Source organism: Dendrobates tinctorius, unplaced genomic scaffold (genome assembly GCF_039654945.1).
Source record: "Dendrobates tinctorius isolate UK_male_01 unplaced genomic scaffold, ASM3965494v1 ptg000332l, whole genome shotgun sequence".
NCBI lineage: Eukaryota > Metazoa > Chordata > Amphibia > Anura > Dendrobatidae > Dendrobates > Dendrobates tinctorius.
Genome location: NW_027361998.1, coordinates 11200426 through 11272514, shown reverse-complemented (window position 1 = coordinate 11272514; position 72089 = coordinate 11200426). Strand labels below are relative to the sequence as shown.

The 72089-nt window shown below is 45.7% G+C and overlaps 1 protein-coding gene across 1 annotated transcript; it reads right to left on the bottom strand.

The window, feature by feature from the left end:
- Positions 1–14209: 14209 nt before the first annotated feature.
- Positions 14210–62785, bottom strand: LOC141074353 (fucolectin-like). Its single transcript, XM_073561996.1, has 4 exons — positions 62609–62785; positions 38341–38412; positions 23372–23672; positions 14210–14471 (listed from the first exon to the last, which is right to left on the bottom strand). The coding sequence occupies exons 2-4, from the start codon at positions 38399–38401 to the stop codon at positions 14324–14326; spliced, it is 510 nt and encodes a 169-aa protein (XP_073418097.1). The 5' UTR covers positions 38402–38412; positions 62609–62785; the 3' UTR covers positions 14210–14323.
- Between the last annotated feature and the right edge of the window lie 9304 nt (positions 62786–72089).

Genomic DNA, 72089 nt, shown 5'->3' with positions numbered 1-72089 from the left:
GGGTCATTTGTTTTACATCCAAAGGCCGAGGTGTTGAGACCCTGAATATTCCAGCTGCTGATTGTAAGTGAGGTCATTTTTTTTTTTCTATATATCTTGGGTGTATATACCTTGTAATGAGTATGGCTGTGTAGGACACACCGGATCTCTGACTGGTTTATTAATGGTGTTGTTTCCGTCCAGTCACATTAGTTTCCTGCACACTGTGTTGAGTAGAGTCTTTATCTCCTCCATATCTCTGCTCTGTATATCTCTGCTCTGTATGCCTCTGTTTCGCATGTCTCTGTGTGAGGTCGGTGAACTCCTCCATGGTGGTCTCCTCCTCTGATGGTCCAATTTTGGGTGAGGGTGTATGTTTTCAGCTTCCTTTGATATAATTGTTGTTTCTTTCCTTCTTATTGTCGGGGGTCTTTTCATGGGATTCTGGTTGGTGTTGGCTCCAGGCCTAGGGTGGTCTCTGTTTAGTACAATGTCCTTCAGCTCTTTGGCCAGAAGGCTGACCCCTGATTTGTTCAGGTGCTTACTGTCATAGAGGTGATGGTGATTTATGGAGGGGTGTTGGGCCAGAATCACTCCTGGCACAGATTTCATTCTTGCTGTTAGGTCCATATTGATGTTCTGGATGGTGTGGTTGGATATGTCCTTTCTTGGGAGCAGAGATGACAGGATGATTTTGCTGTCTGGGAATCTTAGTTGTGCCGTCTTTGCTAGTTGGGCCAGTGGTCCTGAGATCTGCTGGTGCTGGTCTGGCAGATTGTTTGTGCCGGTGTGTATAATGATATGGTTTGGATTGGAAAACCGTGGATTATTGATGACCGCTGTCACCTGCTCAATAGTTGCACAGCGGATTTTTTTGACCCTTTTTCCTGGGAATAGCCGCCTTGTATTCAGGTATTTCCCATTTGAGTCCATTATGAGGACGGTGTCAGGACTTTGTGATGTTGTTGGTGGGGGATGTGGCTGCTGATGGGGGTCTGTGCTGGAGATTATGCTGGTAGCAGGTTCTCTTCTCTCCTCTATGGGTCTTGTTTCTGGCTCACTTTGATTAGACTCCGGTTCCTCCATATTGGGGTTGTTTGGCCTCTCAGCCTCCTGGCCAGTGGAGGTGATGTCCTCTCCACTCCTCGTTTCCATGGCCCCCTCCTGGCTCAGATGTCCAGGTGTTGGTGCTTTCAGCTTTTCTATCTCCTGTCTCAGCCTGGCATTTTCTTCCTGCAGTTCACACATTGCGGCTCGTATTTGCTGTAGGGATGACCTGTATTCACATTTCAGTTTGCTTATCTCAGTAACTATGTGGTCATTAGCATTTCTGTCACCAGTGTTTCTCAGATGTTCTTCCTTAAATTGTACAAATTCTCTTTCTAATTGAGATAAACAGTCTCTGAGGGTCTGGGGTGAGGGGTGTGAAGCATTGGGGGCAGTGGTGTCTCTGGAGGTCTCTGTAGGCCTGTGGACATCAGAGGTGGCTGTAATGGTGTGGATATCAGAGGTGGCTGGGGTTTGTTGTTCTTTGTGGGATTGGGCCTGGAGTTTAATATGAGGGAACCTGTCTTCAAATTGCCCCAGATTGTCCTCAGTCCCTTGCACCAGGACGGTGCCACTGTTGTACAGAGTGATGGTGAGTGAGCTGCATTCGTCGTCTTCATGGTTTCTGACTCTGATCTGCCGGCTATTATTGGTATCAGACTTGGTTGTGTGTTGATATTGCTTGCACAGGGCGGTGTGCCAGGCTCGGAGATGCTCTGTGAAGAATAACACATTGGTTTTCCTTTTCTCTTCCTCACTAGATGTGAAGTCTGCATACAGGGTCTCTGGGTTTTCTCTAATTGTGGCAGTTTTTATGGCTTTCTTTGCATGACTGTTCTTCTGCCCTTCAGAGTGTGTTATCTCCACGATCTTAGACCCCCTGCTGCCTTGTGTCTCCGGCTCTCTATCAACATTTACTTTGTTCAGTTTCCCTTGTTCCAAATTAACATTTTCCATTTTTATAATTCTAATTCTAATTCTTATTTCTGATAGTTTTAAGTTCTAGCAAGATTCTGAGTGTGGTGAGGCTGAGGATGGTCCTACCTGCGGGTGCTGTCCTCTGGATGTCAGACCTGGTGCTGCCAGGTGGTTGCTGTCTGTCCTCCAGGGGATTCTTGTTTTCTCCTTTGGAACTTATTTTTTCCTCCTTTTTCATAAAATCTTTAGTCCGGCTCCGTCCTGCTCACTTCTGTATACCACGGGGATGAATTTTTCCAGGTTGTGTCCTAAAGTTTCCTCATTACAAGGTATAAAGTGATGAAAATTCAGGAGCTCATGTTCAGTGCTGCTTACTCCTGGAATGGTGGGCGGGGTATATCCACAATCCATATCTACAACAATATATACCTGACAGGAGCCCGTACAGTCTGTATCTACAATAATATATACCTGACAGGAGCCCGTACAGACTATATCTACAATAATATATACCTGACAGGAGCGCATACAGTCTATATCTACAATAATATATACCTGACAGGAGCCCGTACAGACTATATCTACAATAATATATACCTGACAGGAGCCCATACAGTCTGTATCTACAATAATATATACCTGACAGGAGCCCGTACAGACTATATCTACAATAATATATACCTGACAGGAGCGCATACAGTCTATATCTACAATAATATATACCTGACAGGAGCCCGTACAGACTATATCTACAATAATATATACCTGACAGGAGCCCATACAGTCTGTATCTACAATAATATATACCTGACAGGAGCCCGTACAGACTATATCTACAATAATATATACCTGACAGGAGCGCATACAGTCTATATCTACAATAATATATACCTGACAGGAGCCCGTACAGTCTATATCTACAATAATATATACCTGACAGGAGCCCGTACAGTCTGTATCTACAATAATATATACCTGACAGGAGCCCATACAGTCTGTATCTACAATAATATATACCTGACAGGAGCCCGTACAGTCTATATCTACAATAATATATACCTGACAGGAGCGCATACAGTCTATATCTACAATAATATATACCTGACAGGAGCCCGTACAGTCTATATCTACAATAATATATGCCTGACAGAAGCCTGTACAGTCTATATCTACAATAATATATACCTGACAGGAGCCCGTACAGTCTATATCTACAATAATATATACCTGACAGGAGCCCGTACAGTCTATATCTACAATAATATATACATGACAGGAGAGCATACAGTCTATATCTACAATAATATATACCTGAGAGGAGCCCATACAGTCTGTATCTACAATAATATATACCTGACAGGAGCCCGTACAGTCCACATCTACAATAATATATACCTAAAAGGAGTCCGTACAGTCTATATCAATAATAATATATACCTGACAGGAGCCCGTACAGTCTATATCAATAATAATATATACCTGACAGGAGCCCGTACTGTCTGTATCTACAATAATATATACCTGACAGGAGCCCGTACAGTTTATATCTACAATAATATATACCTGACAGGAGCCCGTACTTTCTATATCTACAATAATATATACCTGACAGGAGCCATACAATCTATATCTACAATAATATATACCTGACAGGAGCCCGTACAGTCTGTATCTACAATAATATATACCTGACAGGAGCCCATACAGTCTGTATCTACAATAATATATACCTGACAGGAGCCCGTACAGACTATATCTACAATAATATATACCTGACAGGAGCGCATACAGTCTATATCTACAATAATATATACCTGACAGGAGCCCGTACAGTCTATATCTACAATAATATATGCCTGACAGAAGCCTGTACAGTCTATATCTACAATAATATATACCTGACAGGAGCCCGTACAGTCTATATCTACAATAATATATACCTGACAGGAGCCCGTACAGACTATATCTACAATAATATATACCTGACAGGAGCCCGTACAGTCTATATCTACAATAATATATACCTGACAGGAGCCCGTACAGTCTATATCTACAATAATATATGCCTGACAGAAGCCTGTACAGTCTATATCTACAATAATATATACCTGACAGGAGCCCGTACAGTCTATATCTACAATAATATATACCTGACAGGAGCCCGTACAGACTATATCTACAATAATATATACCTGACAGGAGTATGTACAGTCTATATCTACAATAATATATACCTGACAGAAGCCCGTACAGTCTATATCTACAATATTATATACCTGACAGTAGCCCGTACAGACTATATCTACAATAATATATACCTGACAGGAGCCCGTACAGACTATATCTACAATAATATATACCTGACAGGAGTATGTACATTCTATATCTACAATAATATATACCTGACAGAAGCCCGTACAGTCTATATCTACAATATTATATACCTGACAGTAGCCCGTACAGACTATATCTACAATAATATATACCTGACAGGAGCCCGTACAGACTATATCTACAATAATATATACCTGACAGGAGCGCATACAGTCTATATCTACAATAATATATACCTGACAGGAGCCCGTACAGTCTATATCTACAATAATATATGCCTGACAGAAGCCTGTACAGTCTATATCTACAATAATATATACCTGACAGGAGCCCGTACAGTCTATATCTACAATAATATATACCTGACAGGAGCCCGTACAGACTATATCTACAATAATATATACCTGACAGGAGCCCGTACAGTCTATATCTACAATAATATATACCTGACAGGAGCCCGTACAGTCTATATCTACAATATTATATACCTGACAGTAGCCCGTACAGACTATATCTACAATAATATATACCTGACAGGAGCCCGTACAGACTATATCTACAATAATATATACCTGACAGGAGTATGTACATTCTATATCTACAATAATATATACCTGACAGAAGCCCGTACAGTCTATATCTACAATATTATATACCTGACAGTAGCCCGTACAGTCTATATCTACAATAATATATACCTGACAGGAGTATGTACAGTCTATATCTACAATAATATATACCTGACATAAGCCCGTACAGTCTACATCTACAATAATATATACCTGACAGGAGCCCATACAGTCTATATCTACAATAATATATACCTGACAGGAGTATGTACAGTCTATATCTACAATAATATATACCTGACATAAGCCCGTACAGTCTACATCTACAATATTATATACCTGACAGTAGCCCGTACAGACTATATCTACAATAATATATACCTGACAGGAGCCCATACAGTCTATATCTACAATAATATATACCTGACAGAAGCCCGTACAGTCTATATCTACAATAATATATACCTGACAGGAGCCCGTACAGACTATATCTACAATAATATATACCTGACAGGAGCCCGTACAGTCTATATCTACAATAATATATACCTGACAGGAGTCTGTACAGTCTATATCTACAATAATATATACCTGACAGGAGCCCATACAGTCCATATCTACAATAGTATATACCTGACAGGAGCCATACAGTCTGTATCTACAATAATATATACCTGACAGGAGCCCGTACAGTCTATATCTACAATAATATATACCTGACAGGAGCCCGTACAGACTATATCTACAATAATATATACCTGACAGGAGCCCGTACAATCTATATCTACAATAATATATACCTGACAGGAGCCCGTACAGTCTGTATCTACAATAATATATTCCTGACAGGAGCATGTACAGTCTATATCTACAATAATATATACCTGACAAGAGCCCATACTATATCTCCAATAATATATACCTGACAGGAGCCCATACAGTCTATATCTACAATAATATATACCTGACAGGAGCCAGTACAGTCTGTATGTACAATAATATATACCTGACAGGAGCCCATACAGTCTATATCTACAATAATATATACCTGACTGGAGTCTGTACAGTCTATATCTACAATAATATATACCTGACAGGAGCCCGTACAGTCTGTATCTACAATAATATATACCTGACAGGAGCCCGCACAGTCTATATCTACAATAATATATACCTGACAGGAGCCCGTACAGTCTGTATCTACAATAATATATACCTGACAGGAGCCAGTACAGTCTGTATCTCCAATAATATATACCTGACAGGAGCCCGTACAGTCTGTATCTACAATAATATATACCTGACAGGAGCCCGTACAGTCTATATCTACAATAATATATACCTGACAGGAGCCCGTACAGTCTATATCTACAATAATATATACCTGACAGGAGCCCGTACAGTCTGTATCTACAATGTTATATACCTGACAGGATCCCATACAGTCTATATCTACAATAATATATGCCTGACAGGAGCCCGTACAGTCTATATCTACAATAATATATACCTGACAGGAGCCCGTACAGTCTATATCTACAATAATATATACCTGACAGGAGCCCGGACAGTCTATATCTACAATAATATATTCCTGACAGGAGCCCGTACAGTCTATATCTACAATAATATATAACTGACAGGAGCCCGTACAGTCTATATCAATAATAATATATACCTGACAGGAGCCCGTACTGTCTGTATCTACAATAATATATACCTGACAGGAGCCCGTACAGTTTATATCTACAATAATATATACCTGACAGGAGCCCGTACTTTCTATATCTACAATAATATATACCTGACAGGAGCCATACAATCTATATCTACAATAATATATACCTGACAGGAGCCCGTACAGTCTGTATCTACAATAATATATACCTGACAGGAGCCCATACAGTCTGTATCTACAATAATATATACCTGACAGGAGCGCATACAGTCTATATCTACAATAATATATACCTGACAGGAGCCCGTACAGTCTATATCTACAATAATATATGCCTGACAGAAGCCTGTACAGTCTATATCTACAATAATATATACCTGACAGGAGCCCGTACAGTCTGTATCTACAATAATATATACCTGACAGGAGCCCGTACAGACTATATCTACAATAATATATACCTGACAGGAGCGCATACAGTCTATATCTACAATAATATATACCTGACAGGAGCCCGTACAGTCTATATCTACAATAATATATGCCTGACAGAAGCCTGTACAGTCTATATCTACAATAATATATACCTGACAGGAGCCCGTACAGTCTATATCTACAATAATATATACCTGACAGGAGCCCGTACAGACTATATCTACAATAATATATACCTGACAGGAGCCCGTACAGTCTATATCTACAATAATATATACCTGACAGGAGCCCGTACAGTCTATATCTACAATAATATATGCCTGACAGAAGCCTGTACAGTCTATATCTACAATAATATATACCTGACAGGAGCCCGTACAGTCTATATCTACAATAATATATACCTGACAGGAGCCCGTACAGACTATATCTACAATAATATATACCTGACAGGAGTATGTACAGTCTATATCTACAATAATATATACCTGACAGAAGCCCGTACAGTCTATATCTACAATATTATATACCTGACAGTAGCCCGTACAGACTATATCTACAATAATATATACCTGACAGGAGCCCGTACAGACTATATCTACAATAATATATACCTGACAGGAGTATGTACATTCTATATCTACAATAATATATACCTGACAGAAGCCCGTACAGTCTATATCTACAATATTATATACCTGACAGTAGCCCGTACAGACTATATCTACAATAATATATACCTGACAGGAGCCCGTACAGACTATATCTACAATAATATATACCTGACAGGAGCGCATACAGTCTATATCTACAATAATATATACCTGACAGGAGCCCGTACAGTCTATATCTACAATAATATATGCCTGACAGAAGCCTGTACAGTCTATATCTACAATAATATATACCTGACAGGAGCCCGTACAGTCTATATCTACAATAATATATACCTGACAGGAGCCCGTACAGACTATATCTACAATAATATATACCTGACAGGAGCCCGTACAGTCTATATCTACAATAATATATACCTGACAGGAGCCCGTACAGTCTATATCTACAATATTATATACCTGACAGTAGCCCGTACAGACTATATCTACAATAATATATACCTGACAGGAGCCCGTACAGACTATATCTACAATAATATATACCTGACAGGAGTATGTACATTCTATATCTACAATAATATATACCTGACAGAAGCCTGTACAGTCTATATCTACAATATTATATACCTGACAGTAGCCCGTACAGTCTATATCTACAATAATATATACCTGACAGGAGTATGTACAGTCTATATCTACAATAATATATACCTGACATAAGCCCGTACAGTCTACATCTACAATAATATATACCTGACAGGAGCCCATACAGTCTATATCTACAATAATATATACCTGACAGGAGTATGTACAGTCTATATCTACAATAATATATACCTGACATAAGCCCGTACAGTCTACATCTACAATATTATATACCTGACAGTAGCCCGTACAGACTATATCTACAATAATATATACCTGACAGGAGCCCATACAGTCTATATCTACAATAATATATACCTGACAGAAGCCCGTACAGTCTATATCTACAATAATATATACCTGACAGGAGCCCGTACAGACTATATCTACAATAATATATACCTGACAGGAGCCCGTACAGTCTATATCTACAATAATATATACCTGACAGGAGTCTGTACAGTCTATATCTACAATAATATATACCTGACAGGAGCCCATACAGTCCATATCTACAATAGTATATACCTGACAGGAGCCATACAGTCTGTATCTACAATAATATATACCTGACAGGAGCCCGTACAGTCTATATCTACAATAATATATACCTGACAGGAGCCCGTACAGACTATATCTACAATAATATATACCTGACAGGAGCCCGTACAATCTATATCTACAATAATATATACCTGACAGGAGCCCGTACAGTCTGTATCTACAATAATATATTCCTGACAGGAGCATGTACAGTCTATATCTACAATAATATATACCTGACAAGAGCCCATACTATATCTCCAATAATATATACCTGACAGGAGCCCATACAGTCTATATCTACAATAATATATACCTGACTGGAGTCTGTACAGTCTATATCTACAATAATATATACCTGACAGGAGCCCGTACAGTCTGTATCTACAATAATATATACCTGACAGGAGCCCGCACAGTCTATATCTACAATAATATATACCTGACAGGAGCCCGTACAGTCTGTATCTACAATAATATATACCTGACAGGAGCCCGTACAGTCTTTATCTACAATAATATATACCTGACAGGAGCCCGTACAGTCTATATCTACAATAATATATACCTGACAGGAGCCAGTACAGTCTGTATCTCCAATAATATATACAGTGGGGAAAAAAAGTATTTAGTCAGTCAGCAATAGTGCAAGTTCCACCACTTAAAAAGATGAGAGGCGTCTGTAATTTACATCATAGGTAGACCTCAACTATGGGAGACAAACTGAGAAAAAAAAATCCAGAAAATCACATTGTCTGTTTTTTTTTTCATTTTATTTGCATATTATGGTGGAAAATAAGTATTTGGTCAGAAACAAAATTTCATCTCAATACTTTGTGATATATCCTTTGTTGGCAATGACAGAGGTCAAACGTTTTCTGTAAGTCTTCACAAGGTTGCCACACACTGTTGTTGGTATGTTGGCCCATTCCTCCATGCAGATGTCCTCTAGAGCAGTGATGTTTTTGGCTTTTCGCTTGGCAACACGGACTTTCAACTCCCTCCAAAGGTTTTCTATGGGGTTGAGATCTGGAGACTGGCTAGGCCACTCCAGGACCTTGAAATGCTTCTTACGAAGCCACTCCTTCATTGCCCTGGCGGTGTGCTTTGGATCATTGTCATGTTGAAAGACCCAGCCACGTTTCATCTTCAATGCCCTTGCTGATGGAAGGAGGTTTGCACTCAAAATCTCACGATACATGGCCCCATTCATTCTTTCATGTACCCGGATCAGTCGTCCTGGCCCCTTTGCAGAGAAACAGCCCGAAAGCATGATGTTTCCACCACCATGCTTTACAGTAGGTATGGTGTTTGATGGATGCAACTCAGTATTCTTTTTCCTCCAAACACGACAAGTTGTGTTTCTACCAAACAGTTCCAGTTTGGTTTCATCAGACCATAGGACATTCTCCCAAAACTCCTCTGGATCATCCAAATGCTCTCTAGCAAACTTCAGACGGGCCCAGACATGTACAGGCTTAAGCGGTGGGACACGTCTGGCACTGCAGGATCTGAGTCCATGGTGGCGTAGTGTGTTACTTATGGTAGGCCTTGTTACATTGGTCCCAGCTCTCTGCAGTTCATTCACTAGGTCCCCCCGCGTGGTTCTGGGATTTTTGCTCACCGTTCTTGTGATCATTCTGACCCCACGGGGTGGGATTTTGCGTGGAGCACCAGATCGAAGGAGATTATCAGTGGTCTTGTATGTCTTCCATTTTCTAATTATTGCTCCCTCAGTTGATTTCTTCACTCCAAGCTGGTTGGCTATTGCAGATTCAGTCTTCCCAGCCTGGTGCAGGGCTACAATTTTGTTTCTGGTGTCCTTTGACAGCTATTTGGTCTTCTCCATAGTGGAGTTTGGAGTCAGACTGTTTGAGGGTGTGCACAGGTGTCTTTTTATACTGATAACAAGTTTAAACAGGTGCCATTACTACAGGTAATGAGTGGAGGAAAGAGGAGACTCTTAAAGAAGAAGTTACAGGTCTGTGAGAGCCAGAAATCTTGATTGCTTGTTTCTGACCAAATACTTATTTTCCACCATAATATGCAAATAAAATGAAAAAAAAAACAGACAATGTGATTTTCTGGATTTTTTTTCTCAGTTTGTCTCCCATAGTTGAGGTCTACCTATGATGTAAATTACAGACGCCTCTCATCTTTTTAAGTGGTGGAACTTGCACTATTGCTGACTGACTAAATACTTTTTTTCCCCACTGTACCTGACAGGAGCCCGTACAGTCTATATCTACAATAATATATACCTGACAGGAGCCAGTACAGTCTGTATCTCCAATAATATATACCTGACAGGAGCCCGTACAGTCTGTATCTACAATAATATATACCTGACAGGAGCCCGTACAGTCTATATCTACAATAATATATACCTGACAGGAGCCCGTACAGTCTATATCTACAATAATATATACCTGACAGGAGCCCGTACAGTCTGTATCTACAATGTTATATACCTGACAGGATCCCATACAGTCTATATCTACAATAATATATGCCTGACAGGAGCCCGTACAGTCTATATCTACAATAATATATACCTGACAGGAGCCCGTACAGTCTATATCTACAATAATATATACCTGACAGGAGCCCGGACAGTCTATATCTACAATAATATATTCCTGACAGGAGCCCGTACAGTCTATATCTACAATAATATATAACTGACAGGAGCCCGTACAGTCTGTATCTACAATGTTATATACCTGACTGGATCCCATACAGTCTATATCTACAATAATATATGCCTGACAGGAGCCCGTACAGTCTATATCTACAATAATATATACCTGACAGGAGCCCGTACAGTCTATATCTACAATAATATATACCTGACAGGAGCCCAAACAGTCTATATCTACAATAATGTATACCTGACAGGAGTCCGTACAGTCTATATCTACAATAATATTTTCCTGACAGGAGCCCGTACAGTCTATATCTACAATAATATATACCTGACAGGAGCCCGTACAGTCCGTATCTACAATAATATACTGTATACCTGACATGATCCCTTACAGTCTATATCTACAATAATATATACCTGACAGGAGCCCATACAGTCTATATCTACAATAATATATACCTGACAGGAGCCCGTACAGTCTATATCTACAATAATATATACCTGACAGGAGCCCATACAGTCCGTATCTACAATAATATATACCTGACAGGATCCCATACAGTCTATATCTACAATAATATATACCTGACAGGAGTCCATACAGTCTATATCTACAATAATATATACCTGACAGGAGCCCGGTGCAAACCTTCCTTTTTCTATTCTGACAAGTCCGTCCGTCCCTCAGGTCACCTTCCCTACATATGGGCTGCAGTCAGGCACCTGGAAGGAGCACATACAGTCTAGCATCTTCAGTAGTGAGCCGGCTAGACTGTATGGGCTGCAGTTAGGACCTGGAAGGAGCCCATATATTCAGCAGGCATTAATAATTTATACCTTGAAGGAGCACATACATTCTAGTGTCATGTATGGGCTGCAGTCAGGGCCAGGCAGCAGCCCATAATGTCTGCTATCTTCTATAATATAGACCTGGAAGGAGCCTATACAGTCTAGCATCTTCAGTAGTGTGCCGGCTAGACTGTATGGGCTGCAGTTAGGACCTGGAAGGAGCCCATACAGTCTAGGCTCAACCCTCTTCTCTCACCAACTGGACACTTCCTAACATTCTCTCTCTTGTGCAGTCTAAGCTCCACCCACTTCCCCAGTACCCTTCGTGAACCAAAGCAGCTGCCATAAAGGATGCTCTGCTGTTCTAAAGTGTCTGTGCTGAGTGCAGGTGTTGAAGTGTGGTCAGGTGCCTCCACCTTACCTGGATAGTGAGGTACCACACATCAAGAGGAGGTGCAGTACCTCTGTGGTGACTGAACCCTCAGGGGTGCCACAGGTGCGCGATGACATCATTGCGCACTCACTGTGTATCAGCCAGAACAGGAGACAGGAGTCGGGAGCAGCGCAGGCACGAGGAGAAGGTGAGGAGTTTTTTTTCCTTTACTTATGCAACACTACAGCCAGGACTGTGGGGCCATTCTCGGGGGGGCTGTATACCATGGTGCTGTATACCATGGGAGGTGCTGTATACCATGCGGGGCTGTATACCATTGGGGGTGCTGTGCTGTATGCTATGGGGGGTGCTGTGCTGCATACCATGGGGGGTGCTGTGCTATATACCATGCGGTGCTGTATACCATGGGGGGTACTGTGTTGTATACCATGAGGTCTGCTGTGCTGTATACCATGGCGGAGTGCTGTGCTGTATACCATGCATTGCTGTATACCATGGAGGGGTGCTGTGCTGTATACCATCGGGGGCTATATACCATGCGATGCTGTATACCATGGGCGGGTGCTGTGCTGTATACCATAGGGGGTGCTGTGCTGTATATCATGGGGGGCTGTATACCATGTGATGCTGTATACCATGGGAGGATGCTGTGCTGTATACCATGGGGGGCTGTATACCATGCGATGCTGTATACCATGGAGGGTTGCTGTGCTGTTTACCATGGGGGGATGCTGTGTTGTATACCATGGTGGGTGCAGTGCTGTATACCCTGGGGGGCTGTATACCATGTGGTGCTGTGCCATATACCATGTGATGCTGTGCTATATGCCATGTGATGCTGTGCTATATACTATGCGGGTCTGTTATATACCATGGGGGTAAATTATATTCTATGGGGGAGGCTGTGTTATATAATATAGGGGGCGACATTTTATTCTGTAGTGTAGCAAGACAGACACCTGCCATCCACTCCTTTCATTCTCTATGTGGGAGTGGAATAATGGGAGCGGTGGGGCTGTGGACAGTTCGAGGGATGGAGCCTGGGCTGGTCTCAAGGGGGCCCCAAAAATTTTGCCAGTATGGGGACCCGAAATTCCTAGTGGCATCCCGGGGTGGGGGGGGCATTTGAAAGTTCGCTCCAGGGCCCATAACTTTGTAGTTACGCCACTGGCCGTAAGGGCAATGTACTCCAGGCTGGTAGTGCTCCCTGCACCAGTCTCTTAGGGCACTCTGCACCAGGCTGTTAGGGCAATGTTCATCTGGCTTTTATGGCACTCTGCACCAGGCTGAGAATTGAATGGTGTCGCAACCCTTGATCTGGCATTTCTGCTGGCCATGTCATGTGGTGTGCTGGCCAATACTTGGCATGGCTGAAACGTCTCCAGAAGTGCCCACAGCCTAAAACATTGCTGATTGGCTGCGTTCCAGACTTTCAACAAACTTTATTCAGCATCCGAATCTAAACAGTACAACAGACTTTCGGGAAAATTCTTTGTTTTCTTTGTTTAGAGTTCATCACCAGATAATAGTTTTCTGGTGCAAACCCCGAATTTTACAGTTCGAGTTTGCTCATCTCTACCTGAACTTCATGAAGTAAAGAATTGGCCATCTTGCATTATATTTGTGAATGCCTTTATTTAATGATATCTTACACTTGTATATATGTGTATTTATTGTATATTATTACTCTGTTATTAATATTTTACTTCCGACAGGACAGGTTTTACTTCAGTATTGTGCTCCAAAAACCTGAACTTCGCACAAATGAAGATGTTCATATCTTCCACGCACAATGATGTTGACGTATCTCCCCACCATATTGTGGCATTGGAAAGTTTGAGTTCCTCCACGTGGAATTGCCGTCACCACTGCACACCTGTAATAGGAACCATGATAAGTCCTTCCATACAATGATATATTCATATTAAAGAGGGCACATGGTCTGGCTGGCTGTTAAGGACCTTTTCTCACCTCCATGGAGTAAACCTCAGCTAGTGATGGACCTCCCCCTGAGGTTAGTGAAAGTCAGCGGCACATGGGTCCAAACATAGTTTTACTTTAAATATTTGAATTACAAGGAAGATAAGCTGCTGAAATGTAGGAGTATGGAGGGAAGACACAAGAGAAGACTGAAGGGAACAAAAGTGTCTGATTGTGAGAGAGGAGCAAGGAAGGGACAAATGGGTGTGGAGGGAACAGAGGAGAAGAGAAAAGACAGAGGGGAGTGGAGGGAACAGAGGGGTGTGGATAGGACAGAGGGACATGGAGGAGGACATAGGAGTCTGGAAAGGAGAAAGGATTCTGGGGGAGAACTCAGAAGTACAGTGGGTATGGAAAGTATTCAGACCCCTTTTAATTTTTCACTTTGTTTCATTTCAACCATTTGGTAAATTCAAAAAAGTTCATTTTTTCCTCATTAGTGTACACTCTGCACCCCATCTTGACTGAAAAAAAACCCATAAATGTAGAAATTTTTGCAAATTAATTAAAGAAAAACTGAAATATCACATGGTCATAAGTATTCAGACCCTTTGCTCAGTATTGAGTAGAAGCACCTTTTGAGCTAGTACAGCTATGAGTCTTCTTGGGAACAATGCAAGAAGTTTTTCACCCCTGGATTTGGGGATCCTCTGCCATTCTTCCTTGCAGATCCTCTCCTGTTCCGTCAGGTTGGGTGGTGAACGTTGGTGGACAGCCATTTTCAGGTCTCTCCAGAGATGCTCAATTGGGTTATGTCAGGGCTCTGGCTGGGTCCGTCAAGAATGGTCACCGAGTTGTTCTGAAGCCACTCATTTGTTATTTTAGCTGTGTGCTTAGGGTCATTGTCTTGTTGTACGGTGAATCTTCGGCCAAGTCTGAGGTCCAGAGCACTCTGGAAGAGGTTTTCATCCAGGATATCTCTGTACTAGGCCGCATTCATGTTTCCGTCAATTGCAACAAGTCATCCTGTCCCTGCAGCTGAAAAACCCCCATAGCATGATGCTGCCACCACCATGTTTAACTGTTGGGATTGTACAGGGTGGGCCATTTATATGGATTCAGCTGGGTGGGACATTTATAAAGTTGCAATCCAAAATGGTCGACTTCAAAATGGCCCCCATGGTCACCACCCATCTTGAAAGGTTTTCCCCCTCCCATATAATAATGTGCCACAAACAGGAAGTTGATATCACCAACCATTCCCATGTTATTTAGGTTTATCCATATACATGGCCCACCCAGGTGTATCCATATAAATGGCCGACCCTGTATTGGGCAGGTGATGAGCAGTGCCTGGTTTTCTAAACACATGCCGCTTAGAATTATCACCAAAAATTTCTATCTTCATCTCATCACACCAAAAGAATCTTATTTCTCATTGTCTGGGAGTCCTTCATGTGTTTTTTAGCAAACTCTATGCAGGCTTTCATATGTCTTGCACTGAGGAGAGGCTTCCGTTGGGGCACTTTGCCATAAAGGCCCAACTGGTGGAGGGCTGCAGTGATAGTTGACTTTGTGGAACTTTCTCCCATCTCCCTATTGCATCTGTGGAGCTCAGCCACAGTGATCTTGGGGTTCTTCTTTACCTCTCTCACCAAGGCTCTTCTCCCACGATTGCTCAGTTTGGCTGGATGGCCAGGTCTAGGAAGACTTCCGGTGGTCCCAAACTTCTTCCATTTAAGGATTATGGAGGCCACTGTGCTCTTAGGAACCTTGAGTACTGCAGAAATTCTTTTGTAACCTTGGCCAGATCTGTGCATTGCCATAATTCTGTCTCTGAGTCCCTTGGCCAGTTCCTTTGACCTCATGATTCTCATTTGGTCTGACATGCACTGTGAGCTGTGAGGTCTTATATAGACAGGTGTGCGCTTTTACTAATCAAGTTCTATTAGTTTAATCAAACACAGCTGGACTCCAATGAAGGAGTAGAACCATGTCAAGGAGGATCACAAATAAATGGACATCGTATGACTTAAATAGGAGTGTCTGAGCAAAGGTCTGAATACTTATGACCATGTGATATTTCAGTTTTTATTTTTTAATAAATTTGCAAAAATGTCTACATTTCTGTTTTTGTTCAGTCAAGATGGGGTGCAGAGTGTACATTAATGAGAAAAAAATTAACTTTTTTGAATTTACCAAATGGCTACAATGAAACAAATAGTGAAAAACTTAGAGTGGTCTGAATACTTTCCATACCCACTGTATGGAGACAACTGGAACAGAAAGAAGAGTCTGGAGAGGATAGAGAAGTCTGGAGGAGAAAGAAGTGTCTGGAGAAAACAGAGAAGTCTGAAGGACACTCCAGTCAGGAGGACACAGGGATATGCACAGGACAGAGAAGTCTGAAGAGGGCAGAGAGTTCTGAAAGAAACAGAGAAGTCTGGAGCGGACATAGGCATCTGGAGGACACAGGGGTCTGGAAAGGACAGTGGAGTCTAAAGATGACAGAGGCTTGTGGAAGGAATCTAAGGGTCTTCAGGGGATAATGTGTGGAGCTAACAGAGAAGATTGGAGGGAATCTGGAAGGTAATAAGAAGTCTACAGGAGACACAATAGTCTAAAGAAGACAGACGAGTCTATAGTGGACACAGGAGTCTTGGCAATCTGCTGGCCGTATTTCTCCTGTTTTGCATATTGTAGGGGTTTTACTCACTTGGGATCATTCCTTTAAAAGTTCATATGGGTTTATTACTTCATAAACCTCAGAAGAACAAACAGAAAATAAACAGCCTTTAGGTCAGGAAAAACAAAGTCTCATTGTCCTTAGCAGAGTTCTGCTCCATCAGGCCTGTGGATAAACAGGCTGTGGTAGTGTCCAGTCTTCAGGCTCGATCTGGAGCCAAACACACAGGAGGCCTTCTCCCTCCCAACACACAGACCATATGCCAAACAACAACCCTCATTATATAGGCTGTAACCACACATAGATGTGAGGTATGTGGGTAGCCTGACCCGCCCATCTCTCATAGCTACCTGCAATACGGTTTCAGGTGCAACAAATGAACCTGTTATTGCTTTCATGCACTAGAGAAAATACTCTGGGTTGCATAACAGAGACAAGCCATCTCTGTGACAGTCCTTTCCCAGGCGATACACGAGGAGGAGCTCCCTGTTCTCTACCTGAGTAGGAAGCTATCCTCATGTGAGAGGAATTACTCAGTTGTAGAGAAGGAGTGCTTGGCCATAAAGTGGGCGGTGGACACATTACCGTAATATCTGGTAGGACGTAAGTTTAGATTGGTGTCTGACAATGCCCCACTCAGATGGATGAGGGAAACAAAGGGAAAAATGCTAGGGTCACCCTTTGGTTCTTAGCGCTACAAGATTTCAACTTCCATGTAGAGCATAGGGCAGGGAAGCTACATGGTAATGCCGATGCCCTCTTGAGAATCACTTGTCTGGTAGGAGAATGTGCTAAGCCCCACTGCTTTAGGCAGAAGGGGAGATACGTAGTGTGGCTAATGGTTGCATAGTCGATAAGAGATATGTGCTCCTATCCAGACATCTGAGGCATCTGTTTGGAGAATAAACTCTTTCTTAAAGTCAGAGGCCACCAGAACCAGTTCCTTACACAGAGCCCCTTTCATTTCTTGAAAGGCCGTCTCTGCCTCTTCAGACCATTTGACCATTACCGATTTCGTTCCCTTAAGGAGGTCAGTCAGGGGTGCGACCATCATGGCAAAGTTCGGGATGAACCTCCTGTAGTATCCCACAATCCCCAGGAAAGCTATAGCTTGTTTCTTGGACAACAGTCTCGGCCATGTTTGAATTGCCTCCACTTTACTGATTTGGGGTGTTATCTCGCCTCGACCCACTACATATTCCAGATACTTGCCTTCTTCATTCCCCAAAGCACACTTCTTTGGGTTTATTGAAAACCCCGCCTTCCTTAGAGCACCAAACACCACTTGGACTTTTTCTGGATGACTTTCCCAGTCCGGGCTAAAGATAACAATATCATCCAGGTATGCAGCATCATATTGCTTATGAGGTGCAAGGATTCCATCCATAGCTCTCTGGAAGGTCACCTGAGCCCCCTGCAGTCCAAACGGCATCCGGACATACTGGAGGCATCCGTCCTGTGTAAAAAACGCAGTCTTCTCCTTGGCTTCCTGTGCCATGGGGATTTGGCAATATCCTTTCATCAAATCAAAGACGGTTATGTACCTTGCAGGCCCAAATCTCTCGATTAGCTCATCGATGCGTAGCATGGGATATACGTCGAACTTGGAGATCTCATTCAACTTACGATAGTCTTTTCAGAACCTTCATTCACTATCGGGCTTTAGGACCAGGACAATCAAGCTCGGCCAACCGCTCTTGAGACTCCTCAATTACCCCCTGTTTTAACATGCACTCCACCTTCTTGGAGATCACTTCTCGACAGGCCTCCGAAATCTGATAAGGCCTCACATTTACGCGCACATGTGGCTCCGTCAGAACTTCATGTTGTATGACCTTCATGCACCCCAGCAATTCCAAGAACAGGTCACTGTTCTTCTGGAGCAACTCCTGGCACTACTGTTTCTGGGCCTTCAACAGCGTCTCCACTATGGCAACACCTCCAACCTCGCCTTCTGGGTGGCCCAGCAAGCATGGAGTTTCAGCCGGCTCTCTGTCTTGCCATGGCTTGATGAGGTTGACATGGTAGACCTGATATGGTTTCCGTCTTCCTGGTGATAAATCTTATAATTTACATCACCATGCTTCTCCACCACCTCATGCAGCCCTTGCCATTTGGCCAAGAACTTGCTCTCCACCTTTGGAATTAGCACAAGAACTCAGTCTCCTTGATTGAACTGCCTCACTCTGGCTGACCGCTTGTAGACCCTGGCCTGAGCTTCTTGTGCCTGGAGGAGGTGTCCTTTTATGATGGGCATCACCTTTTCATTCCTCTGCTGTATCAGTGCCACGTGTTCGATGACGCTTCTGTGTGACTTTGGCTTCACAGGTTTCCTTGGCTATATCCAGAAGAGCTCGCGGATGATGGCCATACAGATGTTCGAATGGCCAGAATCCCATGGAGGCCTGTGGAACCTCACGGATGGAGAACAGCAGATATGGTAAGAGACAGTACCAGTCTCTACCATCCTTTTCTTTAAAAACCAAAAGCAAAACACAAAACAAATATCCTGGAATAAAAAAGTAAAAAAATATATTGCAAAAATTGCATGAAGGTAGTAATAATAGTAATAATAAGGGTATTTAGTTAACATAATTTTGATCAAAATAATGTAGAAGCCATCCCGCCACGTCACGGCAACCCTTGTGGGACAGTCCTAACTCTTGTATTTAAAACCTTTCCACTTGTCAAGTGACGTAAATGTGAACAAGGACAGAGGGACTGAACCACCAGTAATAGTATAGGCCAGACAGGATGGATTTTCCAACTCAGAAACAGGGCGGTCACACCCTTATATGCACAGAATGCACAATGAAACAAGTGAGAAACTGGGTCTGAGCAGAAAAAGTAAATTAATGTGCATGCAAAATGTAATTGCATATGAACACATGACCATCCTTTTCTTTAGCTTTCCTCAGCATGCTCTTCAGTGTTTTATTGAACCTTTCGACGAGGCCATCTGTCTGAGGATGGAACACTGAAGTCCTCAACTGGGAGATTTGCAGGACCTTGCATAACTCCCTCATCACCTTACTCATAAAAGGTGGTCGGTGAGGATTTCCTTTCATAAACCTATCCGGGAAAAGACATGGACCAATTCACGGGCTATAATTTTTTCGGACAAGTTTCTCAGGGGAAATGCTTCAGGGTAGCATGTGGCATAGTCCAGGTTGACCAATATGTATTGATGCCCACGAGCAGATTTCACCAAGGGACCGACCAAGTCCCTGGCTACTCTCTCGAACGGCACTTCAATAATGGGCAATGGCACGAGGAGACTCCGAAGTTAGAGGTGGGGGTGCTTAACTTACATGTAGAGGAGGACCTGCAAGAGTTTAAATATTTCCCGGTGATACCCGCGCCAATAGAACCTCTGCACGATCTGTTCCTGTATTTTTTCCACTCCCAAATGTCCCCCTAAGATGTGTGAATGGGCTATGTCCAACACCTTCCATCTATAGGGCCAAGCACTATTAACTGTTCCACCAGCTCCTCCCTCACTTTCGTGACCCAATACAACAACTCCCCACTCATCATAAAATAAGGAAACCTTGTGTCAGGTCCCGGCTCCTGTGCAACCCATTAATGACAGTGACATTATTAAAGGTTTCTTTCAGAGTTGGGTCCCTATGTTAGACAGGCCCAAAATTCTCACTGGTCACCCCTAACTCCGGAATGTCAGACACAGGGGACACTTCCTTCTCATCCCCCACAATGACACAAAAGGGAAACCCGTCTGCCTCTGGGTTTGGTGATACCTTATTTAGGGTTCACTGGTTCCCTATTCGCGCCAGCAAGCTCAGAACCCTTCCCTCACAGATCCCAAAATAAACAAAAGTCCCGGCCTATAATAATAGGGTGCAACAAGTCCCGAAAGACTCATGGGACTCAGCACCTTGGGCCGTTTCAATGTCCACTCTGGCCATAGGGTAGTCCTTAGCAACACAATGTATGCACCGAATGCCGACCTTTTTCCCCGGCATCAATTGGAGAGGAAAAGTGGCCTTCACAAGGGTCACTAAACTCCCGGAGTCTAGCAGTACCGTTACCTCCCGACTGTTCACCTTCACAGGACACGCTTGAGGCCCCTCGTTGGATGGAGAGTTCACACTGCACGCCGGATATGCATAATATGCACTACGGTGTCCTTTGCTGTAGTCCATCTGCTCTGGGGTCAGGGGATAACAGGCTATATGTCCTGGCCTGTGGCATCTCCAGCAATTAACATCACCCATAGGGACCTTGAGCACCACCTCCCCCGCCCCTTTGGACCTTGGAAGCTTCACCCCCTTTTGGGCCTCCACCCCCTGTTGGGACCCCCAGTATGAAGTGGGCTGCCTTCCCAAAGAACCTTCAATAACCTGATATCTCTTGACCAGTCCAACCAGCTCATCTACATTCTGGGGCACACACAGGACAACCCAAGTCTGTATGGGCCTCAGCAGAGAGTGCACAAACCGGTCCATCACGACCCATTCTACAATCTGCACAGGCATAGAGGACACTGGTTGCAGCCACTTTTGGACCAGGTGCAACAGATCGAACAATTGGGAGCAAGGTGGTTTGTCCTGGTGATACGCCCAGCGGTGAATCCGCTATGCCTTGATTGTCATTGTCACTCCCAAGCATGCGATAATCTCAGTTTTTAGCTTGTCATACTATTTGGCGTCCTGCAAAGTTAAGTCATAGTATGCCTTCTGGGGTTCCCCCGTCAAGTATGGCACCAGTACCTCTGCCCATTGCCCTGTAGGGAGTTTCTCCCTCTCGGCAACCCATTCACACACTGTCAGGAAGGCCTCAACTTCATTCCCAAGGGTCATTTTCTGCAATGCATATATTACCGCATTCCGGGCATTGGCGTCAGCCAGACTTGGAGTTGGGGCACTTGTCCTGCCCTGCATGGTGGTTATCAGAAGCTGCATCTGCTGCCGTTGCTCCTGCTGGCTCTGCTGGATCTGCTGTAACAACAGCCTGTTGGTCTCTTGCTGTTGCTGCTGCGACTGGACCAGGTGTTTCAGCAGGTCCTCCATTTTTTCTGGTGATGCTTGCTGACTAGTGACAGACTTACAGTAACCCAGGACATGCAGTCCTTCCTGTAGCAGTCTCGCATCTCTGCTGGGAACGCTGCCCGCATCTTTCACCAATTGTAGGGGTTTTACTCATTTGGGTGCGACAGGAGGAAAACAGAAGGCTCATTCCTTTAAAAGTTCATATGGGTTCATTACGTCACAAACCCCAGAAGCGCAAACAAAAAATAAACAGCCTTTAGGTCAGGAAAAACAAAGTCACAATGTCTATAGCAGAGCTCAGCTCCATCAGGCCTGTGGGCACACAGGCGGGGGTAGTGTCCAATCCTCAGGCTTGGTCTGGAGCCAAACACACAGGACGCCTTCTCCCTCCCAACACACAGACCATATGCCAAACAACAGCCTCTATTATATAGGCTGTAACCACACCCAGAGGTGAGGTATGTGGGTAGCCAAACCCACCTATCTCTCATAGCTACCTGCAACCCAGTCCCATGTGTACCAAACAAACATCTTAGTGCTTTCATGCACTAGAGAAAATACTCCGGGTTACATCACAGAAACAAGCCATCTCTGTGACACATACACATGTGGTCAAAATTGTTGGTACCCCTCGTTTAATGACAGAAAAACCCACAATGGTCACAAAAATAACTTGAATCTGACAAAAGTAATAATAAATCAAAAATCTATGAAAATGAACAAATGAAAGTCAGATATTGCTTTTCAGCCATGCTTCCACAGAATTTAAAAAAAAATAAAACTCATGAGATAGGCCTGGACAGAAATGATGGTTCCCCTAACTTAATATTTTGTTGCACAACCTTTTGAGGCAATCACTGCAATCAAACGATTCCTGTAACTGTCAGTGAGACTTCTGCACCTCTCGACAGGTATTTTGGCCCACTCCTCAAGAGTAAAGTGCAAAGTGGGTTTTGCTGTCATTAAACAAGGGGTACTAACAATTTTGACCACGTGTACCTCCCATTGACTATGCGACCATTAGCCACACTACAATATACAGTAGATTAAATAAATATTTTCCTGTATTTTATCATGATGTGGTGAGCGCCGGATATTTATCTTCTTGTGAGGCATATAACACATATTGGTAAATGAGAATCTGTAGCCGCTCGTTCTCACCTTGGGTTATTGTTCCCATTGTCGGACAACGAGTCTCCAACAAGGATTTCTGCCCCGTTCAGTCGTTCTTCACAGCAATCCTTCCTGTTAGTGATGGTGATGTGGTTTATTTTGTAAGAACTCAGCAAGTCCACCCTCAACCAGGGAGAATAGTCATAGTGTGTGTGGGAACAGGATCCACGATAAAAATCTGCTTCTTGGTTTCCATCTATTGCGTTTATTGCCATAGACAGATAGCCCCACTTGGTATCCTTGTAAATCGAAGACTGAGTGGCTCGACCATGAAGTGCGAGGTTCTTATCTGTCAAGAGAAGGTGAGACATGGAAGATTGAGCGGGTTACACCAGTAATCTGCACACAAACAACATCGTAATGGACATCGAATTGCTTCTTAAAGGGATTTTTACATTCTTCCTCCCTGAGTCCTTAACTTTATCATTGACCCTTTTCCTGTGGTCTGCTGCTCTCTGCAGCACAGAGGTCACGAAAAACAAAAACAAAGGAATGTTCACAGTGACAGGGTGCCAGTGTATTTAAGTAGTGAGAATATCACGTGGAAATGATAATACCTTTGCAATCGAGAAACTGGACATATGTAATAATATGTGGACAGTCGGAAATACACAGAGGAAAAAATGAAGAAGAACCAACCGTAAAGTCCAAACGTACAGTAGTGTGGTGAAAAATCAATAGTATTTGTTAATTTACATAACATCAGGTAGCAACAATAACAGAAACAACACATCAATGTATACAAAAAAATTAAAACAGGGCCGCACACCCAGATATGAAAGTGACCATAGTCAATAGGACAGAATGAGGCTAAATGGTGAGTGCCAAACGCTATGAAACGATAGATAAATGTACAAAAAATATGATTACTACAAAGTTATAATTAATAATAATAAATAAATGAATGAGGAAACCACGGAGTAGTAAAGTGCATATGAGGAGTTGTACAAAGTGTAAATCAAGTAATACAGTGCTAGTGCAAAACAGCTCCAGTAGTTGTCATCATAGATCCATGGTGTGAGTATATATAATGGTATAAGGGCACAATGGAACAACATGCCGAAACGCGCGTTGGGGAGGACGCCATCCTGGAGAGTGAGACCTACATTGCACTTGTAGGTCCTATTACTTCTCCATTTTTGGATTGATCTTCCACAACTATATATGGTCTCTCCTCTCTTTCTAATATATAGCTAATGTTGCTCCATTGTGCCATTATATATACTCACACCATGGATCTATGATGACAACTGCTGGAGCTGTTTTACACTAGCATTTTATTACTTGATATATACTTTGTACAACTCCTCATATGCACTTTACTACTGGAGTTGTGTTGATGCAAAAAACAAGAAATACAAAAACTTTCGGTAACATAACATTGGTGGTGGCGTAATAGAAGCAGTTAGTAAGATATAAATGAATAAAGTAGTAATGTAGCAATTAATGCACTTACAAAGTCAGTAATATAACCCACAAATACTGATGACACTGCATAATGACATATTATAACATGCAGTTGTATAAGTGCTGATTACAGATCAGGTAGACATCTTATCCAGATCAGAGAATTTCTTATCAATTGCTTAACCCCTTAACGACTGCCTATACACCTTTTAATGGTGGCAGTTAAGGGTACTTATGCCTCTGTGCTGCTTTTTAACGGCGCTGAGGAATAAGGGTAGAGTGCTCCCCAGAATCGGAATTTCTCTGGGGTCTCGGCTACTGGGGGTAGCTGAGACCCCAGAGAGCATGATTTGTGGAATCATGATTCGTGGAGCATGATTCATGGAATAACGGCAACCACAAAAAAAAGTCTATTTTCCATTTAATTTCTCTCTTAGAAGAAAGAGAAATGGGGTCTCCCCCATTCCCACCCTCCTGGGTACCTCTGCTGTCGCCGCATCCCCCCGTGAAGTCCCCCATGCTGCCGGCATCTTCTTCCAGGAAGAAAATGGCAGGCGCCTGCGCAGTGCGCCCGCCGAGATCTGGGCTAAAGTTGGGCTTAGAGTTGGGCTAAAGTTAGAGTTGGTTTAAAGTTAGGGTTGGGCTAAAGTTAGTAATAGGGTTGGGCTAGGGTTGGGGCTAAAGTTAGAGTTGGGCTAAAGTTAGGGTTGGGGCTAAGGTTAGGGTTGGGGTTAGGGTTGGGATTATGGTTAGGGTTGGGGTTAGGGTTGTGTTGGGGTTAGGGTTGTGGTTAGGGTTAGCAGTGTGTTGGGGTTAGGGTTGGAGTTAGAATTGGGAGGGTTCCACTGTTTAGGTACATCAGGGGGTCTCCAAACGTGACATGGCGCCAAAATTGATTCCAGATAATTTTGCGTTCAAAAAGTCAAACTCTGCTCCCTCTCTTCTAAGCCTTGCCGTATGCCCAAACAGTGGCTTACCCCTAGATATGGGGTATTGGCGTACTCAGGAGAAATTGCACAACAAATTTTATAGTCCATTTTCTCCTGATACAATTGTGAAAAAAAATTGGTTCCAAAGTAACTTATTTGTGAAAAAAATATAATGTTCATTTTTTCCTTCGACATTGCTTTAGTTCTCGTGAAGCACCTGAAGGGTTAATAAACTTCTTGAATGTGGTTTTGCGCACCTTGAGGGGTGCAGTTTTTAGAATGGTGTCACTTTTGGGTATTTTCTGCTATATTGACACCCCTAGACTAACTTCAAATGAGAGGTGGTCCCTAAAAAAATGGTCTTGTAAATTTTGTTGGAAAAATGAGAAATCGCTGGTCAACTTTTAACTCTTATACCGTCTTAACAACAACAAAAAATGTTTCCAAAATTGTGCTGATGTAAAGTAGACATGTGGGAACTGTTATTTATTAACCAATTTGTGTGACACCACTCTCTGATTTAAGGGTATTAAAAGTTTGAAAAGAGCAAAATTTTCTACATTTTTGCCAAATTTCCACTTTTTACATAAACAAATGCAAATCATATTGAAGAAATTTTGCACTAACATGAAGTACAATATGTCACAAAAAAACAATCTAGAATCAGTGGGACACGTTGAAGCATTCTAGTCCTATAACCTCATAAAGTGACAGTGGTCAGAACTGTAAAAATTGGCTTGGTCATTAAGTACCAAATTGGCTCTCTCACTATGGGGTTAATGCAAGTCAGGTAAATATCTGACAACAAGTATATAGAGCCTCTCATATATCAGGATTTGCTGTAGGTAAAGTAAATGAAAGAGAAAGATTACACTAATTAAAAACTAAATAAAGTGCACAGTAGCTGGTATGATATAACACCAAACGGCAAACACCATCAGTAACACCACGACGCGCGTTTCGTCTTCTTCACAAGGACAATGAAAACTTGATTCTTTAATCCAGTATAAATTATAGTTATTTTTCTTTTAAATGTTTTTTTTTAAATAAAATTTTAAGAAATAGTTCCATAACCTTTTAATTTTTATTTTTTTGCATTGACGGAATTACAGGTGGGCTTCGTTTTTGTCAGGTGACTTTACGTTTTTAGTTGGGACCAGTATTAACAATTTTGGGGAGAGATGCGTTGACCGCAAAAATGGTAATTTTTAAGTTTCCATTTTTTTCTCTTTACACTTTTTATTTTAATGGGTTAATTTTATATTTTTTTAGATCAGACTTTTACAGATGTGATAGTATCGAATATGTACATTTATTTTTTCTTTCTTTAGTTTTGAAGTGGGGAATGGGGAATGCTTTAATAGACTATTTTTTTATTTTTCCATTTTTGGGGGGGGTTTGTTTGCACTGTGAACTGTGGTATATAGAGCAAATGATGATCTCCTATGAGGTCCAGCTGGAGACAGACTTGGATAGCTCCTGGTTATCTCTGGAAGGCAATGATTGGACCGATGGTGCACGTTCTCAACCGCTTCTTTATTCAAAAGGGTACTGTAAAGACTCGCTGCCTGAATCTGTGGGGATCCATGATCATCAGTAATCAGTAAGTTCTCATCTATCTTGTGGATATCCACCAGACACCTGGTGTCTCCCTCCTCAGAAGAAGCTGAGGCATGGGAGATGTTGGTGGGATTCTCCTACTTTACAGTTTCTTTACCTGTAACTTTACAATATCTCACCCTCTTCCCTTGAAATTATATTCATAGAGATCTAGGAAGCTGAGACATGAGGAGGTGTTTCCTCCTAGCTGTCACCTGGATGCCTTGGAGGACATTGCTCTTTGAGATTCATCTTGCAAAATATAATGGTACAAAATACCCATTCATTAGGACATCTGAAGTTCTCCTTAAGCAATGACTACAATAATAAAGTGCAGTTTTTATTGGATTTTACAATCAATGATGAATAGAGTTGAGCAAAAGATGTGAAGAACTCTTCTAGGTAGCCAGTCACTGCCTCCTCCTTTGCCTACTTGTCGGTGTAAGCTGACTGGAATGAGGTTCGTGGGATGCAGTGAAGAGCCGAAGGCAGAGAAGGGGTTAACAGGATTTACTACAATAGTTATGGAAGTACAAGAAATACTATGCGCAGGGAGATGAAATCAACAGTGGGAAAATGAAGGAACACTGAGCGCAACAACAGGACTTGCACAAAAACACAATATTTGGAAAAAGGTGTACGAAAAAGAGATAACTTATTGAATCACAGAATCATAGAATCGTAGAGTTGGAAGGGACCTCCTGGGCCATCTTGTCCAACCCCCCTACTCAAAGCCGGATTCGCTAAATCATCCCAGACAGATGTCTGTCCAGCCTCTGTTTGAAGACTTCCATTGAAGGAGAACTCACCACTTCTCGTGGCAGCCTGTTCCACTCATTGATCACTCTAACTGTCAAAAAGTTTTTTCTAACATCTAATCTGTGTCTCTTCCCATTCAGTTTCATCCCATTGCTTCTAATCTTTCCTTGTGCAAATGAGAATAAAGTTGATCCTTCTACAATGTGACAGCCCTTGAGATATTTGTAGACAGCTATTAAGTCTCCTCTCAGTCTTCTCTTCTGCAAGCTAAACATTCCCAAATCCTGCAACCTTTCCTCATAAGACAGGGTTTGCAGACCGGTCACCATCCTGGTCGCTCTTTTCTGAACTTGCTCCAGTTTGTTGATGTCTTCTTTAAAATGTGGCGCCCAAAACTGGACACAATATTCCAGATGAGGTCTGACCAAAGAGGAGTAGAGGGCAATAATGACTTCACGTGATCTAGACTGTATGCTTCTGTTAATACATCCTAGAATTGCATTTGCCTTTTTTGCTGCTGCATCACACTGTTGACTCATATTCAGTCTGTGATCTATTAGAATACCCAAGTCTTTTTCACATGTGCTGTTGCTTAGCCCTATTCCTCCCATTCTGTACATGCTTTTTTCATTTTTATTGCCCAGATGTAGCACTTTGCATTTTTTCCTGTTAAAAAACAGTTCTTGTTGGGGGAGGGGTGGAATATCTCCCGCCTCTGTCGTAGATTGTGGACAAAGTCTCTGGCTCTGTTACGAAAGAGCAAAAAGCACTGTCTCCCAACCGTGAGGATGTATCCGGGCTCGCTGGGTTTGAGTATGCTGGAATGTAGAAACAGCCTCTTTTGTTGATTCCTCCAGAATGGCACAGAACACGAACAGCACGCGTACTCACAGGCCACGGCGCACTTTGGAAACAGTAGTTAGGAGCAGAGCGAGTCAGATTATCTTTCACTGAGAGCGGGAAGGAGCAGTCCAGTAAAGGAAGGTCCTGGGACAGCTCAGTAAGGACAAAGTCAGTGGGCAAGTCAAACTACTGGGGGATAGATGATGAGGAGTTAGCAGTCAGAGCAGTGGGGAGGGAGTCAATCTTCTCCTTGTTCTCCTGTCGCCTTCCCGCCAAATCTCCCTCATTCCCACGCTCAACCACTTTTATCTCCCTCATGACCCCTGCTGTCCAGTGCAAAGGTCCTCCCCACTCAGAAGATTCGTCCCCCGGCAACAGTGGTGACATTTCCGATAGTTCGGGCCCCAAACAATAAAAGTACACATATTTGGTATTGCCGAGTCCGTAACGACCCGCCCTATAAAACTGTCCCATTAGTTAACCCCTTTAGCGAACCCCTTAAAAAATAAAAATAAAAAACGAAGCAAAAAATAATGATTTATTATCATACCGCCGAACAAAAAGGGTAATAACGCGCGATCAAAAAGACGCATATAAATATGCATGGTACAGCTGAAAACGTCATCTTGTCCCGCAAAAAACGAGCCACCACACAGCATCATCAGCGAAAAAATAAAAAAGTTATAGCTCACAGAATAAAGTGATGCAAAAATAATTATTTTTTATATAAAATAGTTTTCATTGCATAAAACCGACAAAACATAAAAAAAGACCTAAATGAGGTATCGCCGTAACCGTACTGACCTGAAGAATAAAACCGCTTTATCAATTTTACCGCACGCGGAATGGTGTAAACGCACCCCCCCAAAAGAAATTCATGAAACGCTGTTTTTTGTTCATTCTGCGTCCCAAAAATCGGAATAAAAAGCGATCAAAAAATGTCACATGCCCGAAAATGGTACCAATAAAAACGTCAACTCGTCCTGCAAAAAATAAGACCTCACATGACTCGGTGGGTAAAAATACGGAAAAATTATAGCTCTCAATATGTGGTGATGCAAAAACTATTTTTACATTAAAAAGCGTCTTTTAGCGTGTGACAGCTGCCAAACATAAAAACCGCCATAAATAGTAAATCAAACCCCCCGTTATCACCCCCTTAGTTAGGGAAAAATAATAAAACTAAAAGAAAATGTATTTATTTCCATTTTCCCATTAGGGTTAGGGTTAGGGCTAGGGTTAGGGCTAGGACTAGGGCTAGAGTTAGGGCTAGGGCTGAGATTAGGGTTAGGGGTGTGTTGGGGTTAGGGTTGGAGTTAGAATTGGGGGTTTCCACTGTTTGGGCACATCAGGTGCTCTCCAAATGCAACATGGCATCTGATCTCAATTCCAGCCAATTCTGAGTTGAAAAAGTCAAATGGCGCTGCTTCCCTTCCAAGCTCTGCCATGCACCCAAACAGTGTTTTACCCCCACATATGGGGTATCAGCCTACTCAGGACAAATTGCAAAACAACTTTTGGGGTCCAATTTCTCCTGAAAATTGGGGGCAAAAATATCATTTTTGTGGAAAAAAATTATTTTTTTATTTTCACGCCCGGGCTGTTATGATTGAGTCACCGAGGAGGAAAAAACAAAACACAAGCTCAGCCCAGAAAATCAGAGAGGTTGGAAACTAGCGGATTGCAGACCCCTAATCCTATCACACAACTAGCAGTAGCCGTGGAGTGTTCCTACGGTGATCCTAGACACCTCGTCACAGCTGGGGATCTAAATAAGCCTAAAGAGAGAAAAGAAAAAACTGACTGCCCCAGAGCAGACCCCAAAGCAATAGGCAGCCCCCAACATATAATGATGGTGAAACAAGATGAAAACACTAACACAGATAGAAAGATAGGTTGAGCAAACGATGGGGACCAAGCTAACTAAAATGGACAGGACAGAAAAGCTGCTGTCTGCAATCCGAGAAAACCCTGCTAAAAATATTACCAACACAACTGATAAGCAAAAAGGACCCTGAAGTCACTAGACTTCAAACCCTATATCAGCACTCAGAATATTCTGAAAGCAGAGCAAAAGAGAACACTGATCAAGGAATAAGAATCCAGCACACCCCCAGCCGGGCATGGCTGAACTCAAAAAACAAGGTAAACAAAACCAAAACTAATAAGTTCAATAGCAGAGCAAAAACTTATTTTTGGGAAGCAGGAATCAGACTGGTCTCCAAGAATCTAGCAGAGAAATCAACAGCCACTCAGAAGGGCGTTGGTTGCCTTATATCCAGTCTGAAGTTCCCGTTACCCAGTCACAATCCACCTGATCAGGTGTTTGGTTTCTTTCATCAAAATCAGCCTCACTATCTTCCTTCACCAGAAGAGGGAGATCCTCGGACACAAAAGGTGAATGAACAGATGAGCTCACAACAGTACCTACCCCTTGAGGAGGGGTCACCGAACCCTCATCCAAGCCACCAGGCCGATCAGGATGAGCCCGATGAAAAGCACGCACCAATCTTTCGGCATGAATACCAGAGGCAGAGACCCAGGAATTATCCTCCTGACCATAACCCTTCCACTTAACCAAATACTGGAGTCTCCGTCTAGCCATACGGGAATCCAGTATCTTCTCTACCTCATATTCCATGTTACCTTCAACCAAGACAGGGTCAGGAGGTGCCGCCATAGGAACCACTGGTTCATCAAACCTCTTCAACAAGGACTTATGAAACACATTATAAATCTTAAATGTGACAGGAAGAGCCAACCAAAAAGAGACCGGATTAATAATCTCCAAAATCTTGTAAGGTCCAATAAATCTAGGTTTAAACTTTGGAGAAGCCACTTTCATAGAGATATTCTTTGATGACAACCAGACCATATCACCCACGTTAAACCGGGGACCAATGGTCCTATGCCGGTTAGAAAACCGCTGGGCCTTTTCCTGGGAAAGAGAGAACTTATCCACCACTTGGTCCCAAATCTGCTGCATTCTTTCCACCACAGTGCCAACCCCTGGACAGGCAGAAGACTCCACCTGCCCTGAAGAAAATCGAGGATGAAACCCAAAGTTACAGAAAAAGGGTGACATCAAAGTGGCAGAACTAGCTCTATTATTTAAAGCAAATTCGGCCAAGGGTAAAAATGAGACCCAATCATCCTTATCAGCAGATATAAAACATCTCAAATAAGCCTCCAAAGTCTGGTTTGTTCTCTCCGTCTGCCCGTTGGTCTGAGGGTGAAATGCAGAGGAGAAGGACAACTGAATTCCCAACTTGGAACAAAAGGTCCTCCAGAATCTAGAGACAAACTGAACTCCTCTGTCCGATACAATGTTCTCAGGAATCCCGTGCAAGCAAACCACCTGTTGCAAAAACAAGGGCACCAACTCTGGGGAAGATGGCAACTTAGGGAGTGGTACAAGATGGACCATCTTAGAGAATCTTTCACAAATCACCCAGATAACAGTCATCCTCTGAGAGACAGGCAGATCAGAAATAAAATCCATTGAAATATGGGTCCATGGCCTCCTGGGCACCGGCAAAGGCATCAACAACCCTCTAGAACAAGAACAAGGCTTAGATCGGGAGCAAGTCCCACAGGACTGCACAAAATTTCTGACATCACGAGACAAGGCAGGCCACCAAAAAGACCCACTCACCAAATCTCTAGTACCAAAAATACCTGGATGACCAGCCAACGTGGAGCAATGAACCTCAGACATCACTTTCCTCCTCCACTGGTCAGGAACATACAACCTACCACTGGGACAACACTCAGGCTTATCCTCCTGAAACTTATCCAGAGCACGTCTCAAATCAGGCGAGATGGCAGAAAGAACCACCCCCTCACCTAAGATGGTAGCAGGCTTGGTCACAATAGGAGAATCAGCCAAAAAACTCCTAGAGAGGGCATCAGCCTTAACGTTCTTAGTGCCCGGAAGAAAGGAGACCACAAAATCAAAACGTGTGAAAAACAAGGCCCACCTGGCCTGTCTCGGATTCAAGCGTTTAGCCGACTCAAGGTAGATCAAATTCTTGTGGTCAGTGAGGACCACAACTTGATGTCTAGCTCCCTCCAACCAATGTCTCCACTCCTCAAATGCCCACTTCATGGCCAACAGTTCTCGATTCCCCACATCATAGTTGCGTTCCGAAGGAGAGAACTTTCGGGAAAAGAAGGCACAGGGGTTCATTTTAGATGTTACAGGATCTTTTTGGGACAAAATGCTCCTGCACCAGTCTCTGAAGCATCCACCTCCACCTGAAATGGAAGTGAGACATCGGGTTGTCGCAAAACCGGAGAAGAAGTGAACCTCCGCTTCAGCTCCTGAAAAGAAGAAACAGCCTCTGGAGACCAATTCAGCAAATCAGCGCCCTTCTTAGTCAAATCAGTCAATGGTTTGGCAATAACAGAAAAATTGGCTATAAACTTACGATAAAAATTAGCAAAACCCAAAAACTTCTAGAGAGCCTTCAAAGAAGTGGGCTGCACCCAATCATAAATGGCCTGTACCTTGGCCGGGTCCATTTCAATAGTTGACGGAGACAAAATAAATCGCAAAAATGAAATCCTCTGTAAACCAAAAAGACATTTCGATCCCTTAACATACAGGGAGTTTTCCCTCAAAATCCGGAACACAGTCCGAACATGTTCCACATGAGAGTCCCAATCCCTGGAAAAGATCAAAATATCATCCAAATAGATGATCAGAAACTTATCCACAAAGTCCCGGAAAATATCATTCATGAAGCACTGGAAGACAGAAGGGGCGTTAGTGAGCCCAAAAGCCATCACCAGGTACTCAAAATGTCCCTCCAGAGTATTAAACGCTGTCTTCCATTCATCCCCATGCTTAATGCGAATAAGATTATATGCCCCCCTGAGGTCAAGCTTGGTAAACCAGCAAGCACCTTCAACTCTAGAAAATAGGTCAGAAATCAGGGGTAACGGATACTGATATTTAACAGTAATTTTGTTAAGGGAGCGATAGTCAATACAGGGCCTTAATGAACCATCCTTCTTGGCCACAAAAAAAAACCCAGCACCCAAGGGTGAAGAGGATGGTCTAATATGACCCTTCTCCAACGACTCCTTAATATAAGAACGCATAGCCACATGTTCGGGTACAGATAAATTAAAAAGTCGACCCTTGGGAAATTTACACCCCGGACTCGGCTCAATTGCACAGTCATAACTCCTATGAGGAGGCAAAGACGCAGACTCATTCTCACTAAACACATCATAAAAATCAGCCAAATAGTCAGGAACCTCATGCGACTGGGGAGAGGTGGAGAAAACAGGAGTGTCACTAAGAGCACACCGACAACCCCAACTCACCACAGACACAGATTTCCAATCCAAAACTGGATTATGGATTTGCAACCAAGGGGAACCCCAGCACGATGGTATGATGCAAATTATGCAACACCAAAAATCTGCAATTTTCTTGATGGTCTTGGGCGACCCGCATTACCACCTGGGTCCAAAACTGAGGTTTATTCTTCGCCAAAGGAGTAGCATCAATACCCCTCAAATGAATAGGTGTCCGCAGGGGTGTCATAGGGAAACCACAATATTTAGCAAAATCCAAATCCATTAGGTTCAAGGCCGCTCCTGAATCCACAAAGGCTTTAGCAGAAAATGTGGACAGGGAGCAGATCAGAGTAATTGCCAGAAGAAACTTAGGTTGTACACCACCTACAGCAAATGTGAGTGCAAAACGTTTCTCTCGTTTAGGGCAGACAGAAATAATGTGAGAGGCATCTCCACAGAAAAAACACAGCTTATTACGCCTTCTAAATTCCTGACGTTGCGCCCTAGACAAAACTCTATCACATTGCATAGGTTCAGACATTTGTTCAACAGGTGGCAGCATTTCCCATGTAATTTTACGTTCACGTAAACGCCGATCAACCTGAATGGCTAATGACATAGAATCGTCAAGACCAGAGGGAACAGGAAATCCCACCATAGTATCTTTTACGGTTTCTGACAAACCCTTCCGAAAGAGAGCTGCCAAGGCACCATCATTCCAAGTGGTGAGGACCGCCCGCTTTCGGAATTTTTGACAGTACAGTTCTGCAGAATCTTGACCCTGGCTTAATGCCAACAGGGTCTTTTCAGCCTCATCAATCGCATTAGGTTCATCATACAACAACCCCAAGGCCTGAAAAAATGCGTCCACATTAGTTAGAATAGGATCATCTGGTACTAAAGAAAACGCCCAATCCTGGGGATCGCCGCGCAGCAAGGAGATGACAATTTTAACCTGCTGCGCAGAGCTCCCCGATGAGTTAGGCTTCAAGGCAAGAAATAATTTACAATTATTCTTAAAATTCAAAAATTTAGACCGATCCCCAAAAAACACATCAGGAGTGGGAATTTTTGGTTCAGCAGCGTGTGAATGAGCAAGATAGGCAGAAATTCCTCGCACTTCAGCAGCAAGCTGCTCCACATGATCAGACAATTGCTTAAACTCCATCAGAAAAAAAAAAAATATTCCTCCTACGGCCTCAGAGAAAAAGAGGAAAAAATATACACAAAAAAAAAAATTCTGACACTTTTTTCTTTTTCTTTTTTTTATTTTTAACAATTCCTTCCTGCTTTTGAGTACCCTAGAATCTGCGGTATGGCTGGTGATTCTGTTATGATTGAGTCGCCGAGGAGGAAAAAACAAAACACAAGCTCAGCCCAGAAAATCAGAGAGGTTGGAAACTAGCGGATTGCAGACCCCTAATCCTATCACACAACTAGCAGTAGCAGTGGAGTGTTCCTACGGTGATCCTAGACACCTCGTCACAGTCGGAGATCTAAATAGGCCTAAAGAGAAAAGGGAAAAGCTGACTGCCCCAGAGCAGACCCCAAAGCAATAGGCAGCCCCCAACATATAATGATGGTGAAACAAGATGAAAACACTAACACAGATAGAAAGATAGGTTGAGCAAACGATGGGGCCCAAGCTAACTAAAAAGAACAGGACAGAAAAGCTGCTGTCTGCAATCCGTGAAAACCCTGCTAAAAATATTACCAACACAACTGATAAGCAAAAAGGACCCTGAAGTCACTAGACTTCAAACCCTATATCAGCACTCAGAATATTCTGAAAGCAGAGCAAAAGAGAACACTGATCAAGGAATAAGAATCCAGCACACCCCTGGCCGGGGATGGCTGAACTCAAAAAACAAGGTATGCAAAACCAAAACTAATAAGTTCAATAGCAGAGCGAAAACTTATCTTAGGGAAGCAGGAATCAGACTGGTCTCCAAGAATCCAGCAGAGAAATCACCAGCCACTCAGAAGGGCGTTGGCTGCCTTATATCCAGTCTGAAGTTCCTGTTACCCAGTCACAATCCACCTGATCAGGTGTTTGGTTTCTTTCATCCAAATCAGCCTCACTACCTTCCTTCACCAGAAGAGAGAGATCCTCGGACACAAAAGGTGAATGAACAGATGAGCTCACAACACCGGGCGTTATAAACTTCTGTGAAGCACTGGAGGGGTCAAAGTGCTCACCACACATCTAGATAAGTTCATTTGGCGGTCTAGATTCCAAAATGGTGTCATTTGTGGGGGGGTTTCCACTGTTTTGGTACATTAGGGGTTTTCCAATCGCGACATGGTGTCCGATCTCAATTTCAGCCAAAAACGTCAAATGGCGCTGCTTCCCTTCCGAGCTCTGCTATGCGCCGAAATAGTGGTTTACCCACACATGTGGGGTATCAGCGTACTCAGGACAAATTGCACAATAACTTTTAGGGTCCTGTTACCCTTGGGAAAATAAAAATTGGGGGTGAAAAAAATCATTTTTGTGGAAAAAATATGATTTTTTAATTGTACCGCTGTACGTTATAAACTTCTGTGAAGCCCTTGTGGGTTCAAAGTTCTCACCACATATCTAGATAAGTTCCTTGGGGGGGTCTAGTTTCCAAAATGGGGTCACTTGTGGGGGGTTTCCACTGTTTAGGTACATCAGGGGCTCTCCAAACGTGACATGGCGTCCGATCTGAATTCCAGCCAATTTTGCATTGAAAAAGTCAAACGGCGCTCCTTCCCTTCTGAGCTCTGCCATGCGCCGAAAGAGTGGTTCCCCCCACATATCAGGTATCAGCGTACTCAGGACAAATTGCACAATAACTTTTGCAGCCAGTTTCTCCTGTTACCCTTGGTAAAATAAAAAAAATTGAACCTGAAGTATTTTTTTTGTGAAAAAAAGTTCTTTTTTTTTTTAAATATTCAAAAAATTCCTGTGACGCACCTAAAGGGTTAATAAACTTCTTGAATGTGGTTTTGAGCACCTTGAGGGGTGCAGTTTTTAGAATGGTGTCACTTTTGGGTATTTTCTATCATATAGACCCCTCAAAGTGGCTTCAAATGTGATGTGGTCCGTAAAAATAAACTGGTGTTGCAAAAATGAGAACTCGCTGGTCAATTTTTAACCCTTATAACTTCCTAGCAAACAAAAATTTTGATTCCAAAACTGTGCTGATGTAAAGTAAACATGTGGGAAATGTTACTTATCAAGTTTTTTGTGTGCCGTATCTCTGTGATTTAAGGGCATAAAAATTCAAAGTTGGAAAATTGCTAAATTTTCAAAATTTTCGCCAAATTTCCGTTTTTTTTGACAAATAAACGCAAGTTATTTGAATGAAATTTTACCACTAACATGAAGTACAATATGTCACAAGAAAACAATGTCAGAATCACCGGGATTCATGGAAGCGTTTCAGAGATATTACCTCATAAAGGGACAGTGGTCAGAATTGTAAAAATTGGCCCGGTCATGAACGTGCAAACCACCCTTGGGGATTAAGGGGTTAAACTGCAGGTTTTTTCCATGCTAGCAGTGCAAGGGATAATCTGTGACACTTTCTTTCTCCAGGTGAAGGAAGCACCCTGTTGTCTTTTTAAGGGGTTTTGCATGAAACAGCTTTTGACTATTATTTGTGTATGGGCCATTTATGTACTTGTACAAGTTAGTTGTGTCTCCCCTTACATGTCTCTTCTCAAGGCAAAAGTATTGTAATTATTTTAGTTTTTCCTCATGACTATGATCTTCCATGACCCTAATCATGTGCTGTTATTCAGTCTGAAATCTACAAGTTCACCCAGATCCTTCTGTGCAAGTGACTCTCCTAGTTTACTAGTTTTCATATGATGCCTGCATATTATTTGTGCACACATACATAACTTTACAATTTTCCATATTAAACCTCATCTGCCTCGTGGACGCCCCAACACTCAATTTGTCCAAGTCAGCCTGTAACGTATGCACATTTTCCACTGTCCGCACTCTACCACATAGTGTGGGGTCAAATAGAAACTACAAAGAGAGGACAGAAATAAGCAGAAAAGATAAGAAAGAAATTCTGGAAGACTTTACTTCCCCCCATTCTGTTATCATTTTACTCTTATTAGAGAACTCACATTGAGTTAAGATTCCGGACACGGAAATCCACAAGGTGATGACGAAGGTGAGGAAGAACATGATGATTCCGCCTGATTGGAAAACAAGCAAAATAATGACATTAGGATCAATAGAAGATGAATGAGAATCAGACAGCGGGGTGTAAGGATTCCAGGAGCCTGACCACCACCCGGAGCCGGGACACCACTCTCCTGAAACGCCCCAACCTACAGATCATACAAGGAAAACTAGAAGTCTTCACGATGTTACATTGTGCCGCCATTGTCCAGGCCCGGATTGGCAATATAACCAACCGGGCATTTTCCCGCTGGGCCGCTGTCACGTGGGCCGCGGGCGGCAGCGCCCGATCATCTGGCCGCTTGCCAGCTGCTGCAGCCACTGTTGCTCCTGCCGCAGGCCCTCTGCGGGCACGGCGGTGATAGTTTCCAAGTTCCTCCCGCACTGCAGGGAGATAAACCGCCACACACCCCATCCTCGCCTTAGCATGAGACCCCCCCCGCCCCGCCGCCACTCACAGCATCGCACTCGCTTGCCTGCTGGCTCGGTTCGCAGGACCTGTGATGAGGTCACAGGAGGGGAAAGTCAGGGGGTCACATGATCAGGAGCCTTTGTCCAGACCCCCGATCATGTCACCCCTGACTCCGCCCCTCCTGTGACCTCATCACAGGTCCTGTGCGCTCAGCCCTGCCTCTACTGTCTGCAAGACTCTGCTTTGCTGTTGTCATGGTGCTGGTTGAGGTAAGTATGTGTGGGGTCAGGATTTACTGTGTGGATGTAGCAGAGCTGTGTGTACGAGGTGCACAGAGCGGAGCCGTGTGTGTGCGAGGTGTACGGAGCGGTGCCGTGTGTGTACGAGGTGTACGGAGCAGAGCCGTGTGTGTATGAGGTGTATGGAGCGGTGTCGTGTGTGTACGAGGTGTACAGAGCGGAGCCGTGTGTACGAGGTGTACGGAGCGGAGCCGTGTGTGTACGAGGTGTACGGAGCGGAGCCGTGTGTACGAGGTGTACGGAGAGGAGCCGTGTGTATCAGGTGTACAGAGAGGAGCCGCGTGTGTACGAGGTGTACAGAGCGGAGCCGTGTGTACAAGGTGTACAGAGCGGAGCCGTGTGTACGAGGTGTATGGAGCGGAGCTGTGTGTGTACGAGGTGTACGGAGCGGAGCCGTGTGTGTACGAGGTGTACGGAGCGGAGCCGTGTGTACGAGGAGTACGGAGAGGAGCCGTGTGTATCAGGTGTACGGAGAGGAGCCGCGTGTGTACGAGGTGTACGGAGAGGAGCCGCGCGTGTACGAGGTGTACGGAGAGGAGCCTCGCGTGTACGAGGTGTACGGAGCGGAGCCATGTGTGTACGAGGTGTACGGAGCGGAGCCGTGTGTACGAGGAGTACGGAGAGGAGCCGTGTGTATCAGGTGTTCGGAGAGGAGCCGCGTGTGTACGAGGTGTACGGAGAGGAGCCGCGCGTGTAGGAGGTGTACGGAGAGGAGCCGCGCGTGTACGAGGTGTACGGAGAGGAGCCGCGCGTGTACGAGGTGTACGGAGAGGAGCCGCGCGTGTACGAGGTGTACGGAGAGGAGCCGCGCGTGTACGAGGTGTACGGAGAGGAGCCGCGCGTGTACGAGGTGTACGGAGAGGAGCCGCGCGTGTTCGAGGTGTACGGAGAGGAGCCGCGCGTGTACGAGGTGTACGGAGCGGAGCCGCGCGTGTACGAGGTGTACGGAGAGGAGCCGCGCGTGTACGAGGTGTACGGAGAGGAGCCGCGCGCGTACGAGGTGTACGGAGAGGAGCCGCGCGCGTACGAGGTGTACGGAGAGGAGCCGCGCGCGTACGAGGTGTACGGAGAGGAGCCGCGCGCGTACGAGGTGTACGGAGAGGAGCCGCGCGCGTACGAGGTGTACGGAGAGGAGCCGGGCGCGTACGAGGTGTACGGAGAGGAGCCGCGCGCGTACGAGGTGTACGGAGAGGAGCCGCGCGCGTACGAGGTGTACGGAGAGGAGCCGCGCGTGTACGAGGTGTACGGAGAGGAGCCGCGCGTGTACGAGGTGTACGGAGAGGAGCCGCGCGTGTACGGAGAGGAGCCGCGCGTGTACGAGGTGTACGGAGAGGAGCCGCGTGTGTACGAGGTGTACGGAGAGGAGCCGCGTGTGTACGAGGTGTACGGAGAGGAGCCGCTCGTGTACGAGGTGTACGGAGAGGAGCCGCGCGTGTTCGAGGTGTACGGAGAGGAGCCGCGTGTGTACGAGGTGTACGGAGAGGAGCCGTGTGTACGAGGTGTACGGAGAGGAGCCGTGTGTACGAGGTGTACGGAGAGGAGCCGTGTGTACGAGGTGTACAGAGAGGAGCCGTGTGTACGAAGTGGAGCCATGTGTGTGTACGAGGTGGAGCCGCGCGTGTACGAGGTGTACGGAGAGGAGCCGTGTGTGTATGAGGTGTACGGAGCGGAGCCCTGTGTGTACGAGATGTACGGAGAGGAGCCACGCGTGTACGAGGTGTACGGAGAGGAGCCGTGTGTACGAGGTGTACGGAGAGGAGCCGTGTGTGTACGAGGTGTACGGAGCGGAGCCCTGTGTGTACGAGATGTACGGAGAGGAGCCACGCGTGTACGAGGTGGACAGAGTGGAGCCGTGTGTGTATGGAGTGGAGCCATATGTGTACGGGATGTACGGAGCGGAGCCAAGTGTGTACAAAGCATACGAAGCGTGCTTTTCCCACGGACACAGGAGTACACGGCGGGGCCCCGAGGAGCATTTTAAAACACACACATGACGTTCCACCTGAAGTGATGTGCTGGAAGCTGACCGGAAATGAGAATTTCTTGAGGAGATTGTGTCGGAACCAGGAATGCTTCAGATCCATCACCGTGTGCTCCTCCGACAGCGCAGACAGCAGGATCGCCTTGGAATCGGGGATGCCGGCCATGTGAGCGGATCATGATAGGTTCTGCACCGGGAGGCTCAGGTGGGCACTACAATGGGAGCCGGGCTGCAATAGTATCTTTGTAGAATCTTTCTTTCTTTCTTTCTCTCTTTTTCTTTCTCACTCTGTTCTTTCTTTCTCTCTCTGTTCTTTCTTCCCCTCTTTCTTTTTCTTTCCTCTCTTTCTCTCTGTTCTTTCTTTCTTTTCTTTACTTCTTTCTTTCTCTCTCTGTTCTTTCTCTGTCTCTCTCTGTTCTTTCTTTCTTTCCCCTCTTTCTTTCTCTCTCTGTTCTTTCTCTGTCTCTCACTGTTCTTTCTTTGTCTCTCACTGTTCTTTCTTTCTTTCCCCTTTCTTTCTCGCTCTCTCTGTTTTCTTTTTTCTCTCTCTCTCTGTTTTCTCTCTTCCTTAGTGCCAGTCAGTGTGCCCATAATGCCAGCCACTGTGCCCTCAGTACCAGTCAGTGTGATCAGCAGTGGTAAATGGGTGCGATTAGGTGTGGACATGGGTGTGACTATTTGTGAAATGGGTGTGACTGGGCGTGGCCAAAATTTGCAGCGGCGCGCTGCGTGCGCCGCAGTCTTTGTCCATCTTTCCCTTCTTCAAAAGTTGGGAGGTATGATAGGGGCGGCTATGACCAGGGGGTCTGGCTGCCCAATAGAGAGCAGTTCTGCCAGGAATTCTGTAATCATGCATACAAAAGGGGACAGAGATTTGGGAGGAGTACTGTACCTAAAAGCAATAAATAGGACTGAGCTGAAATCCTGGGCACAGCTGTGACTACATGTTATATAGTCGTGTTAATCTCCTCTCACTTCTTGTAACCTACAAGTGTACAAAGATATTATATAGTCACCATGTGACTAGTGGCCTGTGTAACTTCAGATGCCAGGGCTGAATTTTAGTCCCAGTCCGGCCCTGCCATTGTCCGTTTATGAACATGCAGCTTTTAGTTTTTGTGGGTTTTTTTCTCCTCTTCTTCCATGAGCCATAACTTTTTTTTTTTCAGTGGACATCGCCTCATGAGGAGCTTATTTTTTTTGTAGGACGAATAGTAGTTTTGGATGACAACATAAAATGTAGAATGTAAGCCCGCAAGGGCAGGGTCCTCTCCCTTCTGCATCAATCTGTCATTGTTAGTTTACTTAAGTGAAGAGAAAACCACAATTCTAGCAGTTTTTTAGGAAGGGTTTTTACTTTTTTTTATGTCTACTTTGTGGTAAAAGTGATTTTCCAGGTCGGTATGGTTACAGCGATTAAAAACATATAGTTTTGTTTGGAAATTTATTAACAGAAAGGTTTTGGCTGAGACCAGTCATTTTTCTTTTTTTTGTTTTTCATCAATATACGAGGGCTCGTTTTCTGCTCGCCGAACTGATGTTTCTATTGATATCATATTGGAGAGCAGATGACATTGTGATCACTTACATTGCAGTATTTTAGGGAAATGGAGCAATAAAAAACCTGCAGTTCAGGCACTTCCATTTTTACTTTCTTTACGGCATCTACTGTATGGATTTATACATGTTTAATTGTGATAAATCCGACTTTTACAGATGTGGTGATGCCAAGAATTATTATTATTATTTTTCTTCTTTTTCTTATTATTAATGGTAGAAAAAGGGGATGAGTTAAAGTCCACTAATGTAACTTACAAATAAGGTAAAAAGTCTTAAAACATATGATAAAATGAAAAACACCTAAAACTGCGAGTCACCCCTCTTTTCCCCTCAATTAAAAAATAAAGCTGTTAAAAAATACACATGTGGCATCATCATATCTATAAATGTATGATCTCTCAAAATATAAAATTAATGGACCCAATAAGTAAATATCATAAACAGAAAAAAAAATTAAAAAACGCTAAAATTCCTGTTTTTTTGGTTCTCCACAATGCTGCAATAAAAATGTCTCATCTGTCCAAAAATGAAATCAATAAAAATGTTGTCTCGCCCCGTAACAAGGAAGCCCTCACACCGCTCCTTCTAATGAAACGTTACAGGTCTCCAAAAATGGAGACACAACTCAAATTTTTTTTTTTAACACATTTCCAAAATTTTTTCACCACTGAAATAATAGAAAAAAAATGGACAAGTCTGATATTTCCGCAATTGGACTTATGGAGGAGTATTATATGACCTGGTCAGTTTTACTACTCAATGTACGCTGTAAAAACAATTCTCAAAAACAATATCAAAATAGCAGTTTGTTTTTTTCTGATATTTAACCATGCACTGGCTTGTGGAAGTATTCACCCCCCTCCTTGGCTTTTTGCCTATTTTCTTACATTACAACCTGGGTGTAAATATTTCTGTCATTCTATGTGTGTGATACATCAGCACTAAATAGTCTAAAGGTACTGTCACACTTAGCGATGCACCAGCGATCCCGACCAGAGATATGACGCGGTCAGGATCGCTGGTGCATCGCTAAGTGGTCGCTAGTGAGCTGCCACACAGGAAGATCTCACCAGCGACATCGCAGGGGTCGGGGGTCGCTACTTACCTGTCAGACGAGGCGATCCTGACATCCTCCCGCCCGCGTCCACGCGTCGCTCGTCATCACAGCAGGAAGCGCCGCAGGAAGCTGACGACGAGAAACGGTCCAGCCTGTTCTCGCGCGATTAGCGATAACCAGCGGGGGAGCCGGTTGTAGGTAAGTATCACACACAGCGATATCGCTAGCAATATCGCTGCAACGTCACAAAAACCAGTGATGTTATAGCGATATCGCTTTGTGTGACAGGCCCTTAAGTTGGAGAAGTGAGAAAGATATATCGCGATTACTCGCTATAGAGCAATACATGCAGCAGTGAGAAAACATCGGCGTCTCATTGATGCAGAAACAACCTCACACACAGAGGGTAAATTAGTTCCGCAATTTGCATATAAGAGGGCACATAATATAGGGGATTTAATAGTACATAATAGACTTCGTCCCCCTTAAAAAAATTGGCTACGAGATTTATCAATAAAAGGAGATTATAAATGTGGCCACTGCAGATACTGTCACCTTCAACTGACAGTTTTGCAGGAATTGAAAAGGTCAATTTTCCACCTCAAGGAGGCAATCATGACAAAGCTTTATTGCAACAAGAAGCAAAATAGATCCTGAAAGCGAACGCACAAGGTCCTCTGGGACTAAAGGACCGGATCGATCTATCAGTATTTTTATAAAAAATGTTATGTATAAAAATTGTACGTAAAGTTATTTAGATTATAATCTTCCTATGATATTGTAAAAATACAGATTATCTTGTAAATTGATACGGAAAGATTTATGCTTTACTAGTATCTTGCACTCTGTATATTGTATACAGTTGCGGCCAAAAGTATTGACACCCCTGCAATTTTGTCAGATAATACTCAGTTTCTTCCTGAAAATGATTGCAAACACAAATTCTTTGGTATTATTATCTTCATTTAATTTGTCTTAAATGAAAAAACACAAAAGAGAATGAAGCAAACAGCAAAACATTGATCATTTCACACAAAACTCCAAAAATGGGCCAGACAAAAGTATTGGCACTCTCAGCCTAATACTTGGTTACACAACCTTTAGCCAAAATAACTGCGACCAACCGCTTCCGGTAACCATCAATGAGTTTCTTACAATGCTCTGCTGGAATTTTAGACCATCCTTTGGCAAACTGCTCCAGGTCCCTGATATTTGAAGGGTGCTGCGATGGTGTGATATGCTATGTGGATGTCATTTTTTGTATATTCCTATTTTTAACAATTCCAGTTATTTTCATAGTGTTTTTCTTATTACATTGTAAGTCTACAGCCTCACTGTATCTGTCTCTTGATGATCCCCTGTAGTGCATTAATCCCTAAGGCCCTTTGTTCTCCTCTGGGAGGCCTGAAAACTGCCCCAACTGGTTTCACTAACCCTGGACAAGGAAGGGGGTGGGGGGAAGAACAGCAGCTGGACAAGTCAGTTCCAGCCTGGACAGGATCGTACACAGACAGCACTTCAGAGAGAGAAGGACCCATTTTATCCTCTGGTGCTAGAGTTATGGAATCTCGTTCCCTGGACATTTTATCCTGATACTGGACTGCATTCTTATTCTGGACTATCTTATCCTTTGTGTGGTGGACGGAATATGGACCTTTTCGTATTTTTGCCTGAATAAAGGTCTTGGAATTGTTCACTCTTCGCTTGCTCTGTTGATTGTGTGATACCAGAGAAGGACCCCGTGACAACTGGTGGCACCAGTGGGATCAACAGAGCGTAACCCAATGGAGAACCACCCACAGAGTGAGTACAGAAATTGGACTGTATGCAGTTTACAGGAGAGAGCCAGAGACCTGGGCCTGAACTACCAGGGACTGACTAAAGAGGCCTTAATCGATCTACTGGTGGGCGCTAGCCCGGCCACCTCCTCCCAGATGTCTGAAGGACGAGCACTGGAGACAGGGATCCCCATCCAGAAAAGCCAGTGGTTGGTGTGGTATGAAGAAGAGATGGTGGTTCTGGGCCCCGGCGTCTCTCAGGAGTACAAGGAGGAGGCTGCCCGCCTGGCACAGCGGAGACAGGAAGCAATGGAGCTTGAAAAAGGGAGTAACGCAATCTGGAGTGTAACCCCAACAATCCGGGAGCCTGTACGGATCACCCGGACAGAGTTTAAGCCATTTGATGAGGCTTCTGGAGATGTGGAGGGGTTCTTCAAGGACTTTGAGCAGCAGTGTGCAGTGATGGAGGTGCCCCACTCTAGCTGGATGCGTTTGTTAGTGGGTCTCCTGAACGGAAGCATGGCAGAGGCTTACCGAACCATTGATGCACTGCAGAACCGGGATTATAACATTGTAAAGCGGACTATCCTGGATTACCATGCTATCACCCCAGACTCATATAGGGCCAAGTTCCGAGACCTCCCATGCACCATGGGGGGATCGTTTAGGATGTATAAGATGTCCGAGGCATGTCGGAGATGGCTGGAAGCAGAAAACGCCTTTACTGTGGAAGATGTTATACAGGCGTTCCTTATAGAACAATTTTTCTTGCCAAGTGCCCTGCAGAGGTACGGGAATGGGTCCGGGAGCACACGCCGTGTACCGTGGATAGAGCTGCAGCCCTGGCCGATGAAGCCCTTACAATCCGGCTGCAAAGGAGGAGGCTTCTGAACAATGAACCACGGCCTGCTCCCGCACCCCGTCCCCCTCCAATTATATCCGCCCTTCCACCTAGTCGCAAGCCGATGACAATCACGCCTCACAATCCTAGGCCCCAACAGTTCCGACCACGACCTGGGGGTATCACAGAGAGGAGGTGTTATGGGTGTGGGCAACCTGGACATTTGCAGTCTGGCTGTCCCTCCAGGATTCGGAGGGAGCCCCACACAGCCCCATCTCGTCCAGTGCATCTTGTACACTCCACCACACCTGAGGAAGAGCTACCACCACCCCCACCAGAGTGGACCACCGACCACGGCACCATAGATACCCCTCCTGGAGTGTACGGACTCCGGCCTCTGTCCTTTAGCTACTCAGAGCAACGGCAACGCCACCTGCAGGATGTCTTTATTGATGGATACAAAGTGTCAGGATTTAGAGACACGGGGGCATTCTTGACTATCGCTGACCCCGGTGTGGTTCGACCCGAGGCAATTTACCAGGGTCCGGGAATTCCCATTGTCCGGGCGGGTAGTGCCCGCAAATATATACAGCGAGCTTCTGTGCGTTTGGATTATGGTTGTGGAGAAAAACTGTGTTGGATTGGAGTTATGGGAGGACTTCCTGCAGATATCCTCCTTGGGAACGACATTGGGGAGTTACAGTGCCAATTTGTGGGAGCAGTCACCCGACTACAGGCCCTTCAAGCACTGCATCATCCGGACCCCACCGGGGAGCAACCACCACGAACAGCATCAGAGTCGGTAAGCAATACTTTCACTGCTACTACATTGGGAGAGTCTTGGGACAGAGAGGAGTTTAGGAGAGAAATAGAGGGTGACACTACCTTAGCAGCCCTTAGGCGAAAGGCAGAAACTGGGCACATGGGAAATAATGGGGATGGCTTCACTCGAGAAAACGGACTGTATTATCGTGTAACAAAGGGCAGTGACCAGGGCAACCCTGACGCAATGACCAGGCAACTCATTGTCCCTCAGAAGTACAGGGCACAGCTACCTCAACTGGCCCATGACATCCCCTTGGCTGGGCATCAAGGGAGAAAAAGGACTGAAAAGAGACTCACCCAAAGTTTTTACTGGCCGGGCGTCTCGCAGTCGGTAGCCCATTATTGCCGCAGCTGCGATGTGTGCCAGCGAATGCGGCATCCAGGAGCTCGACATAAGGTACCCCTGCAATCCCTGCCCATAATTGAGGAACCATTTCAACGTGTAGCCGTCGACATCATAGGTCCTCTTGCCCACCCCAGCAGGTCGGGGAAAAAATATATCCTGACCGTGGTGGACTATGCCACTAGGTATCCTGAAGCTGTGGCCCTGTCCAGTATTACAGCAGTAAAGGTAGCCGAGGCCCTTGTTACCATCTTTACCCGGGTAGGGTTTCCTAGTGAAATATTGTCGGATCAAGGCACTCAGTTCATGTCAGATCTGGTCCAGTCCCTATGGCATACCTGTGGTGTTCGAGCCATTTGCACCACCCCATACCACCCGCAGACCAACGGACTATGTGAACGCTTTAATGGAACCCTAAAAAATATGCTGAGGGCTTTTGTTGTCGTTGGGAAAAGTACCTGCCACATCTTCTCTTCGCCTATCGGGAGGTTCCCCAAGAGTCCACAGGGTTCTCTCCCTTCGAACTACTGTTTAGCCGGAAGGTCTGTGGGCCTCTCACTCTTCTGAAAGAACATTTGGAGGGAGACATCTCAGATACCGGAATGCCGATTGTTCCCTATGTTCTAGAGCTCAGAGACTGTCTCGCCCAGCTAGCTACCTTCGCTAAAGAACATCAGCGAATGGCCCAGTCCAGACAAAAAACCTGGTATGACCGTAATGCCAGGAACCGGGAATTTATGGAAGGACAGCAAGTGCTCATGATTACTGCTTCCCCTGCCAACAAGCTTCAAGCAGTGTGGGAAGGCCCTTATCAGGTTGTCAAGAAAATTAATGACACTATGTTATTGCCCTGGACTCTAGCGGTTGACGACAGAAAACCGTCCACATTAACATGCTGAAAGACTACCACGACCGATCTCTGCCTGTTCTAGCTGTCTGCCACCCCCCTAGTGATATCGCCGACGATGAGTATCTCTCAGATCTCCTCCAGGTTGCCCAAGCGGGAGGATCACTGGAACAAGTGCCCCTGGGCTCCCATTTATCGGATATACAAAAGGACGATATTGACGCTGTAATAAGGCCGAGGGCTGCTGCTTTCTCCTCAAAGCCGGGGAAGACTACTCTCACCAGCCACCATGTGGAAACCCCTGGACAACGCCCCATCCAGCAGGCTGCCTACCGGGTTCCAGAGGCTGTTCAAGGCATGACAAAGAACGAACTGGAGGAGATGAAACAACTGGAAGTTATTCAGCCATCTCACAGTTCTTGGGCCTCTCCTGTCGTCCTGGTCCCCAAGAAGGATGGTACAACACGATTCTGCGTTGATTACAGACGACTAAATGATGCCACCAAGAGTGATGCTTATCCCATGCCCAGGATTGATGATCTATTAGATCGTCTGGCCAGTGCCCAATTTGTGACCACGTTAGACTTGAGCAAGGGGTACTGGCAGATACCCCTAACGGAGGACGCTCGGGAGCGCTCGGCCTTCATTACTCCATTTGGGCTTTATGAGTTCCTGGGAATGCCCTTTGGGATGAAAACTGCCCCCGCTACTTTCCAGAGACTGGTGGATCGACTGTTACAACAATGTCAGGACTTTGCCTGTGCTTACTTAGACGACATTGCCATTTTTAGCACAACCTGGGAGGAACATCTTAAACACTTGGGCATAGTGCTGGACTGTATCCTTACTGCAGGACTGACCATTCGTCCTCATAAGTGCCAAATAGGGATGGCTGAGGTGCAGTACCTCGGGCATAGAGTAGGGGGTGGGACACTAAGGCCTGAGCCTGCCAAGGTGGAAGCCATTAGCAACTGGTGTAGACCCCAGACTAAAAAGCAGGTACTTGCATTTTTAGGAACTGCTGGTTACTATCGCAAATTTGTTTCTAACTTCAGCACCTTGGCCAAGCCCCTAACCGACCTGACCCGCAAGAACACGCCTAGGAATGTGACATGGACGACGGCATGCTCCTGTCTTGGCTGCCCCGGATTATAAACGCAGGTTCCTCTTGCAGACAGATGCATCCACCTTTGGGATTGGGGCAGTACTTAGCCAAGTGAATGCCGCTGGAGAAGAACATCCTGTTGCTTTTGACAGTCGGAAACTACTTGATCGGGAAGTTGCCTATTCCACTATTGAAAAGGAGTGCCTTGCCATCGCATGGGCGCTAAAAAAATTGCAGCCCTACTTGTATGGCAGAGACTTTACAATTCTTACAGACCACAACCCCCTCACATGGCTGAACCGCATATCAGGGGACAATGTAAGATTGCTGCGGTGGAGCTTGTCCTTACAACCCTACAGCTTCTCCATCCAATACAAGCGGGGAAGCCAACACCAGAACGCCGATGGACTGTCTCGACAAGAACCATAGGCTCCCCAGGCTGACCTACCCCTGCCATTGTACAAGGAACTATAAATAACTGAGCAATGTGGACTAAAGTGAGCAGGCCAGAGGTCTGTGCAGACCTCATGGCGTGCTTGTGACGAACGGCCCACCGCCGCTCGTCCGATACGGCGACTAACGGGGGTCCCGCTGCCACCAAAACGCGACGGACAGCGGACCCTGTGTCACCGCTATGTCACAGTCCCACCACTGACACGGGTGTATCAGCGGACGGAGGGAGGAGACACACTGCTGACACACGGCTATCACAGGCACAGTGGGGGCTTATCTTAGTTATCCCACCACTGGCACCATGTGACCAAAAATATCCAGCAAGCTAATCTCGCTCTGACAATTTGCCGCAGGGGGAGTTTAATTTGGATGCCCCACCACTGCTATCAATCTTCCAAGTGCTGCAGGGATTTATGTATATCCCACTCTCTCAGTTCCACTTTGGGAACTCGAAGCTCTCCGGCGCCCCCCTTACCCTCAGGTCAGTCAGGGAACTGCACCTAGGATAATTAGTCGCCGGACGGGCTGCCTGTTGTGAACCGGCAATTAGGCTTCTGCAGTAAGGGAATTATCAATGCTGTGGCCGCAGCCCCTCATTCAGCAAGATAAGACCCTTCTGTACTGCCAGCAAGCCGCAATAGCCGTACACAACGCGCTGCCACCAGTCACGGTTACTTAATTCACAGTGTTAAATTAAGAGGGTCCGTGGCAAACCCCTTGAATTAGTAGCGATTATCTATCAAAGGCGTATAGTTCTATTCTTAGAGCATGGAGGCAGAATAAATATCAAATCATTTATTTTCGGAAAGAGGACAGTGATTACAGATAAAAGTTGCTATAAAGTTGAGACATTAATTATGTGCAGTTACAAATATAAAATAAAAGATGGAAGAACATAGAAAGTACACTCACGGTTGTTCATGGCTCCTTAGACAAAACCATGCAGCGGAGAAAGAAGGCGGAGCCACACATCTCCACTCATCTGGAGTTCTTGTCAGCAAGGACTGCAGCTGCTCTCCCTGCTGGTTTTGCCAAGGGAATGCCTTATAGACTCTGCGATGTGACATCACGGAGAGGTGCATTCTGGGTTAATCCCACCTCTCTCATCCAAGTTATAATTTGGCTACAAAACTTAGATTAGCTATAACTTTATGGGAGAAGCTGGTATGGACTCATCAGTGGTATCATGTTTCCCAGCGTAATGAGCCCATCAAGAAAACATCAAACATCTATGCGATATGACCGTCCATTTGGGAGCAAATCATATCTCAGGGTCTGGACATGTTAGACTTCGGAAGTGACACTGTAGCGGAGCTGAGACCGCTCAGATTGCCAAAAGATGATTTTCATATCTCTACTTTGTACGGTTTTCGCAGGGCAGGCTCTTAAAGGTTTACTTCTAACCTTGATTTCAGACAAAGACCCTTTTCCCGCACTTTTTCTTTTAGCTGAGAGAAGAGGAGCCAAATGGTTGTAACAGCAGGGGGTCTCCTATTACTAGTGCGAACACAGGCTGTAAAGAAGGGGGGTTGACACTGCTCTGTGTGTGCGAAGGGAGGAGGGGTGAAGCTGCAGAGCTAGCAGCCTGCATTGTCATATAGTGCCGGATCTTTCTGGAAAGTTACAACAGAAAACATCATATTTTTGTAGACAAAACCCCGTACCTCACAGACATTGTATATCACACCTCCCCCCTTTAAGAGGGCGCTAAGGAGGCATTACCTCTCGGTAATCGGCCATGCGCACCTCAGCGGGTTCGCCCCGGCGGGACAACCCATCGGCATTGCCGTTTTCACTGCCCTTCCTGTGTTTTACAGTAAAGTCGTACTGTTGAAGGGCAAGGCTCCAGCGTAGCAACCTTCCATTGGTTCTGGACACTGTGTGCAACCAGCTCAGAGGGTTGTGGTCGGTTACCACCGTGAAGGCCCGCCCGTACAGGTAGGGCTGAAAACGCTGCAGTGCCCACACCATGGCCAGACACTCCTTCTCGATGGTCGAGTATGCCACTTCCCTCGGCAAAAGTTTCCGGCTCAGGTACAATACGGGGTGCTCTTGGTCCCCCGAGTCGACCTGGCTAAGCACAGCACCGAGGCCAAACTCGCTGGCGTCGGTCTGTACCAGAAACGGGCGACTGCTGTCGACTGCTCTCAACACTGGAGAGTTGCACAGGGCTGCTTTCAAAGCTTGGAAAGTCGCCTCACAGTCATCTGTCCAGTTGACTGTTTGGGGTAGCCTCTGCTTGGTGAGATCAGTCAAGGGTTTTGCAAGGGCACTATAGTCCTGTACGAACCGCCTATAGAACCCTGCAGTGCCCAAGAAGGACTTCACCTGTTTCTTGGTCCTGGGGGTGGGCCAGGACACGATTGCGTCCACCTTTTCTGGCTCCGGACTCATGAAACCCCGCCTACCCGGTGCCCCAGGTAGTGGACCTTGTGCATGCCTATCTGGCACTTCCCCGGCTTGATGGTCAGGCCTGCCTGGTGAAGACGCTTGAGCACCTCCTGTAGGTGCTGAAGGTGTTCCTCCCAGGTGGAACTGAAGATGGCAATATCGTCTAAGTACGCCACCGCATACTCCTCCAGTCCCCGAAGCAGGTGGTTGACCATCCGCTGGAAAGTGGCAGGGGCATTTTTTATGCCGAAGGGCATGACCGTGGACTTGTACAGTCCAAAGGGGGTGATAAAGGCGGATTTCTCCTGCGCCTCAGGGCTCAGGGGAATCTGCCAGTATCCCCGACTCAAATCCATGATGGATATGTATTTTGCTTTCGCCAACCGCTCAAGCAGATCCTCGATGCCCGGCATCGGGTGGGCATCAGAGGTTGTGATGGCGTTGAGCCCCCTGTAGTCCACGCAGAACCGGGTGGTTCGATCCTTTTTAGGCACGAGGACTACAGATGAAGCCCACGCGCTTTTTGACCGTCGAATCACCCCCAGCCTTAACATCTCATCGATCTCTTGGCGCATGGTTTGTTGCACCGCTTCAGAGATCCGATAAGGTGTTCGCCGTAATGGGGCGTGATTCCCGGTGTCCACCTCATGAACCGCTAACTCTGTCCTCCCAGGGTGGTTGGTGAACACGGCCCGGAAGGGTTCCAGGGTGGCCATCAACTGCGACCGCTGGGACACAGTTAGCGAACCACTTATCTCCATGTCCTCAATGGACCCATCAGCCTTGGCTTGGGCCAGCATGTCCAGGAGGGGATCTTCCTCCCCATCCTCGGGCAGATTGCAGACCGGTAGGACGCAAGCTTCACGTTCGTAGTGCGCCTTCAGCATGTTGATGTGAAAGGCCTTGCGCCTACCCCGAGTATGGTCAAGTGTGACCACGTAGGTGACCGGGTTGAGCTGTTGGCGGACGACGTATGGGCCTTCCCAGGCTGCTTGAAGCTTATCCATTGGTACGGGGACCAACACCCACACCTTTTGACCCACCTGGTAGGTCCGCTCCCGGGCGTTCTGGTCGTACCAGTGCTTCTGGTCAGCCTGAGCCTGCGTCATGTTGTCATGCACCAACTGCATCAAGGTCTGCATCTTGTCACGGAAGCGCATGACATAATCCACGATGGACACTTCTGTGGGGTTTGGCTCATCTTCCCAGGATTCTCTTATCAACCCAAGGGGTCCCCGGACTCGCCTGCCGTACAGGAGCTCGAAGGGGGAGAACCCGGTCGAGGCCTGTGGAACTTCTCTGTAAGCGAACAACAGGTGTGGGAGGTACCGCTCCCAGTCGCGCCCGTGGGTCTCAACCAGCATGCTGAGCATCTGTTTGAGGGTACCATTGAAGCGTTCACACAAACCATTAGTCTGTGGGTGATACGGACTCGATACCAGGTGCGTCACCTGCATTTTCTCACAGAGAGCCTCCATTAGACGAGACATAAATTGGGGCCCTTGATCGGTAAGCATCTCCCTGGGAAATCCTACTCTTGAGAAGATGGTCACCAGTGCATCAGCCACCTTATCTGCCCTGGTTGAAGACAGAGCTACTGCCTCGGGGTACCGGGTAGCGTAGTCTACCACGGTGAGGATGTATCGCTTTCCGGAGCTGCTGGGGACGGACAGCGGTCCTACGATGTCCACCGCGATTCTCTGGAAAGGCTCCTCTATCACCGGCAAAGGAATAAGGGGAGCCTTAAGAGCAGGCCCCGCCTTACCCACTTTTTGACAGGTGGCACAGGAGCGGCAATAGTGTGTTACATCTGTCCCCATCTTGGGCCAATAGAAGTGTTGAGACAGCCGAGCCTTAGTTTTGCTGATCCCCAAGTGTCCAGCGAGTGGAATCTCATGGGCAATCCACAACAACTCAGTTCTGAACTGATAGGGGACGACCAGCTGTCTTTCCCTCAACCACTCCTTTTGAGGATTTCTGGGTACTGTCTCCCGGTACAAACTTCCTCGTTCCCAGAACACCTTCTCCTTATCAGACTCGGAGGTGGGCGTCTTGGCGAGACCTCTCAATTTCTCCAGGCTGGCATCTGAGTGCAGAGCAGCCTGGAACTCCATGCTGGAGGCTGCCAGAAGTGACGTCAGGGTCCCCTCTTTACTGGGACCCTCTGGAACCGGCTCTGGGTTCACCTCTGGTTCAGTCTATCCTGTAGCAGCAGAGGGTCCAGAAGACAGTGCGTTACCTGCGATCTGGGCACTCTGACTGCGTGTGACAGCTGCTATGTATGCTGCCTCCCTGGAGATTTCTACAGACCCACCAGCCGGTGCTGCCCTGGGCTCTACCTCCCCATCCACCCCCAACACTTCAGGACCAGTGCTACTTATGGGACAGATACCTTCCTCAGTGGCACTGGTCAGCTGCATGGCATTACCTTCCTCATTGTCCCCATGCACCTCCCCATTTCCTTGAGCACCGTTGCTTGCTCCTGCCAGGGGTTCCTCAGCCGTCCCACTCCGCAGAGTGACAGGGCTGAGCACCTCGGTACCTGTGGACACATCTACCGTTTCAAAGAAAGGGTTAACGGGTTCAGTCGGCACAGATACATCAACATCATCATCATCCTTCCTAGGAAAAGAATGGTTATCAGTTTGCTTTGGTACATTCACATCAGCATCAGCATCATACCTGGGGAAAGAATGGTTGTTAGTTGCATCATTACTCATCAAGGCATTAGCAGGTAACACATTCAGTTTCCCATCATCATCATCAGGGTTAACGTTACCCTTATTATCAGTTTGGGGAAGGGTGTCAGGGACGTAGTATGCAACCATCCGCCCCAAGTCAGTCCCCAATAAAACATCAGTGGGCAAATTTTCAGACACTCCCACCTCCCTTAACCCGCTCCCAGCACCCCAATCAAGATAAACCCGGGCAACTGGCAAGGGACAACGGGTGCCTCCAATCCCGGTGACAGTCAGGGTTTTCCCCTTGACAAACTCTTCAGGGGCTGCCAGTCCAGGACGGTTGAGGGTTCGTTCAGCCCCGGTGTCCTTGAGGCCTGTAGCAAGACGGGCCCCCACCTGGACAGGTTGAACGTTGTCGTCAGCCCTCCCAACCACACCTCCCACCAAAAGAACAGAGGCGTTGGGCCCGGGGGCCTTGGCTAGGGGACTCTTCGGCTTTTCCGTACAGGTGTACGAGAAGTAACCAGGCCGCTGGCAGTGGTGACACAGGCGCCTGTCAGTAGCCGGCCTGCTGTTGGCAACAGGGACTGGGCCTCCGGAGGGACGGCTAGCTGGGGCACTGGGGTTGGTTGCAGGCTTACCCCCTTTCCAGCTGGCGGCGACTGGCCTCCGCATCTCGGGCTTCCGGTTGGCCTCGTAGTTGTCGGCGATCTGCGCCGCTTTGTCCGCGTTCGTTGGTTCGCGGTCCAGGATGAACGGTCGGACCTCAGCTGGGCAGAGATGCAGGAACTGGTGTTTGATCATCAGGTCCCGAGGCTGCTCAAAGGATTCAATGGACAGTCCATGGATCCACTGGTCAAAGTGGGTCCTGGGTCCTTGCACCACATCACTGTAGCTATCATGTGGGCCACGTTTGAGGTGTCGGAACTTCTTTCGGCATACCTCAGGGGTCAGCCGATATTTGGCGATCAGCGCCTCCTTTATGGTGTGATAGTCATCATCATGCGCTTGCGGAAGAGAAGCAAACGCCTCCAGAGCTTTGCCTTTTAGCCCTGGGGTCAAGTACCTGGCCCATTGGTTTTCGGGCAGTCGGTACTGTCTGCAGGCTTTCTCAAAGGCTCGCAGAAACGTGTCTAAGTCCCCATCCTTTTCCATCATGGGAAAATGCTCTGGCCGGGGTTTAGGAGTCTGGACGCTGCTGGGCTCACCGCTTTGGGCTGTGGGGGCATGCCCCCCTTGTCGGAGCATCTCCAGCTCATGGGCTCTCTGAGCCTCAGCTTGGCGCTCAGCTCTCTCCGCCTCCCGCTCGGCTCGCTGCTCTGCTCTCTCTCGAGCTTGCTGGATCTGCACCAGACGTCCATCATGGTCTTTGGCAGGGAGTGCGTCCAAGGCCGCTTGCAGGTAGGGGTCCAGCGTGCTCTGATTGATTGTGGGGCCAGCGCCCATGAGTGGAGCCTAGGCTGCAGCCCCATTGCCACTTGGGCCAACGTCTGCGCCCGCTGGATTCTGGTCGTTGTCCAGCTGCATTAGAGCCACGATCATTTGATCTTTGGTTCCGCCTGCGGCGTCTATGCCTCGGTACGTGCATAACCCAGCAAGGGTGTCCTTTTTCTGCTGCTGATACCACTCCACTCTCATCGCCGCCATGGTTGCCAAATAAAAGATAGAAAAGAAAAACGAAGAAACGGGAGGGGATACTTGCAAGTACACACTAATGTCTCAGGACTAGTAACCACTGAGTCTGTTCTCCAAAACCTATGATGCAGGATTCCCGCAGGAACCATGCAGGTTTTTAGTGAGAGGAATGATTGCTCAAACCAAATCACTAATGCTCTAGGATTATCCCACCGCTCTGCCACCAATATGTGATGAACAGCCCACCGCCGTTCGCCACTTACGGAGGACTACTAACGGGGGTCCCGCTGCCACCAAAACGCGACGGACAGCGGACCCTGTGTCACCACTATGTCACAGTCCCACCACTGACGCGGGTGTATCAGCGGACGGAGGGACGAGACACACTGCCGGCACACGGCTATCACAGGCACAGTGGGGGCTTATCTTAGTTATCCCACCACTGGCACCATGTGACCAAAAATATCCAGCAAGCTAATCTCGCTCTGACAATTTGCCGCAGGGGGAGTTTAATTTGGATGCCCCACCACTGCTATCAATCTTCCAAGTGCTGCAGGGATTTATGTATATCCCACTTTCTCAGTTCCACTTTGGGAACTCGCAGCTCTCCGGCACCCCCCTTACCCTCAGGTCAGTCAGGGAACTGCACCTAGGATAATTAGTCGCCGGACGGGCTGCCTGTTGTGAACCGGCAATTAGGCTTCTGCAGTAAGGGAATTATCAATGCTGTGGCCGCAGCCCCTCATTCAGCAAGATAAGACCCTTCTGTACTGCCAGCAAGCCGCAATAGCCGTACACAACGCGCTGCCACCAGTCACGGTTACTTAATTCACAGTGTTAAATTAAGAGGGTCCGTGGCAAACCCCTTGAATTAGTAGCGATTATCTATCAAAGGCGTATAGTTCAATTCTTAGAGCATGGAGGCAGAATAAATATCAAATCATTTATTTTCCGAAAGAGGACAGTGATTACAGATAAAAGTTGCTATAAAGTTGAGACATTATGTACAGTTACAAATATAAAATAAAAGATGGATAAACATAGAAAGCACACTCACGGTTGTTCATGGCTCCTTAGGCAAAACCATGCGGCGGAGAAAGAAGGCGGAGCCACACATCTCCACTCATCTGGAGTTCTTATCAGGAAGGACTGCGGCTGCTCTCCCTGTGGGTTTTGCCAAGGGAATGCCTTATAGACTCTGCGATGTGACATCACGGAGAGGTGCATTCTGGTTTAATCCCACCTCTCTCATCCAAGTTATAATTTGGCTACAAAACTTAGATTAGCTATAACTTTATGGGAGAAGCTGCTATGGACTCATCAGTGGTATCATGTTTCCCAGCGTAATGAGCCCATCAAGAAAACATCAAACATCTATGCGATATGACCGTCCATTTGGGAGCAAATCATATCTCAGGGTCTGGACATGTTAGACTTCGGAAGTGACACTGTAGCGGAGCTGGGACCGCTCAGATTACCAAAAGATGATTTTCATATCTCTACTTTGTACGGTTTTCGCAGGGCAGGCTCTTAAAGGTTTACTTCTAACCTTGATTTCAGACAAAGACCCTTTTCCCGCACTTTTTCTTTTAGCTGAGAGAAGAGGAGCCAAATGGTTGTAACAGCAGGGGGTCTCCTATTACTAGTGCGAACACAGGCTGTAAAGGAGGGGGGGTGACACTGCTCTGTGTGTGTGAAGGGAGGAGGGGTGAAGCTGCAGAGCTAGCAGCCTGCATTGTCATATAGTGCTGAATCTTTCTGGAAAGTTACAACAGAAAACATCATATTTTTGTAGACAAAACCCCGTACCTCACAGACATTGTATATCACAGTGCTCACTTATTATGGGGGGGAGAGGTTGTGATGGTGTGATATGTTATGTGGATATTATTTTTTGTATATTCCTATTTTTAACAATTCCAGTTATTTTCATAGTGTTTTTCTTATTACATTGTAAGTCTACAGCCTCACTGTATCTGTCTCTTGATGACCCCCTGTAGTACATTAATCCCTAAGGCCCTTTGTTCTCCTCTGGGAGGCCTGGAAACCGCCCCAACTGGTTTGACTACCCCTGGACAAGGAAGGGGGTGGGGAGAACAGCAGCTGGACAAGTCAGTTCCGATGTGGACAGAGAGAGAAGGACCCATTTTATCCTCTGGTGCTAGAGTTTTGGAATCTCGTTTCCCTGGACATTTTATCCGGATACTGGACTGCATTCTTATTCTGGACTATCTTATCCTTTCTGTGGTGGACTGAATAAGGACCTTTTCGTATTTTTGCCTGAATAAAGGTCTTGGAATTGTTCACTCTTCGCTTGCTCTGTTGATTGTGTGATACCAGAGAAGGACCCCGTGACACAGTGCTCAGCTAATAGTGTTATACAGTACCCAACTAATAGTGTTAAACAGTGTCCAACTAATAGTGTTATACAATGTCCAACTAATAGTGTTATACAGTGCTCAATTAAGAGTGTTATACAGTGCTCAACTAATAGTGTTATACGGTGCGCAACTAATAGTGTTATACAGTGCCTAACTAATAGTGTTATACAGTGCTCAACTAATAGTGTTATACAGTGCCTAACTAATAGTGTTATACAGTGCTCAACTAATAGTGTTATACAGTGCCCAAATAATAGTGTTATACAATGTCCAACTAATAGTGTTATACAGTGCTGATCTAATAGTGTTATACAGTGTCCAACTAATAGTGTTATACAATGTACAATTAATAGTGTTATACAGTGTCCAACTAATAGTGTTATACAGTGCCCAACTAATAGTGTTATACGGTGCGCAACTAATAGTGTTATACAGTGCCCAACTAATAGTGTTATACAGTGTACAACTAATAGTGTTATACAGTGCTCAACTAATAGTGTTATACAGTGCCCAACTAATAGTGCTATACAGTGCCCAACTAATAGTGTTATACAGTGTACAACTAATAGTGTTATACAGTGTCCAACTAATAGTATTATACAGTGCCCAACTAATAGTGTTATACAGTGCTCAACTAATAGTGTTATACAGTGCTCAACTAATAGTGTTATACAGTGCTCAACTAATAGTGTTATACAGTGCCCAAATAATAGTGTTATACAATGTCCAACTAATAGTGTTATACAGTGCTGATCTAATAGTGTTATACAGTGTCCAACTAATAGTGTTATACAGTGTACAACTAATAGTATTATACTGTGTCCAACTAATAGTGTTATACAGTGCCCAACTAATAGTGTTATACGGTGCGCAACTAATAGTGTTATACAGTGCCCAACTAATAGTGTTATACAGTGTACAACTAATAGTGTTATACAGTGCTCAACTAATAGTGTTATACAGTGCCCAACTAATAGTGCTATACAGTGCCCAACTAATAGTGTTATACAGTGTACAACTAATAGTGTTATACAGTGTCCAACTAATAGTATTATACAGTGCCCAACTAATAGTGCTATACAGTGCCCAACTAATAGTGTTATACAGTATCCAATTAGTCAGGAGCCTGAAGTTTGTATGAAATTTCCTACCAGTGGTGATGAAATATGGAGTAGACTACATGGTGCAGATATGATTCTGGATGTTCTCTAGTGGTTGCACATTTTTCCTATGTTATCTATATATATAAAAGTGAATGTATGTATGTATGTATGTATGTGTGTATCACCAACCAATCACGAAGCAGACCAATAGGGGAAGACAATTCTTCAAATTCAGGGCTCAATAAAAATGTAGGGCTGAAAGTCTATATGAGGGAGAAGGACAGAGGTAGGTGAGCTGGGGAATAGCAATGTCAATGATAGAAGGGTGTGGAGCATAACAAAAGCATATCTCTATATACAGTATAAAAGTGAATGTAGGTGACAACACCTCAGCAGACACCGCCATGGTGGGAGAAATCTAGCATCCCCGGGAAAATAAGCTCCAAGCCATTGTCTGTCCCCCTGAAAGGAGAAGAGAGCACAGGACAGAAATGAATCACCCCCTCCCTGGCCATATACCGATATATTAGGGGTAGTAGTCTTGTGGCTCTGACGGGATGATGTGGGATATTAGTGGTAGTAGTCCTGTGACTCTGGCTGACGGAATGATGTGGGATATTAGGGGTAGTAGTCCGGTGGCTCTGGCTGACGGGATGATGTGGGACATTAGGGGTAGTAGTCCGGTGGCTCTGGCTGATGGGATGATGTGGGATATTAGTGGTAGTAGTCTGGTGGCTCTGGCTGACGGGATGATGTGGGATATTAGGGGTAGTAGTCCGGTGGCTCTGGTTGATGGGATGATGTGGGATATTAGGGGTAGTTGTCTGGTGGCTCTGGCTGACGGGATGATGTGGGATATTAGGGGTAGTAGTCCGGTGGCTCTGGTTGATGGGATGATGTGGGATATTAGGGGTAGTAGTCAGGTGGCTCTGGCTGACAGGATGATGTGGGATATTAGGGGTAGTAGTCCGGTGGCTCTGGCTGACGGGATGATATGGGATATTAGGGGTAGTAGTCCGGTGGTTCTGGCTGACGGGATGATGTGGGATATTAGGGGTAGTAGTCCGGTGGCTCTGGCTGACGGGATGATGTGGGATATTAGGGGTAGTAGTCCGGTGGTTCTGGCTGACGGGATGATGTGGGATATTAGGGGTAGTAGTCCGGTGGCTCTGGCTGACGGGATGATGTGGGATATTAGGGGTAGTAGTCCGGTGGCTCTGGCTGACGGGATGATGTGGGATATTAGGGGTAGTAGTCCGGTGGTTCTGGCTGACGGGATGATGTGGGATATTAGGGGTAGTAGTCCGGTGGCTCTGGCTGACGGGATGATGTGGGATATTAGGGGTAGTAGTCCGGTGGCTCTGGCTGACGGGATGATGTGGGATATTAGGGGTAGTAGTCCGGTGGCTCTGGCTGATGGGATGATGTGGGATATTAGGGGTAGTAGTCCGGTGGTTCTGGCTGACGGGATGATGTGGGATATTAGGGGTAGTAGTCCGGTGGCTCTGGCTGACGGGATGATGTGGGATATTAGGGGTAGTAGTCCGGTGGCTCTGGCTGACGGGATGATGTGGGATATTAGGGGTAGTAGTCCGTTCGCTCTGGCTGACGGGATGAAGTGGGATATTAGGGGTAGTATTCCGGTGGCTGTGGCTGTGGCTGACGGGATGATGTGGGATATTAGGGGTAGTAGTCTGGCGGCTGTGATGGGATGATGTGGGATATTAGGGGTAGTAGTCCGGTAGCTCTGGCTGATGGGATGATGTGGGATATTAGGGGTAGTAGTCCGGTGGCTCTGGCTGACGGGATGATGTGGGATATTAGGGGTAGTAGTCCGGCAGCTGTGACGGGATGATGTGGGATATTAGGGGTAGTAGTCCAGTAGCTCTGGCTGACGGGATGATGTGGGATATTAGGGGTAGTAGTCCGGTGGCTCTGGCTGATGGGATGATGTGGGATATTAGGGGTAGTAGTCCGGTGGCTCTGGCTGACGGGATGATGTGGGATATTAGGGGTAGTAGTCCAGTAGCTCTGGCTGACGGGATGATGTGGGATATTAGGGGTAGTAGTCCGGTGGCTCTGGCTGATGGGATGATGTGGGATATTAGGGGTAGTAGTCCGGTGGCTCTGGCTGACTGGATGATGTGGGATATTAGTGGTAGTAGTCCGGTGGCTCTGGCTGACGGGATGATGTGGGATATTAGGGCTAGTAGTCCGGTGGCTCTGGCTGACGGGATGATGTGGGATATTAGGGGTAGTAGTCCGGTGGCTCTGGCTGATGGGATGATGTGGGATATTAGGGGTAGTAGTCCGGTGGCTCTGGCTGACGGATGATGTTGGATATTATAGTGAATGTGGCTATGCGGAGTGGGCGGCGCTCTACACTCAGCTTTATGTATATAGATATAATCATTATAATTTGTTATAACTAACCGTAGTTAGTTACTATGTCCGGGCAGCGCCGGGCTCTTCAGCTAGTAATCTATAAAATAAAGTATGGAGGATCCTCTGAACTCACCTGTCGTCTGATCTTTTCTGTCTGACTGAAGCTTTTGGAGTAAAGTGGAGGTGATGACTCCATGGCTTTATACTGTACTGTCACCTGATGTTCTCACGTCGCTCCAGATTCTGGTGAATTTCATTTATCTTCTGTTAATCTTGAAATTACGGTGTTGTACAATTAATAAGAACTAAATGTTTGTCCAAGAGTCAGATGGCAGATGGCAGAGATCAGTTTCCTTCTATACGATCCAGCAGTTAAATAAAAGTTTAGTTTCATTCATAAAGGACAATCAGGCAACGTAATCTTTCAAAGTCAGATTCATGGGCCAGGCGAAATTCTGCTGAGCTTCAAGCACCGAGGAGGTCCTATCCCCCTCCGTCCATCAGTGAGCCATGGATTTTTATAAATGGAAAAGTTTTGTGTTTTGTTATACTTAGAAATCAATAAGGAAAAACTACAGTAAGGTTGTCATGTGTTCAGAACAAACATTTAATCCTACGAAGATGACAAATAAGTAACTAAATACAAATTATAACAAAGTTTATTAGAGAATAATGCAAAAATACAGTAAAATATATCTAGAATTGGGATCAACTATAAAGTTTGTTAAAAAGCACAAGGTAAAGGGATAGGAGGGGTGAGAAGTGTCAGTATACGCATGATTGGGACTAAACGGCTCAGGATGGTAATTACAGGTAATTTAACATCTGATAGCATTTTAAAAATATCACTCAAATTGTGATGTATTTACTGTATTAACAGCGTGCTCGTCACCGCTCATTACTCGCTCCATCATCACTGTGCTCTTCACCGCTCATTACTCGCTCCATCATCAGTGTGCTCGTCACTGCTCATTACTCGCTCCATCATCACTGTGCTCGTCACTGCTCATTACTCGCTCCATCATCACTGTGCTCGTCACTGCTCATTACTCGCTCCATCATCACTGTGCTCGTCACCGCTCATTACTCGCTCCATCATCACTGTGCTCGTCACCGCTCATTACTCGCTCCATCATCAGCGTGCTCGTCATCGCTCATTACTCGCTCCATCATCACTGTGCTCGTCACTGCTCATTACTCACTCCATCATCACTGTGCTCGTCACCGCTCATTACTCGCTCCATCATCACTGTGCTCGTCACTGCTCATTACTCGCTCCATCATCAGCGTGCTCGTCACTGCTCAGTACTCCCTTCATCATCAGCGTGCTCGTCACTGCTAATTACTCGCTGCATCATCAGCGTGCTCGTCACTGCTCATTACTCGCTCCACCATCAGCGTGCTCGTCACTGCTCATTACTCGCTCCATCATCAGCGTGCTCATCACTGCTCAATACTTGCTCCATCATTACTGTGCTCGTCACCGTTCATTACTCGCTCCATCATCAGCATGCTCGTCAGTGCTCATTATTCGCTTCATCATCAGCGTGCTCGTCACTGCTAATTACTCGCTCCATCATCAGCGTGCTCGTCACTGCTCATTACTCCCTCCATCATCATCGTGCTCGTCACCGCTCATTACTCACTGCATCATCAGCGTCCTCGTCACCGCTCATTACTCACTCCATCATCAGCGTGCTTGTCACCACTCATTACTCGCTCCATCATAAGTGTGCTCGTCACCGCTCATTACTCGCTGCATCATCAGCGTGCTCGTCACCGCTCATTACTCGCTGCATCATCAGTGTGCTCGTCACCGCTCATTACTCGCTGCATCATCAGCGTGCTCGTCACCGCTCATTACTCGCTCCATCATCAGTGTGCTCGTCACCGCTCATTACTCGCTGCATCATAAGTGTGCTCGTCACCGCTCATTACTCGCTGCATCATCAGTGTGCTCGTCACCGCTCATTACTCGCTGCATCATCAGCGTGATCGTCACCGCTCATTACTTGCTCCATCATAAGTGTGCTCGTCACCGCTCATTACTCGCTGCATCATCAGTGTGCTCGTCACCGCTCATTACTCGCTGCATCATCAGCGTGCTCGTCACCGCTCATTACTCGCTCCATCATCAGTGTGCTCGTCACCGCTCATTACTCGCTCCATCATCAGCGTGCTCTTCACTGGTCATTACTCGCTCCATCATCAGCGTGCTCGTCACTGCTCATTACTCGCTCCATCATCACTGTGCTCGTCACTGTTCATTACTCGCTCCATCGTCACTGTGCTCGTCACTGCTCATTACTCGCTCCATCATCAGCGTGCTCGTCAATGCTCAGTACTCCCTCCATCATCAGCGTACTCGTCACTGCTCATTACTCGCTCCATCATCAGCGTGCTCATCAATGCTCAGTACTTGCTCCATCATCACTGTGCTCGTCACCGTTCATTACTCGCTCCATCATCAGCGTGCTCGTCACCGTTCATTACTCGCTCCATCATCAGCGTGCTCTTCACTGGTCATTACTCGCTCCATCATCAGCGTGCTCGTCACCGCTCATTACTCGCTGCATCATCAGCATGCTCGTCACCGCTCATTACTCACTCCATCATCAACGTGCTCATCACTGTTCACTACTCACTCCATCATCATTGTGCTCGTCACCGCTCATTACTCGCTCCATCATCAGCGTGCACTTCACTGCTCATTACTCGCTCCATCATCAGTGTACTCGTCACTGCTCATTACTCGCTCCATCATCACTGTGCTCGGCACTGTTCATTACTCGTTCCATCATCAGCGTGCTCGTCAGTGCTCATTACTCCCTTCATCATCAGTGTGCTCGTCACTGCTCATTACTTGCTGCATTATCAGTGTGCTCGTCACTGCTCATTACTCGCTCCATCATCCCTGTGCTCGTCACCGCTCATTACTCGCTCCATCATCAGTGTGCTCGTCACCACTCATTACTCGCTGCATCATCAGCGTGCTCGTCACTGCTCATTAATCGCTCCATCATCATCGTGCTTGTCACTTCTCATTACTCGCTCCATCATCAGCGTGCTCGTCACCGCTCATTACTCCCTCCATCATCAGCGTGCTCGTCACTGCTCATTACTCCCTCCATCATCACTGTGCTCATCACTGTTCATTACTCGCTGCATCATCAGCGTGCTCGTCACTGCTCATTACTCCCTCCATCATCAGCATGCTCGTCGCTGCTCATTACTCGCTCCATCACCATCGTGCTCGTCACTGCTCATTACTCGCTCCATCATCATCGTGCTCGTCATCGCTCATTACTCGCTCCATCATCAGTGTGCTCGTCACCGCTCATTACTCGCTGCATCATCAGCGTGCTCGTCACTGCTCATTACTCCCTCTATCATCAGCGTGCTCGTCACTGCTCATTACTCGCTCCATCATCATCGTTCTCGTCACTGCTCATTACTCGCTCCATCATCAGCGTGCTCTTCACTGCTCATTACTCGCTCCATCATCAGCGTGCTCTTCACTGGTCATTACTCGCTCCATCATCCCTGTGCTCATCACTGCTCATTACTCGCTCCATCATCCCTGTGCTCGTCACCGCTCATTACTCGCTCCATCATCAGTGTGCTCGTCACCGCTCATTACTCGCTGCATCATCAGCGTGCTCGTCACTGCTCATTACTCGCTCCATCATCAGCGTGCTCCTCACTGCTCATTACTCGCTCTATCATCAGCGTGCTCGTCACCGCTCATTACTCCCTCCATCATCAGCGTGCTCGTCACTGCTCATTACTCCCTCCATCATCACTGTGCTCGTCACCGTTCATTACTCGCTGCATCATCAGCATGCTCGTCACTGCTCATTACTCCCTCCATCATCACTGTGCTCGTCACCGTTCATTACTCGCTGCATCATCAGCGTGCTCGTCACTGCTCATTACTCCCTCCATCATCATCGTGCTCATCACTGCTCATTACTCGCTCCATCATCATCGTGCTCGTCACCGCTCATTACTCGCTGCATCATCAGCGTGCTCGTCACTGCTCATTACTCCCTCCATCATCAGCGTGCTCTTCACTGGTCATTACTCGCTCCATCATCAGCGTGCTCTTCATTGGTCATTACTCTCTCCATCATCACTGTGCTCATCACCGTTCATTACTCGCTCCATCATAAGTGTGCTCGTCACCGCTCATTACTCGCTCCATCATCAGCGTGCTCGACACTGCTCATTACTCGCTCCATCATCAGCGTGCTCGTCACCACTCATTACTCCCTCCATCATCAGCTTGCTCGTCACCACTCATTACTCGCTGCATCATCAGCGTGCTCCTCACTGCTCATTACTCGCTCCATCATCAGCGTGCTCGTCACTGCTCATTACTCACTCCATCATCAGCGTGCTCGTCACTGCTCATTACTTGCTCCATCATCATCGTGCTCGTCACTGCTCATTACTCGCTCCATCATCATCGTGCTCGTCACTGCTCATTACTCGCTCCATCATCAGTGTGCTCTTCACTGGTCATTACTCGCTCCATCATCACTGTGCTCTTCATTGGTCATTACTCGCTCCATCATCACTGTGCTCGTCACCGTTCATTACTCGCTCCATCATAAGTGTACTCGTCACCGCTCATTACTCTCTCCATCATCAGCGTGCTCGTCACCGTTCATTACTCACTCCATCATCAGTGTGCTCGTCACCGCTCATTACTTGCTGCATCATCAGCGTGCTCGTCACTGCTCATTACTCGCTCCATCATCAGTGTGCTCGTCACTGCTCATTACTCGCTCCATCATCAGCATGCTCGTCACTGCTCATTACTCGCTCCATCATCAGCGTGCTCTTCACTGGTCATTACTCGCTCCATCATCAGCGTGCTCTTCATTGGTCATTACTCGCTCCATCATCACTGTGCTCGTCACCGTTCATTACTCGCTCCATCATAAGTGTACTCGTCACCGCTCATTACTCTCTCCATCATCAGCGTGCTCGTCACTGCTCATTACTCGCTCCATCATCAGCGTGCTCGTCACCGCTCATTACTTGCTGCATCATCAGCGTGCTCGTCACTGCTCATTACTCGCTCCATCATCAACGTGCTCGTCACTGCTCATTACTCGCTCCATCATCAGCGTGCTCGTCACTGCTCATTACTTGCTCCATCATCATCGTGCTCGTCACTGCTCATTACTCGCTCCATCATCATCGTGCTCGTCACTGCTCATTACTCGCTCCATCATCAGTGTGCTCTTCACTGGTCATTACTCGCTCCATCATCACTGTGCTCGTCACCGTTCATTACTCACTCCATCATCAGTGTGCTCGTCACCGCTCATTACTTGCTGCATCATCAGCGTGCTCGTCACTGCTCATTACTCGGTCCATCATCAGTGTGCTCGTCACTGCTCATTACTCGCTCCATCATCAGCATGCTCGTCACTGCTCATTACTCGCTCCATCATCAGCGTGCTCTTCACTGGTCATTACTCGCTCCATCATCAGCGTGCTCTTCATTGGTCATTACTCGCTCCATCATCACTGTGCTCGTCACCGTTCATTACTCGCTCCATCATAAGTGTACTCGTCACCGCTCATTACTCTCTCCATCATCAGCGTGCTCGTCACTGCTCATTACTCGCTCCATCATCAGCGTGCTCGTCACCGCTCATTACTCGCTGCATCATCAGCGTGCTCATCACTGCTCATTACTCGCTCCATCATCAACGTGCTCGTCACTGCTCATTACTCGCTCCATCATCAGCGTGCTCGTCACCACTCATTACTCCCTCCATCATCAGCGTGCTCTTCACCGCTCATTACTCGATGCATCGTCAGCGTGCTCGTCACTGCTCATTACTCGCTCCATCATCATCGTGCTCTTCACTGGTCATTACTCGCTCCATCATCAGCGTGCTCTTCACTGGTCATTACTCGCTCCATCATCAGTGTGCTCATCCCTGCTCATTACTCGCTCCATTATCAGTGTGCTCTTCACTGGTCATTACTCGCTCCATCATCAGTGTGCTCCTCACCGTTCATAGAATCATAGAATCATAGAATCGTAGAGTTGGAAGGGACCTCCTGGGCCATCTGGTCCAACCCCCTGCTCAAAGCAGGATTCGCTAAATCATCCCAGTCAGATGTCTGTCCAGCCTCTGTTTGAAGACTTCCATTGAAGGAGAAGTCACCACTTCTCGTGGCAGCCTGTTCCACTCATTGATCACTCTAACTGTCAAAAAGTTTTTTCTAATATCTAATCTGTGTCTCCTCCCATTCAGTTTCATCCCATTGCTTCTAGTCTTTCCTTGTGCAAATGAGAATAAAGTTGATCCTTCTACAATGTGACAGCCCTTTAGATATTTGTAGACAGCTATTAAGTCTCCTCTCAGTCTTCTCTTTTGCAAACTAAACATTCCCAAATCCTGCAACCTTTCCTCATAAGACAGGGTTTGCAGACCGGTCACCATTCTGGTCGCTCTTTTCTGAACTTGCTCCAGTTTGTTGATGTCTTTTTTAAAATGTGGTGCCCAAAACTGGACACAATATTCCAGATGAGGTCTGACCAAAGAGGAGTAGAGGGAAATAATGACTTCACGTGATCTAGACTGTATGCTTCTGTTAATACATCCTAGAATTGCATTTGCCTTTTTTGCTGCTGCATCACACTGTTGACTCATATTCAGTCTGTGATCTATTAGTATACCCAAGTCTTTTTCACATGTGCTGTCACTTAGCCCTATTCCTCCCATTCTATATATGCTTTTTTCATTTTTATTGCCCAGATGTAGTACTTTGCATTTCTCCCTGTTAAAAACCATTCTGTTAGTTGCTGCCCACTTCTCCAGTTTATTTAAATCTTTTTGAATCCTCTCTCTCTCTTCTCTAGTATTAGCTATCCCTCCTAGCTTTGTGTCATCAGCAAATTTAATCAGTTTACCCTCAATTGCTTCATCTAAATCGTTGATAAAGATGTTGAACAATACAGGGCCCAGGACAGAGCCCTGTGGTACCCCACTTGAGACATTCTTCCAACTGGATGTGCAGCCATTTACGACCACTCTTTGGGTCCGATCACTAAGCCAGTTATGAATCCACCTAACAGTTGCCTTGTCCATTCCATACTTAGTCATTTTTTCAATAAGGATTGTATGAGAGACTTTGTCAAATGCTTTGCTGAAGTCAAGATATACTATATCTACAGCATTTCCTTGATCCACCCAATCAGTGATACCGTCATAGAAGGAAATTAAGTTAGTCTGACATGACTTATTAGTTACAAACCCATGCTGACTCTGTTTAATCACTTCATTCTTATCCAGGTATTGACATACATGTTGTTTAATAATTTGTTCAAAGATCTTTCCTGGTATAGAAGTCAGACTCACCAGCCTATAGTTGCCTGGGTCCACCTTCTTCCCCTTTTTGAAGATAGGAACAACATTTGCTCTTCTCCAGTCTTCTGGCACTTCTTCTGTTCTCCAAGAATTTTCAAAGATTATGGAGAGGGGTTCAAAAATTTCTTCTGCTATCTCCTTCAGTACTCTGGGGTGTAATTCATCTGGACCTGGAGACTTGAATTCATTTAGGCTAGCTAAGTGTTTCCTCACTATCTTTCTGTTTATAGATATCCTGGATTCTTCTATTCCCTTAATAGGACAGTGAATAACAGTTGATGTTACATTTCCTTTCTGAGAGAAAACAGATGCAAAATAGGAATTTAAAAGTTCAGCCTTCTCAACATCCTGTCTTACCATTTCATCATTTTCATCCTGTAAAAATCCTATAGCATCTTTGACTTTTCTTTTACTTTTGACATATCCCCAAAATCCTTTATTATTGCTTTTGACATCTCTTGCAAGCCTCAATTCATTTTCAGCTTTAACTAATCTGATTTGTGCCCTGCAGGTTCTGCAGACAGCATTATATTCTTCTTTAGATATGCCTCCCTCTTTCCATTTTATAAACATTTTTTTCTTCCTTTTTAGCATGTGCTTAAGTTCTGTGTTCATCCATCCTGGTTTCCTTAAATGCTTCCTATTCTTCCCTCTTTTCGGAATTGTTAACAACTGTGCTTTGAGAATTTCATTTTTCAATATTTCCCATCCTTCCTGGACATTTTTGTCTTTAAGGATATCCAGCCATTGGATCCCTCCAATTCTTTTTCTGAATCCCTTAAAATCTGCCTTTCTGAAATCTAACCTTGACGTCTGAGTCTTCACAGGTCTTCCGCCTCTAGTTATCCAAAATTCTAAAATAGCATGGTCGCTACCTCCTAGGGTCCCAGCCACTTTTACCTCCTCAACCATTTCCTCCCTGTTTATAAGGATTAGATCCAAGGTAGCAGTTCCCCTTGTTTTCTCCCCTACCTTTTGGAAGATAAAGTTGTCAGCAAGAGAGGATAAGAATTTCCTTGACCTGTTAGTTTTGCCTGAGAGAGATTCCCAACAAATGTCTGGATAGTTGAAATCTCCCATGACAACTATGTCATATTTTTTGGAGAACTTGGCCATTTGATGCATAAAGAGTTCATCCATATCTTCAGCTTGCACAGGTGGCCTGTAGTAAATGCCTACAATGGTGTCATTTCCATTGTTCTGTCCTTGTATTCTTACCCAAACAGTTTCCACAGAACTCACAGTCTCTGAAGCTTCAATCTCTGTGCAGATATACGCGTTTCTAACATACAATGCGACACCACCTCCTTGTTTATCAAGTCTGTTTCTTGCAAATAAGTTGTATCCTTCTAGTCTTGTATTCCAATCATGTGTATTGTCCCACCAAGTTTCAGTGATTCCAATGACATCATATTTCTTTTCCTGTGTTAGTAGTTCCAATTCTCCTTGTTTGTTGCCCATGCTTTGTGCATTAGTATAGAAACATTTTAGTTTGTGATTGGTTTCTCTTTCTCCAATATTTTTATTAATTAGATTCTTTCGTCTTTGTTCTTCCTTTCCACTTCTAATAGCAGAGTTCTCAATAGCATTTGTCAGGTGTATGGCTTTTTCTGGTCTTTTGCTTCCCTTCCCATGTTGTTCTAGTTTAAAGCTCTCCTTACAAGTGTAGCAAGGCGACTTCCAAATACATGTTTTCCAGTCTTCGTAAGGTGCACCCCATCTCTAGCAAGTAGTCCATCGTATAAGTAGTTCACTCCGTGATCCAGAAATCCAAATCGTTGCTGACGGCACCATCGACGTAGCCAGTTGTTCACCTGCAGAATCTTATTCCACCTCCTTGTTCCATGGCCATCCACTGGGAGGATGGAGGAGAAGACCACCTGCGCTCCCAATTCTTTCACTTTCTTGCCTAAGTTTTCAAAGTCTCTGCAGATGGTTTCCAGGTCGTTTCTTGCGGTGTCATTTGTCCCCACATGTAGTAGCAGGAATGGGTAGTCATCTGTAGGTCTGAAGAGTCCTGATATCCTGTCAGACACATCTTTAATTTTTGCACCTGGAAGACAACACATTTCTCTTGAAGTTATATCCGGTCTGCAGATAGCGGCCTCTGTTCCTCTCAACAGGGAATCCCCCATGACCACCACTCTCCGTTTCTTCTTCACAACATTTTTCTTTCTCCATCCAGGAGGACTCTGAAGGCGTACAAGGTTGCTGTTT

Bases quoted from the DNA above. Each gene is read 5' to 3' on its own strand.
- LOC141074353 (XM_073561996.1), bottom strand. From the start codon at position 38,401: ATGTTCTTCCTCACCTTCGTCATCACCTTGTGGATTTCCGTGTCCGGA. The intron at 23,673-38,340 runs GTGAGTTCTCTA...TTCTCTTGACAG, and splicing joins GTCCGGAATCTTAACTCAAT to ATAAGAACCTCGCACTTCAT. The intron at 14,472-23,371 runs GTGAGAACGAGC...TTCCTATTACAG, and splicing joins AATGGGAACAATAACCCAAG to GTGTGCAGTGGTGACGGCAA.